Below are 72,089 nucleotides of genomic sequence, written 5' to 3' on the forward strand. Positions count from 1 at the left end.
GATATCGGGTTTATCTCACACTTTAATTTTGACGCTTATTTTTAATATTTATTTATTATACTTTTATAATTAAGTATAAAGCACATAAATTCACATAATTCACATAATACTCAAATAATTCATCTTTATTATTTTCAAAATGAGTTACATTGGTTGACCTAGACTATTACATCATCTACTAATGCTTAGCCCAAAAACACGGACGTTGCAATTCTCTCCCCTTTAGGATGATTCCGTCCCAGAATCATGCATAAGCAAACAAATGTGGGTAGCGACTCATCATGTCACTTTTTGTTTCCCAGGTGAGATTCGGCTCATTCGAATGTTTCCAACGAACTAGCACTAAATCGACCATCTTGCGTCGTAACTTCTTAGCCTTATGGTCAAAGATTGCCTCGTGCTCTTCGATTAGCCTGTTATTCTCATCCATTCTTAATTCTGAGATTGGAATTATGTCGGGAACTTCTCCCGCGAACTTCCTCAAATAACACACATGGAAGGTGATATGAATACCATCTAGTTCTTCAGGTAATTCAAGCTTGTAAGCTTAGTTCCTAATCTTCTGAAGAACTTTGAACGCTCCAATAAACCTCAGACTCAACTTTCATCGTTTCCCAAATCTTATAAGTCCCTTCCATGGTAAGACTTTAAGCATAATAGAATTTCTAACTTCGAATGTCATCAGTTGTCTTTTCTTATCAGCATAGCTCTTCTGACGATCCCGAGCTGCTAACATCCTTTCCCTGATCACCTTCAATTTCTCAGCAGTCTCATGGACTATCTCCGGGCCCATAAACTACTTTTCTCAAGCCTCAAGCCAACAAGATGGCGTACGACACTTCTGTCCATACAAAGCTTGATAAGGCGCCATCTTGATGCTCGAGTGGAAACTATTGTTGTAGGAAAATTCTACCAGCGGTAAGTGCTCATCCTAATTACCTTGGAAATTCAGGGTACATGCTCTCAACATATCTTCCATTGTTTGAATCGTTCTTTTGCTCTGGTCATCAGTCTGCAGATGGTAAGTTGTATTCAAATACAACTTCGTACCAAATTCCTCTTGTAAACTTCTCCAGAACCTTGACATGAAACGACTATCATGATCTGATACAATCGTAAGAGGAACACCGTTAAGTCTTATTACCTCCTTCACGTAAGCATTTGCAAGCTTATCCATAGACCACCTCTTGTTGGCTGCTGTTACAACTGGCATTTTGCTAGGAAATTCTATTCTCATGTAAACATTATCCATTGTAAAAACTTGTACTCTAAGTGAATACAATACTCTATGCTCGTTCAAATACATCTCATATGTGCAACTAAGGGTTGGAAACCCTAGAAATCCTGGCTTAAGTTCATTATGGATTAGGATTTTCTTATTGGGCCTAAGGGACCAATAAATCATCAATTCATCAATCTATAACATTTTGGGCCATTTGGGCCTAGAATGATTCATTCTACCTCTAATGGACCATGATGAGTCTTAAATGATTTAATTAACCTTAATGGTCCATAAACCCATTTCCTTTACCATTTTGGGCCGTGAACCTTCTTAAGGGCCCAATGGGCCGAAAATCTAATATTAGGCCTATAAAAATTCGACCAGGACAAGAGTTTGGGCCCAACACCATTTTCTTCATCCCACTAGCCTATTCTCGGCCCAATGAGTAAAAGAAAAGAAAAATAAAAGGAAATTAGGAGGATTAATGAGAGTTAGCCATCTCCTTATTGCATGGTGGATCTCCATGCACATCACCTCACTCCCTCTCTATTCTCTCTTCTTCTTCTCGGCCAAAACACCTCACACCACCCTCATTCTCTCAAAAATCTTTCAAGAAAACTCTCTCAAACACTCAAGAACATCCTCCTTCCTTCCATCCAAATTTTTGAGATCTCTAGGCGCTTCAAGAAGATCTTCACTAAAGATCATCAATCTTGGGTAAGTCATCACACATTCAAGCTAAACAACTTCATTTTTGTGTTAGAACACTCCTTTTAAACACTTGTTTGTGATCATACTCTTAGAAACCTTCTAAACTCGAAAACCACACAAGGAAAGCTTGCTAAGGCCGAAAACAACATCATCTTCTCATATCCCTTCATCAAAACTGATCCATCATCCCAAGGTGAGTTCATACCCCCTGTTTTTGATTTTTACTTGGTTTTGGAGGAGAATACAAGTTACTTTGTGTAGATCTATGTGTATATGCATGAATATGTGTGTTTCTCATGACTTATTTGTTGATTATGCGTTATTTACCTCCTAAATCTAAAAATATGTTAAGATATTTATTTTATCACTTGGATCTACATGAAAACCTTGAGAAAAGTATGTGTTATCACATATAATACATGTAAACTTGTAGATCTGGGATTTATACACTTAAAGTAGCAAAAATGAGTGTTGTGTTCAAAGATCTATAAACTAAACTCATAAATCAGCCCTTGACATATAAGTTTTGGTCTAATCTCGGACTGTTTTGATCAACTTAATGATAATATTATTCAAAACTGTTTTACATGAAAAAATTTCAGGTTTATACCTTTAAAATTACTACTCTCACATTTTCATACGATTTTTCTACAATTTTTGGCGAATTTTACAAAACTGCCTATCATATTTGAAATAATTTCAGACCAACCTGTGAAGGTGAGAAATTTCACACTTGTTAGAGGCCATTAAAAATTATGAGAAAAATTGTGAACAAAGTAGACAAAATTTCCAAACTTCCAGAATTTACGGATCCAAATTTCGACTTACGATGATTTTTCTACAAATTTTCCAACAACCACGTTAGAAAAGCCAAAAACCAGAAAAATGTGTATTTTCACAAAAATCAAGCAAAAAATGATATTTTTGACAAAAATGGGTTTAAAATGTTATTTTTACCAAAAACTAGTCATAAATACAAGTTTTGAGCAAAATGGGGGTTAAAGTGTTACTTTTACTAAAATTTGGCCTTAATTGTAAATTTTTGGCTTATTGGGCCAAGAACATCATTTTTACAAAAAGTGGGCATTTTATGCTATTTTAGTGAATAATTGAACCAAAACCAACAATAAACTAATAAACAGATTAATTTTGATCATTTTTAGGTTATCAGGCCTTTGTGGTCCATTTATATGTTTGATAGGTCGTGAATACTATGTAATTGTTTATTGGGCTTCTCTGACCCATTAATATGCGCGACGGACCTTGTATACTATTTGCATGCTATTTGGGCCTATAAATACCTTACATGTGAAATGGGCCTTAGTTGTCCTTTTACATATATTTCGGGCCCATGTTATATAATCTCATTCATATTAGGTTTTGAAATGACTCACATGTTTAGCGATGCCCTAGTGGTTCACTTACATGGTTCGTTGGGTCTGGAATGAGTTTTATACGTTTATCTTCGCGTAAATTCGATTAAGGATCTAGTGAGTTTTGTCGGTTGACACCTATTGAGTGTACGATCGTAGCCCGTAGTTATAATCATAGTCTCTTTGATGGAGAGCAGGGTTTTGTGTATAGATCTATACGGGGATGACACCCTACAACTGTTCGCTACAGTTAGACTACATCGGTCTAGGGTGACTATAACCTTATTCTATTTTTCAGTCGGCGTGCACAAACACCAAGACAGGTGAAATTGTCATTATTTAGTATGGTTATGACGGCTCACTTAGAGGAATTAACGTTATGAAGTTTGCGGAATACTATTTTCTTTTATGTTTGATTACTCGGAAACTTACTCACACTAGTACTCAACCTCGGTGTTGGTACGACAACATTATCTATTCTTCTTTTACGGACCACATCGGGTTGTCTGGGGGAATTCTATTTACATTCTCTTGAATCACTTTTGACATTCTATTAAACAATAACACACATGCATTAATACAAGACCGGACATAAACAAACCAAACTATTTTAAGAAAATACATGATTTTCTTGTGATTACAAAGTTATACAAATCATTTTCTCAAATATACTTATGAACTCACCAACATTTTTATGTTGACCTTTTTAAATTAACCTGTATTCTCAGGAAACCGTTGAAGCAGGTTGAGCGAAACAAACTAATGGATACTTAGTTATATTTTGTGTTACCATACCCTGACTAATTTGGCATGTAATATTCGAATACAATAATCGATGTAAACAATGAATGTTGTTATATTATGCATGGTGATGATGATGTTATCTTTCATTTATATTCACTGTAATGATATTACAAGATGAAGTCACGCACAAGCCCCCAGACGTTTCCGCTGTCTGGTTCGGGGGTGTGACAACTGCTATGAAGTGTGCACTCTTAGTGAAACGATCCATGACCACCCGAATCATGTCGTGACCGTTCTTCGTCCGGGGCACTTTAGTCACAAAATCCATGGTGATGTCTTCCCATTTACCCATGGGTACATGTAAAAGTTTTAAACTCATATACGGTTTCTGATGTTGTGCCTTAACTCTCGCACATGTCACACACTCGGCCATATACTTCGCAACATCGAGCTTCATCGCCGGCCACCAGTAGTAGGGTTTTAGAAAAATCATAATTTACTCATACAAAATCAGATTTGGGCGTTCTTTTTATGCATGCGCTCGGTTTAACGTATACTACAACTTTTGTTTAGATTGCTAATGCTAAAAAGTCTTCTATCGTAAATTCACTATTTACATTTCCCGGTGCCGTGTCGGTTTTGCCGTAAAACTTCGACATGTCATAACTTCTTCGTTATAACTCGGATTTCGGTGTTCTTTATATACCCGAAATCTTTTTTTTCGACTACTACAACTTTATGTATAGATATCGAGTTTATCTCACACTTTAGTTTTGACGCTTATTTTTATCATTTATTTATTATACTTTTATAATTAAGTATAAAACACATAAATTCATATAATTCACATAATACTCAAATAATTCATATTTATTATTTCAAAATGAGTTACATTGGTTGACCTAGACTATTACATCATCTACTAATGCTTAGCCCAGAAACACGGACTTTACAAAATGACACCCTAATCCTTGAGATTAGGTGTTTAAATCTGAAGAAAACCCTAAAAATCATAGGCTTGTGCCGCCATAACTGTCATGTCATGGTGACCAACCAAGAGCACGATCATGCATAAAATACGCGATGTCGTGGTGCTCCAATCACCACATTGTGGCACCAAGTTTATCCCATAAATCTGATCTCTGATCCCCCCAAGCCCTCACCTGATCCATTCTGGGAAACAGGTGGTACACTTTTAGTTATATATATATATATATATATATATATATATATATATATATATATATATATATATATATATATAACATTAAAGTCTTATACATATATATGGTGTATTTTAAAACCTTTTAAAGCACAATGTTTAAATATTAATTATACGAATTAAACATTTATTAATTAATCTTTCGACTAATTATGGATTTAATATTTGTCCTTTAATTAATCATTTAATTAATTTTATTATTAAAATCCATAAAGGATAATTCAATTTAATATCTTATAATTAAAAAATTATATTTCAATATTTATCTACTTAAAATACAAATTAGGATTTTAATCATATCTAGCACATTAAAACTCGAATTTTAACAATTCAAAAACCAGATAATCACTAAAAATTAGCCTATTCAAATTAGGTAGATAAAAGACAGGAAAACGAAAAATGCAAAAGGCATGATGCGACTTTTTCGATTGTTTTGTTTTGTTTTGCTCATCTCATGTGTAATCAATTCTTAGACCAAAACTTTGCTACCACTAATGGATTTCATGTCACAAAATAATGTGCTTGCGGAAAAACTCTTAACAATTAAGGGCACATGCAACCTATTGGATTTATGTCTTAACATATTGAAAGCAAAATAAAATGAAACTTCTAGAATGCTAGGTTATAATCAAAATTCATAAGATTATGGTTACATACCTTTGTATTGTTATAACAAACAATGTTATTGATTCCCTTATTGATCTTTGGAAAGCTTTAGCACCAAAACGATGATGTCTCTAATGACTCACATCCAAACCCAAGAAACTAGAAGACAAGAGAGGAAAGATGAACATCATAAGAATTTTCAGAATTCTCTGTGTATGTGTGTAGGCCGAAAATGCTAAGGGTACAACCCTTCATATAACTGCTTGGAAACCCTAGAAACCCTAAATTTGAATATATAATAATAATAATATTTCAAATTCAGTAATTATGTAGTTTCCTAATTATCAAATGGAGGCTTCGAGAAACCCTAATAAGACACTACAATAATGTCTATCATAGGAAGGTTTTGGAACCTCTCCTTTGTTCAATTATTGAACAATTGTTGCTCAACCCTTTCACTCTTAATTAATTCTAATTAACCCAAAATTAATTTCCAAATTAGTTCTGATTAATTATTAATTGATTATTACCATTTCTAATTAATTTATTAATCATATAATAAACTAATAAATTATTTTCTCTCTCTATAAATGTTATTCTAATCAATTTCTAGCTATTGGGGGCAACCCAATAAAAAGAATTTACTTTTAATAATATACCAATTTAGTTATGATTTTAAACACCTTAATCCAACAATTCCTTTAATCCAAGAACCAATGGACATTTTCTGTTACAACGAAGGTGTGGTTGCTTTGACCAAAGAATCAAATGATCATGGTAGATCAAGGCACATCGACATAAAATATCATTACATTCGACATCGAGTAAAAGAAGGCAAAATCGTGGTGAATCGAGTATCATCATAGGATAATCATGTTGATCCTCTCACAAAAGGGATTAAGCAAGATCATACACTTCAAGCATGCTAGGAGCATTGGGCTAAGAGATTATGTTAGATTCTAAATTTTAGTAGTTAGTTGATATTTTGAAACAATGTAACATTAATAAATTGTACTTGAATGATGATTAATTAATGGAGATTTATTTATGTTCAAAGTGTGTGATACCATTTGTCAGTTAATTTATTATTGTGTTTTTACATGTTTTACTTCATGAATATTAAGTTATTCAAAATGCCATAGTCGGTCATACTTCTGGGAAGTTAGTATTGATTTAATATTGTCATGAATTTTTTGTAGATTATCCATAGGTATTGGACATTGAATGAGGATTGTTGCAATTTTCATGAGTACTTAGAAAATGAGGATTGTGAGTATTGGTTAAATCCGTGTTTAGATATTGCTTCATGGATTTTAATCACGAGTAATTCTAAATACAATAATATTTTTTATTCTTAAAACATATATATATATATATATATATATATATATATATATATATAAGTCATAGTTTGCAAATCTATTGTGCATTGGTTTACTCTAACGCATCCATAACTGGATGTCATAAAGTGTAATTTGATGCATGATATGCCGAGTAAAATCTATGATTATATAGTTAAAGTTTATTCGTTCATTTTTCCTATTAAAGGAAAAATGATATCTTTGGGCCCCTTGGTGATTTGATGTTGACATTATAAGTGTCATCACAAATCTAGAAACCGAGAAACAAAATCTTGGACCGTGAGATTTATTCTAATCCATGTCTCGTGTCCATATGATATCAGGAAAACGGAGAAATAGATGATCACTTATCTCAAAGCTAATGTATGATTTAATCAAAGTTTGGCAGTGGCTTGGAATGCACTCTTTACTAGTTGCTTAGAAAATTATACTTGCAATTGTAGTCGACGACTTATCCAAGTCGGAGACTATTGGATTAGGATGTTTAAGGTCTTAACTAAATTGGTATAATTAGTTGAATAATAGTAAAGTCCTTTTTGAGTTGCCCTCATAACCAAGAAATGCATGGATTGATAATAAGAGATAGATAAATAATGTGTTAATATATTATTTGATTAATATATTAATTAGAAATAGACGTAATTAATAAAGAATTAACCAGAGTTAATTTAATTAATTGTTCTGGATTAATTAGAATTAATTAACTAAGGGTTAGAGTGCAGCTGTTCAAAAGTTAAACAATGAAACATTCTAGAACCTCCCTAGGAGGGGATGGTTCTAGGAGTCATTTTAGGGCTTTTAGAAGCCTCCTTGGTTGAAAAGGAAAGTGAATTTGAATTGTAATATAATATTATTATCTTGAATTCAAAGTAGGGTTTCCTACAACTATAAATAGGGAGCTCCATAAGACTCAAGAACCCTGCACAATCATAAGGATTTTCGAAATTCTCCTCTCTCCCATTTCGATCCTAGGGTTTTCCTAGTGTTTGGGTATGATTCATTAGAGGCTTTCACACTATCAAGGCTAGCATTCCAAGAAGGGTTTTTTCAAAGTATATTGTTATTTGCGATAGTAGCAATAAGGTATGTGGTTTAAACCTTTGTGATTTTCGATTTTGTTAAGGTAATTTAGAAGTTTCAAAGTATGTTGCTATTATGAGAAAAACCATATAATTTTATAGGATTGTATGCGACCATAAGTTAGTTATGTGAAATTTTGCAAGTAGATTGAAGTAATATTGAAAACCCATCACCTTTATGCTTTACTAATTTAGCTTACCAGATCTATCATTATAAATCTTTACTTTTTCATAAAAATGCCCTAGACAAGACATTACACTTTTGAATTGTAATTTAATATTATTATCTTAAATTCAAATTAATTAGGCTTTCCTACAACTATAAATAGGGACCTCCATATGACTCAAGAACCCTGCACAATTATAAGGATTTTCGAAATTCTCTTATCCCCTCTCTTATTTCGATCCTAGGTTTTTCCTAGTGTTTGGGTGTGATTCATTAGAGACTTTCACACTATCAGGGCTAGCATTCCAAGAAGGGGTTTTCAAAGTATATTGTTATTTGCGATATAATAGCAATAAGGTATGTGGTTTAAACCTTTGTGAATTTCGTTTTTGCTAGGGTTATTTAGAAGTTTCAAAGTATGTTGCTATTATGAGAAAAACCATAGAATTTTCTAGGATTGCATGTGCCTATAAGCCAGTTATGTGAAATTCCACAAGTATATTGAAGTAATCCAGAAAACCCATCACCTTTATGCTTTACTAATTTAGCCTACCAGATCTATCATTATAAATCTTTATTTTTTTTTCATAAAAATGCCCTAGACAAGATATCACACTTTTTAAACAGGACCACCGTTACTCATGAACAACTTGTCATCAACATATAATATGATGAAGACAACAACACTTCCACTAGAACTGGCATATACTTAATCTTCACCTTCACTCTTGAATCTCGATAAAATCAAACCTCTTTGATTTTCAAAAATCACTGGGTGGCCAACTTTAGAAGGAAAACGAGTAAGTTAATAACCAATTTTAAAATTCACAACGAAGAGGAAAGTGGAAAGAAATATAAGTTGCATTACCGTAATGACATCCAATATCTATCTCAGCCATGTCCTCATGCACCCTCCAACCCACCATTGTTTGTGTTGAACAATAAATTAGGTTTTCTTAATGAATCGAAGTGTAATGAACGATGATAGGGTATGTAATGCTTTGTTATGCCCTAATGATGCCATATACAATTGTTCACAATATTCCTGCGTGCAAGACACGTGAGACATTTAAACGGGAAAAAACAACTAACCCAGAAAAAGATAAAATATGTAAGTTTCAAACTAACTAAGACGCTACAAATGAAAATACAAAAGTTAAGAATGAAACACATATACAATTCATGCAATTTACTCTTTAATTTATTTACATTTTTAATTTTAAATGATTTAATGTTCAACCCATTTATTTAAAAGGGTAGATAGAAAATACATAAATTAATCGACTGTTAAATAAATTGTATTGGTTTAGAATGAATACATAAATGGGTCAAAGTGAACCCAACCCGAATAGAACCATCGCCAAGTTGGATATATCCACCCGGATTTTGCACAGCGGCACCAAAAACAAAAATTCCATCCTTTCACATCTATTCTTCCATGTTCCCAACGCCACCTCATAGAAATTATCTGTCCGCTACTGTGGTACAAAGGACCCATGTCGTTCCAAACATTACAAATGCAAGGAAGCTATTGGATGCAACAGTCACAATCAGCATCAGTAGAGAAACTACGCTATATCCCATTATCTAGCGCCAAATCATGCAGCAGATCACACGTCAAACACGGCACCAAGAGTGCCTATTATCTGCCTTATCACATCTCTATAGTTTGTCACTGTTGCAGCCACTGCTATATGTAATTACACTGAATCATTGAGCCGATGATATTGATATGAACATCATGAACCAAAACGAAGAACAGAAGCTGGAACACTTGAAAGGCCAAAGCAGGCTTCCAAAATTCGCAACCCCTCATCGTTACCATCTAGCTCTGAAACCCAACCTCGAATTATGCAACTTCTCCGGCTCTGTACTTGTTGACTTATCAATCTTGGAATCCACCCGGTTCCTCGTCTTAAATTCAATCGATCTAGTGATTACTGAATCCTCTTTCACAGACTCCAACAAGCATGTAATTAGTTAGTTCAGTCACTCTGTTTTCGGAGGTCTTTGTATTTCGGAATGCTCACCAGGTGTTTGTGAAATTGCAGCAAGTGGTTCCAAGTGAAGTGGTAGTGGACAACGATGCCGAAATGCTTGTGTTGGTATTTGAGGCACCTCTCGGTGTAGGAGAAGGTGTTTTGGAGATTAATTTTACTGGAATTCTTAACGAACACATGAAGGGTTTCTACAAAGGGTATTTCACTTTCTTCTTTACTTACAATCGGGTTGATGAAATCAATAAACATCCATATCAATTATCAGGTGTTCATATTTTTCAGGACTTATGTTGATGAAGGAGTGAGAAAAAATATGGCAGTGACTCAATTTGAGCCTGCTGATGCACGAAGGTGTTTTCCATGCTGGGATGAACCTGCTCTTAAGGCATGTGATTGGATGCATTTCTCATTTTCTACCCTTTGACTTTATTTGAAATCCACAAAATAGCAATGTATTTAACACGAATAAGAATTATATATTTCCTAGGTACTTAAAAACCTATTAACAACCTGCTAAATGTATGCAATACAGGCTACCTTCAAGATAACAGTTGACAACATACCATCACAGTTGACAGCATTATCAAATATGCCTGTTTCTAAGGAGACAATCAATGGAGATTTTAAGACTATTTGTTTTGAAGAAACTCCAATTATGTCAACTTATTTGGTGGCTGTTGTGATTGGTTTGTTTGATTACATTGAAGAAACAACACCTGATGGTGTTAGGGTTCGTGCATATTGTCCTGTTGGTAAGAGTGAGAAGGGCAAGTTAGCTTTAAGTATTTCAATCAAGGCACTTGAACTATATACAAAGTAAGCAACTTTAAATTTATAAATCATATCATATGCATTGCTATTGAGAGTGGTTTATCTTATCCAAAAGATACAATAGATAATTTATTTATTTTTTCCTCTTTTCTACTTATGCTGCAATTTTCCCATTGCACACTGTTTTTAGTTGTTATTTTTTTTGGCACATAGGGAATGGTGTGTGTGTGTGTGTGTGTGTTTTCATTTCTTTATAGTTTTATTTTAAGATTTCCTGGTATTTAATTTCTTAATTTTGTAAACAAATTCTTTTAAGTGATAAAGAAACTTCTTTTGACTATTTGAAATACATATAGTATATATTTCTAACAACATAAAATACATGTATATATAATTTATTTAAAGTTTATTTATACAAAATAACATTTTTTATCTTCATTTATCAATTTAACTAGGTGTGAGACCCGTGTGTATAGAGACATAATTTTAGGAAGTAAATTATGGAAGAAACGTTTTTTTGTAGAAAATCTTAATAAAATTTATATTAGTAGTCATTTTTAAAAATTTAAAATCTTATAAAATATTTTTAAAAAAGGTATACTGGCTGTGTTTATTGGCATAAATTTAGTGATTACATTATGGAAGGAAAGTTAATTGTAAAAAGACTTAATAAATTTATATTCGTAGTATTAGATAGCATTTTTAAAAACTGAAAAACACCACATAATGACACGTGGAAAATAAGCAACTTAAAATTACAAGAAAATGACATGTGTCAAAATAAAGGAGAAGATGACATATGTCAAAAAGATGTTTATTCATCAGGTTAGATTTAATTTACTTTTCTACTCGTGCATAATAAACAACATGTTTGAATGACACATTCCATTCCTTCAAGCCAACCAAACAAGACAACGGAATGTAATGAATTATTCCATTCCTTTATATGATTCCATTACATCATACCAAACACACCCTAACTATTCCCATACAAATGAATTTAGTAATATTTTTTATTGGAATTGCATAGGTATTTCTCAATGCCTTACACACTTCCCAAGCTAGATATGGTAGCTGTTCCTGATTTCTCTGGTGGGGCCATGGAAAATTATGGACTGATCACTTTTCGTGAAACTGAACTTCTCCATGATAATTTGCATTCAGCAGCAGCTAACATTCAAAGAGTAGGAAAAATATATATATAATACTACATCTAAACACTTATTCAACTTGTTATCACTTTCATAAAGTCTATAGATTTCTAATAATTTTTTTTTTCTTTTCATGTTAGCTTTCAATTGTTGTAACACATGAAGTTGGGCATCAATGGTTTGGGAACTTGGTAACAATGGAATGGTGGACTCATTTATGGCTCAATGAAGGTTTTGCTACATGGGTAAGGTCTTTTAAGTTAACTACAATAACCCAAATGATTATTTTCTTATTAATTATTTGTTAAATTTGATAATGTAGGTAAGTTACTTAGCAACTGATGTATTATTTCCTGAGTGGAGAATTTGGACACAGTTCCTTGAAGTGACAGCTGGAGGTCTTCGTATAGATTCATTGGAACAATCACACCCAGTTGAGGTAAACAAATTATTATAATCAGTGATTTATTTTACTATTAGTTTAAATGTTACATTAAATTAATATGTCCTTTATAAGATGCATGCAATTTCAGGTGGAGGTAGAGAATGCCAACTCAGTGCTTGAAGTTTTTGATGCCATAAGTTACAAGAAAGGCTCATCTCTTGTTCGTATGCTAAAGGAGTATCTTGGTGATGAAATTTTCCAGGTTATTTCCAAAAATACCCTTTTAATTAACATAACTTATGTGCTATATCCAAGTGTATGTGTTTGTGATCAAGCTTGTTTCCTGAATCTAGAAATCATTGAGTTCTTACATGAAGAAATATGCATTCAAAAATGCAAAGACAGAGGATTTATGGAGTGTTCTTACAGAAGAATCTGGTTTTGAAGTGAACAAACTTATGGACATATGGACAAAACAAACTGGGTATCCAGTTATATATGTTAGATTTGAAAATAACACTTTGGAATTTGTACAGGTATAGTAACATCAAAATTATAAATTCATCTACTGATATTCAATTTATTATTTAATATTTTTACCTTAACATATTATTTAATTTGCAGACTCGATTTATGTCACTGGGATTGCAAAGTGAAGGCCAATGGATTGTCCCCATAACTTTATCACTTGGCTCCTACAGTAACCACAAAAAATTTCTTTTAGAAACAAAAGTTGGAAAATTGGATTTATCAGAGCTTTATCATTCATATTACACAAGTTTAAATCAAAATGGAAATAAAAATCAAGAAGTTGATGAAAAATTGTGGGTCAAAGTCAACATTGGGCACACTGGCTTTTATAGGGTGAAGTATGATATTACACTCACAGCTCGATTGAGAAAAGCCATACAAGATAAATGCTTGTCTCCAGAAGATAAATTTGGTATTCCTTAAAAAAAACCTTAAACCCTAAACCTTTGAAACCTAATCTTGATTTTAATAAATTTTATGCTGAAAATGGTTCTGTTTTCAGGGATATTGGATGATACTTATGCTCTGTGTGAGGCTGGTGAAGAGTCGATCTTATCTCTTCTTTCATTAATGGATCTATATAGAGATGATCTTGATTATCTTGTGTTATCAAGACTTATCAGTGTAAAAATCTTGATTTTTTGGTAACCTTTTAAATGATGAATAAAAAGGTGACTCTGACTATTTTATTTTACTGTTTATGTTACAGGTTTGTTATAATGTTGCAAAGATATTAAAGGATGCTATTTATGATCCATGGAATCATCTGAACCAGTTCTTTATTGATCTCATCATATCATCTGCAGAGTAAGCATGTCCACTAATAGTTCAAATCCATGAAGTCAATGTAGAATTTTTCTATTTTCCATTTCTTAAAAGTGTTTCAAGTTTGGAGTTACAATGTCTTTTTTTCAGGAAATTAGGGGTAGAACCTGTATCTGGTGAAAGCCATTTGAACACAATGTTAAGAGAAGAAGTTTTCATGGCCTTAGCTACTTTTGGCCACAAAGAAACTCATGAAGAATTAAAGAAGCGATTTCAGACATACATGAATGATAAAAACACATCAGTGTTTCCTGTTGATATTAGAAAGGTAAGCATAATAAACTAACAGATAACTCTTGTTATTCTGTTTATAAGTAGTATTAATTTGTTGAAGCTTTTAATTTCTTCAGGCTGCTTACATTTCTATTATGAGAACTTCAAGTGCTCTTGAAAGAAGTGACTTTGATTCTCTATTAAAGCTATATAGAGAAACCGATGCAGTTCAAGAGAAAACCAGGATTCTGAGTAAGCATTTATACTAAAAAAATCAGATTTTCTATTTTCATTTTTCTCTTTGAAATAATTTTTAGCCTATAAAATATAATCCAATCTCTTTGACATTTTACAGGTTGTATAGCTTCTTCTCCAGAATCAGATATAGTGACAGAGGTTCTAAACCTCATGTTTTCCAATCAGGTATTCCACATTATTTTTTTTTTTTTAAAAACCATTAATATTATTATCAACTCATCTGAATCATTCATGACTCTTTTAAATCTTTACCCTCATAGATCCGAGAACAAGATACAATTTATGTAACAGCACGCATAAGCTTGGAAGCCCGTGAAACATCATGGATATGGTTAAAGGTATCTCGAGTCGACTATATAAAAATAAAATCATACCCTAATTTCACATTAATTATAATTATTACATTCTTTAACTTAATTAATATCCTTCTCCCTTATGCTTGTTTTCTGTTTTCAGGACAACTGGGATGTAATTGTAAAGCGATGGGGTCAAGGGATGGTCTTCCATCATTTCATTAGAGATATTGTGACACCTGTAAGTAATCTCATGCCTTGTAATTTTTATTTGACTATTGATTATGTGAACACATGTTTAGTGTCTGATTGAAACATGTGTTGATTTCAGTTTAGCAGCAATGAGAAGGCGGAGGAAGTTGAAGAGTTTTTTGGAAGCAGAGTGAGTCCTTCATTTAGTAGGAACTTGAAGCAAAGTATTGAACAGATTCGAATAAAAGCAAAGTGGATTGAAAAAGTTAGGAAAGAGGAATCCCTTATTCCTAAGTTAGCTAGAGGCTTGACCAGAAGTCCAATGCTCACATAATCACAACACCCGAAGCATTTGCTAATGATTCTTGCTCTCATGTATTTTATGTTGTTTGATCGATGAACATTAGTGTATCAATAAAAAACTCTTCACATATCACGGAATAAAATAACACCAATTATAACACGAGTTATAATTCCAAGGATGTGGAATATTTCATCATTTCTTATTGAATGTTTTAGGTCTAAAAAATGTGGCTATAGAATATTGGATCGAATGATGTCAGCAAATCTGCTCATCAATGGTGAGGTCAACATGCTGAACTGCTAATGGCTTTCCTGACGAATGATCAGGTGTCAAATCAATCATGAAATTTGGATATGGGGTGAATGAACCATGAGAGATAATTTTATCAAATAATAAAAAACTTTTATTTTTGTTCCACCTAGATGTCTTACATTTTTTTTTTATAACTTTAGCCGTTGAAATCTAATGTTTGCTCCATTATGATATCTTCTTCCATTATGGAATTTTGTATAATTATAAAAATTAATATTTCGAATTTTAATATATAACATGAGCAAGATGGGACATAATCAAATAATTTTGTTAACCGTTTTAAGATATATATAACATGAGCAAATCAATATTTTGAATTTTAATATATACATTAGCAAGACGTATACAACCAAATAATTTTGACAAAATTTCAAAAATGGTCCCTGTGGTTTCCAAAAATATCAAGTTTAGTCCCTAAGTTCAAAAAACCTCATAGATGGTCCCTGTGGTTTCAAAACTTTTAACAAATGATCCTTTTCGCTAACTCTGTTAGCTTTTGGCCGTTAAGTGAAGGGCATTTCTGTCATTTCACTACCATAGGGACCATTTATGAAGTTTTTGCCTTATTTAAAAAAAAAAGAAAAAAAATATAATTATTTAATATTAAAGGGTCCCACCCCCCCTCCCTCTCTCTCTCTCTCTCTCTCTCTCTCTCTCTTGATCGGTCTTCCTTCCTTGAAATCGCAACCCTCATTCCCGATTCTCAACCCTAAGAGAACACAAATCAATAATCAACAAACCAAAACCCAAATCTATCACCAATAAATCGCTTATCCCCCTGAAATATACTCAGAAATCTGCAAACATACGAAGGAAGACATTTCGATTGTTCATGGTGGTTATTTCTATTTGTTAAGAAATCAATTCCACCGCCGGGAGATCCACTATCGTTGTTGTGGTTGCCGGAATCTTTCTTGACGCCGAACGTCATCTTGTTGTTATGCATCCAGACTTTGAAAACTCCTTTATCGACCCCAATTTCGTTGCAGAATTCGATTATTAAGTCTTCGTCTCTCTTCCGCATCTTCCATCCGACTCGTTTAGCTAATTCGTGCATCCTTTCTTTCTGATCTTGAGTGAATTTTGTTTGGAATCGTTATTTCCCATTCGTGCATCTTTTCTTTCTGATATGTCGGAGAAGACATATCAGATGGGGGCAGGGGAGGGTAGCTGTTGGTTGGAGATAACATATAAATGGTGGTGGTGATTATTCGTGGAAGAAGAGAAAGGGAAAAGGGTGAATCGGAAAAGCTAGAGCTCGAATTGGAATAATGGGAGTCTTCTTTGTCCGATAAAGATGCAGATTAGGCTCAACTGGAGCAGGGAAAAGAAATAGAGAGATTTCGATTCAATTAAAACACGAAACAGAGCTTTGAATCCTTATCTGATTTGGAATTTAAGGTTTGATTGATAACGAAATTCAAAACCCAGATGAAATCAAGCTTGTGGAAATTTGATTTGGAATTTGAATCTTGATTTGTTTAGGAAGAAGACGTAAGAGAGAGAGAGAGAGAGAGAGAGAGAGAGAGGGTGGGACCCTTTAATATTAAATAATTATATTTTTTAACTTTTTTTTTAAATAAGGCAAAAACTTCATAAATGGTCCCTGTGGTAGTGAAATGACAGAAATGCCCTTCACTTAATGGCCAAAAGCTAACGAAGTTAGCGAAAATGACCATTTGTTAAAAGTTTTGAAACCACAGGGACCATCTGTGAGGTTTTTTGAACTTAAGGACTAAACTTGACATTTTTGGAAACCACAGGGACCATTTTTGAAGTTTTGTCAAATAATTTTGTTAACCATTTTAAGATGTAGTATATAACATGAGCAAGACGAGTACCATCAATCTATCCACACAACCAAATAATTTTGTTAACTGTATTAAGAGTTTTACGGTAACATTATCATTTGATATGTATCAAAATATTGTCCGTTTTGGTCTACCGACATGAAAACTTTCCAAGGAGCCACAATTCTGTAATTGTTTTCATCTGGACACACTTAATTACAAAGTTCTTATGAGATCTGTTGCCCTCATGGTTAAAATTTTAAAATACCTTTCCATAGGGAGGTTATCATCCCTTTATAAAGAATGTTTAGTTCTTCCCAATCGATGCGGGACCTGGTTAAGGTGGGTGGCTACCGATCTCACATTGTTTGGGAAGGAAAACTAATCATTCCTTATAAAAGATGTGGATACCTTCCATGTCACGTGTTTTAAAATTGAGAGCAGTAGGTTCCATAAGAACTTTGCAGCTAAGCATGTCCAGACAAAAGTAATTCTATGATGAATAACCATTTGGAAAGTTTTCCTGCTGGAAGCCCAAAACTGACAATATTGTGATACATACAGGATGAAGATGTTATACATAGTGTTTTAAAAACCGGTTGGCCCAGGAACCGGAGAAGAGAACGGTTCAACTATCACCGGTTTGACATCAATTTCTGAACCAGATTGAACCGACCGGTTTTTAGAGAAAACAGTTGAACCGGTTAAACTAAATAAAAATATATAGAAAAAAACCATTTTCAACAATAAACTTTGGTGGACTTTTTCACATCTATTTAGATTTTTCTAAATAAAAACATATGGTAAATGTTATGATGTTTTTTGATGCACTTGTATCATTTAAAACTATATTTTGTTTTGGTATTATACTTTTTTTTACGTATGTGAATTGATGTAAAAACTTATAGTTATGTGTTGTTTTAATGTATTTATATTGATCTATAACTTATTTTTATCTGTATTTTTAATGTTTGAACTTGCAGACGTCAAATTAATGAATTATATATGTATGTATGTATGTGCAAAAAAATAAGAAAAAAAAATGAAAATTATAGAAACCGGTTAACCCGGCGGTTGAACTGGTTAAACCGGTTGAACCGGAAGCTGGTCATCATACCGGTTCAACTAAAAAACCGGTTTTTAAAACATTGGTTATACCTCGTTAATATGAGAAATGAAAAACTATTAGTTACAAAAACGTACGTTCATACCAAAGGATTTTTGTCTAGTTATATTAAAATAATTACAACGTTTTATAAAAATCTAATGTAAAAACTATTATTTCAAATTTAATGACAACTACATAATTATTTAATATTACCAATCATTTGATTGTATTATTAATTTTCCGCAATTATTATTATTATTGTTAAATTATTATAATTCCTCATTCTTTCATTCATAGATACCAGCCAAAGTCAAACCCTCACATGCTGACATGCTTTGTAATTTTATGATGCATGGCTTGACGACTCTCATCTTACATACCCACGTCACAACCATCAAAATAATTACGAAAATTTAAATACGGTAACATATAAAACAAAACCCCAAATGTATTTATAAATAATAAGACTTGTATATATATATATGACATTATCACCAAAAGAATTTAAATAAAATAACCACGTGGATACCGGTGCCCATTAACTCTCACCTGGGCCTGAATCCGGGCCTGGCCCAAGTTTGGACATTCTCTCAAGTTGTAATCTGGCTCTGAAACTTTCAATGAAGTTATCAGCTTTAGTGTCCACGTCGGGGCTCGGACAGAAAAGGGGCGGCGCCACCGTTGCATCTACGACGGATGATGGCGACTGAGCTTCATCTCCGATAGGAGACACACTTCTGGAGCTCACTCCGCTCTGCAAATTAACAAAATCACCTTGCACTGCGAACTCCCAATCCGGCACCTTGAAGGGCGGTAGCGGCGGTGGTGGTGGAGGAACTTGCTTCATCGGCGAGTCTCCTCCGCTTGAGCTGTCTTCTATACTGTTGAACTTTCCAAGCATCGATGGCACAGCAGGATTATCGGAAAGGAATGGAGCTGATTGTGATCTGGTGGGTCGTCGTGTAAGAGATGCAGTACTCGTCGGAGGTGGCGGTGGAGGCGGAGACGTATGTGGTACAGGAGGAGGTAGTGTGGCTGATGTAATCATCTTTTGCTTTTCTTTTTTAGTTGGAAACAGTTTATGGAGAACCGATGGAGGATGTGGTGGTGGAGGAGGCGTCGGAGACGTTGGTGGTAGCTGAAATCTTGTCGCGGGTGGTCGAGAATGGTGTAAAAGACTCTGTAAATCGTCGAAACTCCGTTCCTTCTGACGCTTCTTTTTCTTCTTATGGTAAAACGACGTAAAGAATTCTTTTGTTGCATTGCCACCATTCGTTTTCCGTTCAGTCAATTGCTTAACCGGTGGTGGCGATGAAGGCTCCGGCAACGGATCGATAACCGGCGACAATACTTTTCGGGGTTCAGAGCTTCTGGCTCTTCGCTTCGTCTTCATCTTCTTTTTCACAGTATCAATTGGCGGCTGCGGCGGAAGAGATGGCGGAGGCATCGGTTGTGGTGGTGGTATGTATAATCTTTCTTCCGCTACCGCTGGTTTCTGTGCCGGAGTATATAAACTTTCTTGAGAAACACCACCAAACGCATTCACGTCAACCACGCCTCCAGAATCCTGTTCTCGCCGGCTCCGTTGCCGGAGGTAGTTCCGGTTTGACTCCAAAACCTTGTAATAATTCAAATGTGTATCATCTGAAAACCGCCATGGATCGACGGCGCCATGATCCCACGGCGGCGATAGTTCCCGTAAATCTGGGTAAGAGATGCTAGTCTTTTGCCTCCGTAACCCAGTAGTAGAACTCATGGATTGATCTGGGAAATCATACCATTGATGTGGGGTTGAGCTTGAGGGAGACGTGATCATCGGAGCTCCGGTTGATAATTCCGACGAACTCCGATCATAACTTACTTTCTCATCATTATTAACATTTCTACTAAGAAACCCAAATGCCAAAGCGACTAAAACCAAGATTAAATTAATCGAATCCCAACTTCTCCTGACTAAATTTGGCTTAAAAACGTTTGATGAGAAATCAATAACATTTGGGATGACGAACACCATGGATAGAATTGCAAGTAAGAGCAAGACGATGATCAAGACGACGGAGTTAAAGAGGAGGGATGAGAGACGGCGGCGGTAGCGTTGAATACGGCCGACGTTGTTGGTAGTTTGTAACCAGAATGGAGATCGTGGCGTCCCCTCCTCCCCATCTTCCTCCATAAATTCCGGTGAAGAGAGAGAAGGTTTTGCTTTAAGCATTTGAGTTGGTAAAGAAAATGGAGTATATGTAAGCGTTTGGTAATCCTAATCTTTTTGCTTGTCGTTGATTTTAAATATTGTAATAGTTATTGATGGATAAAATTTTAAATTGAAGTCTCCACAAAATAAGTATAATATTATTTAAATATACCCAAAATGATAAGTATAATGTTTTTTTTAATAATTTAAATCACATAAAAAGGAATAATGTATTAATGTTTAACATTGAAAAAGAGCACAACATCGCATGTTTTGTAAAAGACAGCTTCATTCCGTCGCATTTTGCTATTTCCGCACGTCTTCATGCATGGAACACAACCAACCCTTTTTAGGCATTCATATACTTTAAGGACATATGTGTTCGTTAGTACTTGGGATGTAATTATAAATTTTAGACAAATTTCGTCAAATAACCATAAATTGGGGGTTTTAAGAAAATAACCATAAAAATTAAGGTTTTTTAAAATGACCACAAGATCCGCAAAAGGGTGCTCTTTGGATCCTTTAACACTTCTGAGGATCAATGAACGCCTCCGCGGAAATGAGGTGGTGGCAGTAAACGACAATTTTTTTACGGGGTTTCACTAGATCCGCAGAGACGTCTCATCTGCTCTATGGATCTCTTAATGCTTTGGGGAATAGGTTGTTGACTGATCCGTAGAGATGATTTTGCGGATCTGTGAACAGCTCTACGAATTTCATTAATTCTCTGCGGAAATTGTTGTTTTAGTCGTGTTTAAGCAATAATTGACGATTATATATGATTTTTTTAAAAGTTATTCTCGTTTGATATGCCTTTTAGTGACCAGAAACGAATTTTTTCAATTTTATGAATGCTATAATCAGTAGAAGTCGTTTTTTCGTTATCTTTGTGGAGAAAGTTTTGTAAAAATGAGTTTTATTATTCTGTGTATGGGAGGGGTGTGGTAGTTAGTTAATACAAATGAGATTTACGTTAGAAATAATGTGAAAAACTATGGTTTAAATCTTCCTCTTTAACTTTGACCATCAAATGTTATTACAAATGGTTAGACATAAGGCCGGTGTGTTCAATAGCCATATGTCTTTGTCTTTTAAACACCATGAGTGTGGATATGCCATGGAGCTTGCAGGTGAATATGATGTAGATCACCTGAAACATGTAATGTCTGAAACAAAGCTGAAAGTGCATTTGTATTTATCGGTGGTAGGTGAAGAAGTTGAAGAACAGTCAGTGGTGAAAAGCCAGTTTATTGGAGCAAGAAGTAGTAGAGGTCGTGGAGATAGACAATTTGGTGGAAAGCGGTCCAGGAGACGAGGAAATGACATAGGAGTGGGTTATGAAAAGAAAACTTCAGTTGCTGATAAATTTGTATCAGATAACGATAACGTTATATTAGATGATAATAATGAACCAAATTTGCGCATGACAGAATAGAACATCAAAATTTATTTGAGTTTGGAGAAGTACCTAATTTTAATGATCAATTATCTGATGAAAAATCAAATGAAGGTTGGTCGAAAGATGAGTACATGCAACGGAAAGTTGCTTTTAATCACTGACATTGTATTCCTCCTATTCCTGATTGTGCATAACCTATTCTTGAACCTGGACCATTTCACAGTTTAGGTCCAAATGACAAAATATTTGTGAATCAAACCTATACCACCAAAAAAGACCTAACAACTTCTGTTAAATTCAAAGCAGTTAAAGAAAAGTTTCAGATTAAGGTTCAAAAATCAAGCAAATCTCGATATGAGGTTGTTTGTTTGCAAGAAAAATGTCATTGGCGTTTATATGCAGTTGTCATTAAAGGAACTAAAATGTTTGAAATTAAGACTTTTAATTAGGAGCACACATGTTCTTCATAACTTATACACACAAATCATAGGCAAGCAACTAGTGAAGTTGTGGGAACCATAATACATGACATTATGGGTCAAGGTAGTTTGAGAGTTTGGAGACCTAAATATATTATTAGAGATATGAATGTGTTGCTGGAAATTAATTTGAATTATTCACAAGCGTGACATGCTAGAGAATTTACTATAGGATTGATGACAGGGACCCCCGAAGAAAGTTTTTCCAAACTTCCAGTTTATTTTTACAACTTAAAGAAACATAATCCTGGGACTTTGGCGTACATACAAACTAATTTGGAGGACCGCTTCGAGTATTGTTTTTTCGCTATTGGCTACGCGGTAAATACATAAATTGAATTTTAAACTTTGTAAATATATAGTGTTTACAAATTGTTAATATATTCATGCTTTTTACATAATTGTTGCAGACACGTGCTTTCAGACGGTTTTGTAAAAAAGTTACTATTATGGATGGTGTCCATCTGAAGGGAAAATACAAAGGCACCATATTGCATGTAGTTGCCATGGATGGTAACAATCAGATATTGCCTATTGGGTATGGAATTTGCCCAAAAGAGACAACGGATTCTTGGACATGGTTCCTTGAAAAACTACATGAATGCATTGGTGATTTGGAAGGTTTGACATTGGTAACGGATAAGGCTACATCAATTGCTATACGTATTCAAAATGTTTTCCCAAATGCTCAACATGGCCTGTGTGGTTTTCATCTAATAGGAAACATAGTGCACACCTTTGGAAAAAATAAAAAAACAAAAATTTTGTTTTGGAAGCTTGTAAGAGCTTACAAGACCACTGAGTTTGAACAGTATTAGGGGAGACTTTGTACTCTTAGACCAGATGTAGCGGCATACCTTAGTCAAATTCCACGTGATAAATGGACTAGATCCCATTGCCCTACCACGAGGTACGATTATTTGACCTCAAACAGCGCAGAGTCCATGAATGTTGTATCAAAATATCACACACCCAGGTAAACACAACCAACATAAATATAATTGAAAAAGTTACGCCATAATATGAGTTTACATGTTTCCAAATCAATTACATTATGTTGACAAAAATGAAATGTTTGACGCCTTAACGTCCAATCATCAAAAGCACTTGGTTACCTATTTATTGATTTCCTGAGAATACAAGTAGTTTTGAAAGAGTGTCAACAATTAAGTTGGTGAGTTCATAAGATTTTGAATGCAGTAGTAAAAGTCTTTTTCCTTGTAAATGTGGTGTTTGTTCCAGAAAAATCCAATATTTATCTTAAAGTGTGAAATGTAGTCTTAAAATCCAAAGACCGAAATGTACAAGTAATTTCCCATACTTATAGTAAAAACAATGCAAGTTTAAATTGACATAAACTCGTTTGATTTAGTGAAGTTCCTGTAAATCCTATGTTTTGTTAATACTTGTTGTGAGTTATTATAACCATGCTATGACCTAGTTGGCCTGAAACGACGTTCTTCGGGCGTCGGAAATGTTATGACATTTGTCACCCGTAGACCTCAAGGTCCTACTGTAGCTAACAGCAAGGTGTGTGGTGTCAATCCCAATATAGATCTATATACAACTATCACGCTCTCCCTACAAGAGATTTTGGTTACAATACAAGACTTAAGTGTATTACTTGAAAAGTAACATGAAAAGAATGTCTCACATTTAGTCATTAACGGATTTACATGTAGTGTAATGAAAAACCTTTTTTTTCTATAAGTGAGACCTTTTAGTAATGAGTTTGCTATGTAAATGAATCATAAACTATACCTATTATAGTTTATCAAAATAATGGTAGTGGTAGTGAACATAAAATATACTTTCAATAGTTTATCAAATTTGTTTGTAATGCAAAGGGGTATAAACTTTGTTTATATTAATTTATTACCACACTTGTGAAGGTAAAAATCCCTTTTTTTTTTTTTTTTCTGATGTATGCTTAATTTACCAAGAAAAAATGACATATAATATAACAACAAGTGTTCATATAATGATACACTCCTTGCTCAACAAATTACAAGGTGTAAATGAAATTGATAACATTTTTCTAATTATAACATTTCTATTCTTGTTATTAGAAAATTTATAGAAAAATCATCAAAGGTTCAAATCAGAATCCGTAAATTTTGAGAGTTTGGAAAATGAGTCTGGTTTGTTCATAAATTTTATTATGATTTTTAGTGACCTCCAACTTGTGTGAAAAAGTCCATATTCACAGACTGGTCCGGATTTGTTCTTGAAATGATAGACTGTTTTGTAAAAATCACCATAAATTGTAGAAAAATCGTATGGAGATGTGCAAGTAGCCAATTTAAAGGTATGAGCCTGAACTATTTGCACCTAATACAGTTTTTAAAACTAAAATGTCTAAGTTGTCCAAAACAGTCCATGAATGGAGTGGAACTTTCCTGATGAAAGCTGTTGGAAGAGTCTAGTTGTGTTCTTAGTGTTTTAACTTGTATTCCCCCTCCCCCCATAAAACTTTAGAAAAATATGAAAAGATAAGGGTATGAAATCACCTTTTGTGATTTCAGTGGATGGATGTTGAAGAAAGGAAGTGTTCAACTCAAGAACACTTAGAAGATTGCTTGAAGATTCGAAGTTCTAACACAAATATGATGAAGTTTGTGTAAGAAACCTATGATTTGAATAGAAAGAGGTGGAATAATCATATGAAGGATAATATTACTTACCAAAATTAGATGAAGAACTTGAAAATCAGCCTTGGAATCTCGAAATGTAGAGAGAGAAGTGAGAGAGAATGGAGTTTGTTCTTTGGTGGAGAATGAGAGAAATGAGAGGATAGATAAGAGTTTTTCCAGCCTTTGACCAAGAGTGTGGCTGGAAAATGGTGGGAAAAGGACAATGAAATGACCAGGCATGGTGGAAGGACAAGGGCTGGTCATGGAGTGGGCATGGGGTGATTGCTTGTGTCATACACTAAGGTAAAGTCAACACTCCACCACAAGTATCTCACTCACTAATCTTGGATAAGGATTGCACTCAAAACATGATTAATTCATGATATATGGGGTTTTATATCTTGAAATATGATTTTGGGTGAAAATACCGCATTAAAATAATAAAAAACGGGCTTAAACGCAGAACTAGTTGAAAACCGGGCGAAAATGGCCTTTCTGCGAAGCTTCTCGCATTGGGCCGAAGGTTCGGTCCCTTGTGGCCATGGACCAAAGGCGAACTGGGTCGAGATGGACCGAAATGGACCGAAGTGGAGCGAAGGCGAAGGGGGGAGGTTTGGTCCGAAGGGGTTCGGGTTCGGTTCAATGGTGTTTCGGGTTCGGCTCACAAGGAGCTTTGGGTTCGGCTCACAAGCAACTTCGGCTTTGGTCCTGGTCACTTCGGTTCAACAGGGTTCAGTACCTTAAGGGACCTTCGGCTCTAAAAGGGTTCGCCCCTTAAAGAGGGGTTTCGGCTCCTTAAGGCTGTTTTGCCCATTTTTACCCCGTTTTAAGTGATTTTTGACCCGGTTAAGGGTCGGGATGACCCGAATGATTTCAAAAAGTTATAGGAACTTTTGAGAGAGATTTGGGAGAGATTTTTAATAGAGAGAGATAGAGTGAAAGAGATTGGGAGAGGCTTCATTTGTGACCTTTTTGAGTGTCTGGCTTCGCAACGCACGATCCGTAAACCCCGTTAATCCATGTTTAAGGATCTTACACACCCCCGATGGGTATGCAATAGTGTTTTATCGTTTTGTTACTTCACTTACCCCGATTAGGGTTATAGAAATCTAAAAATACGAACTTTCCAAGTGATGATTTCTTATTAAAATAGTGAGTTGTACAGTAATTACATAACATAAACCCTAGTGTACGCGGGTTAATTGAGTTGACCGGTTTGACTTTTTGACTTTATTTGACTTTGACTTGACTAGAATTTGACGGTTGTCACACAAAAGATGCTAGGAAGTTGCCTATATTACCACTTCTTGAGTTCTTCTGTGCGCTTATGCAGAAAAGGTTATACCAATGTCGGCTGGCTGCAGGTATGACTAAAATTTTGTCAAATTGAACGATAAATGTCATATATATATCATTGTTTTAACAGAAAAAGTACAACAATACTTACGAAGTGGGCCGAAGCTATGGTTAAAAAAAATAAAGACGGGATAACAGGATGGTCGGTATCTGGTGTTGAAAATGCAACATATCAAGTCCATGACTTCAAAAGTGGTGGCATAGTTGACTTGAGGCAAATGACTTGTTCTTGCAGTTATTGACAACTAACTGGTTTGCCTTGTGGTCATGTGATAATGGTTTTAACGCACTTGAAAAATGAAAACTGTGGGCATATGACTATAGATGCTTATAAAATTGAAATGTATTGAAGAACACACGAGGAGGCCGTCTACCCCTTACTGGACCATGGTGATTGGGAGGTTCCTAATGACCTTATGGTTGTTAACCCTCCAGTAATGGAAATACGTCAAACAGGTAGACCAAAAAACATCAACTGTATCCCCTTACAAGTTGAGGAACCGAAAATAAGAAGATGTAGTAGATGCCATAGTACAACACATAATGGAAGGATGTGTAAGGAAATTGTCCCAAAGAAGCTAAATAAAGTAGAAAACGTAGTGGGATAAAAGCGAGAGAAGACGAAGGGACACAAGTGACAGAATACCAATGGAAGCAGGAGGCAGAAATCCAAGGGACGCATGAGATAGAAAACTTAGGGATGCAAGCAACAGAAAACCAAGGTATGCAAGACTCACAAAACCAATGGACGAAATATGAAGATGGAACATACTTTCTGTGGTTCGATTTGAATGAATGATGTTCATTTTAAATTGTGTTTATTATGAAGTTTGTATAAGAAAAAAAACTAGTATTCCAAGAAACTTTTGCATTACTATTTCATCAACTCTGCAACAAAGTACTGTTAATTCCGCAGTACTGTTTCCTCTGCTATGTATCAAAAAGTGTTCGTTCCGCAGTAGTAATATTTTATTATATAAAAATTACGGTTTCATCAGTAAGGATTTTACTATAAAATCACTTTAGAATGCGTATGATTTCATCTAATTTTCACCCTTTCTGTAACGTCCGCTTCCCTGGTACGCGTTTAATTAAATATTTATATATTTTGAAAGAAGGACTCGACGAGTTGGTAGCCCTGACTCGTCGAGTAGAAGAAGGTTTTGACGCGGGGTTTAAATGAGCTACTCGACGAGTCGCAACCCTGACTCGACGAGTAGGAAAAGCTGGATGAAACCATAATCTTTTGGGTTTGCACCCTATTTAAGCATCATATCTGGCCTCCATTCCATCCTCCATCACCTCCAAACCCTATTATCGAATCCCTAATCTGCCATAAGTGATCTTGAGCTATTTCTTGCCATTTTGAGTGTTATTTGTGCCTTATGAAGCTTGTGGAAGAAGTAGAAGATAGAAGACTCAAGAGGGAAGGAGTAGATCCAGGAATTACACTCCTTTTGCTACATTTTCTAGAAATCAAGTTTCCAACTTGATCATTCTTCTCTTATATCTATTTCTTTCTATTTGATGGGTTTTGGTCATAAGACATCCTATGTGCTCATACAAACCCTAATGCTTGGATCTAGGTTTCTCTATTGTACATGCAAGTATCCAAGGCTATAAACCCTAATTCTAGCATATGGGAATCGATATTAACATATAATTAGGTTTAAGATGTTACCTTGATTGTTATGTAGTAATAACAATCCCAATTCCTCCTTGAATTGACTTTGGAAGGCTTAGAGTCACAAGTGTCACTCCTCTAATGGCTTACAAACACCAAGAGCAAATGGAGAAGGTATAAAGAGAAAGGAGAGGTATAATAATTCGTCCCTAAGATGCCTTGGGAAGGTCTAGACGAAATCATGAGCCAAAGGGGGTTTATATAGGTTTAGAGATAGGGTTTCAGTCCTTATCCTTATCTAGTTGCTTGCCCACCAAGCAACCCATAGATCACAAAATTAATTCTTGATTAATTATTGACCAATATTAATTAAACAAATATGATCTCTCCTTTAATATATTATTCTTATAACATATTAATAAATCATAATAACCTCTCTCTCTCTATTTATTTCTCCAATCAAGTTGCTTTGGTGAAGACAACCCAAAAGGACCATGCACCATCGGGTCAAGTACATACCACCATAGTTATGGACTTAGACACTAATCCAACAGTCTCCCACTTGGATAAGTCTAATAACTATTTTGCGTATTACTTTAGATCCTGATCTGCAATCGTAGCTTTCCAAAGCCGCTGTCAACTCTGATCATATTAGATACGCGTGTCCTTAAGATAAGGGATCATATATTCCTCCATTATAGATATCATATGAGATATGATTTCAAATCATTCTCTTTGTACTATATCTCGATTCCTGATTTATGACGACTGACTAATTGAACAAATCAAATTAGCCCTAGCCCGGCCGAGCATTTATGTTCATCATCACAAAATCATCGAGGGGCCCAAAGATATCGCTTTTATCCTACTTTGGATAAAAGGAACGGATAAACTTTGATTCAATGCTTTCTTGCACTTACTCACCGAATCACACACAACAATATGTTTTATAACACCAAGTTACTAGTGCGTTTACATATTATCAATGTGCAACCGATTTGCAAGATACAACTCACACATCTCGGTTTCAAGAATATAAGATGTTATCGTCTCACCAATCACTCGTGATACAATTCATGGACTGATCCAAGAGAGCGTGGATTTAATCCAATGCTCAAATTCATATTCATAAGCACTCATGAACGTTGCAGCAAACATTTGCTTATGTCTAATACTCTTTTAGACAATCCACACACCAATTCACGACAGCCTTCATTCATATCTACTTCTAACATATGAATGACTGTGGCCCGTTCGAATAATTCGATTATTCTTAATAAACTCAATTATTCTGGAAGTCAAAACATGCAAATGTGAAACACAAGAATAATACTAATCCCATATGGCCTCAAGCCTTTGAGTATAAATAAAACTCCTTTTATTTATCACCATATCGATTACTCATTATTTGTCGTTTCGGGCAATCAATTTCTTACTTGAATTATTACACTTGTCTCATGCTCCTATCATGCACACAATGTTTACCTATGGTTCTTACTTTGTGAAACATTGAACACATCTCCAATCATTCTCATTTCACAACTCCAAATCCTTTTCATAAGTGAAAGAATATCAAATTCTTGCTACTTATAGAATATGCTAGATTCTAACACTTTATGCAATGATCCTTTTGTAATGTCACTGCACCAACGTCACAAAGACTATTGCCAATGATATTACAAAGTTCTCTATCGGAGATTGTTACAAGACAATTCCATAGACGTGATGTCTCTCACTCAAAGTACATTCTTTGAACATCCTTTTGCATAAAAGTTTCTAATCTAGTCATAGATTTTCAATATTCAATTCCCAATATGGATACGCTTCCATATTTTCCATATGACAACTCATTCTTAATAGAATCTTATCTATTCGTAATGATGTCGATATGGTCCATCCAATATGGAAACATTTCCATAATTTCCATATGACAACTCATTCTTAATAGAATCTTTTCTATTCATAATAATGTCGATATGGTCCATCCAATACCATGCTTCCAACTACTCACAAGCGACTAATCCTCATCGAACTTTGGATTGTCCTTTGAAAGTTGTTTAATTATTTTAGTCAAAATCGATTCTAGTCCCTTTTCCCTCTAAATGCGCTCGACATTTGGAAAATTTTAGAATGGTCAAACATTAAAGCATTTGCAATCGATCCTATACCCGAAGCGTATGGGACACGACGCATAATGTTTTATTTGCTATGTTCTCAAAATTTGAATTATGAAGAGGAATGCCGTAATCATAATCGAAAATTTAAGAACACACTATGTACCCTTGACTAAATTTATTAACATTTCTCAACCTAATCCTTTTAGATTTGAAATGAAGCATAATATTCTCTCCCTTAATTATAGCAAAACAACTTTACAACCCTTACGACTTTGCAAGGTATAACTCTTGTTTTCTATAATTAATATTGCCAACTTGCAATACGTGCCTTAATAATCATACAATCATAACATTTATGCTCCCACTATCATGATGATTATTATAAAACATAACACTTATGCTCCCACTAGCTTTGACATGTATTCATAAACATCTTAACTTTCAAAAAAACAATACTTATTGAATTTCTTAAGTTCATGTTTCTAATACTTAGTGCTTTGATAATCCTTTATCAAGGCTTCTTGAACTTATACACCTTTGCCTTAGATAGTTCATATGTGTGTGTAAACAATTGCCAAACCTCCCAATTCAAATTATGGAAAGGGATACCGTAGCCATGATTGAATTCGAGAATGCAATTTTACAATCACTATCATCTTAAAATCTTTCTTAGTGAAAGCATTTCCTCACAATCATTTTCACGAAGGAGGAAATCTTATGACACTTAGATTTAAATGGTGTATGTGTTCCTATCCATGTGAATTTGTTAAAACCAAAGTTTATGACAAATTCAAACTCATATGGACCGAACTTTCTTAATCTTGATTTCTTGCCTGATGGTAGCACAGCTGCCCACCATGTCTTCCAAGTAGTTAAGCAGCTCACCCTTTCCTATCAATGTACTTTCATTGATTAAGGTGCTTTGCCTTTTATGCGTTCAAAATGAGAACTCATAGAACTCACATGCATAATTAACTCGATTGGATTGGCACGGAAGCAAAATAATGTCATCACGATAGGTTGTAAACCTCAACTCGTGTGCTAGTGATGATCGATAAGGTTTATTTGATTTGTTCTTGAAACCTTTCAAGACCATTAAGACTCCCACTGGCTCCTTGACATATAAGATTCTCTTGTCAATAACCATTTCTTGACAAACAAAAATTCAAGTTAGCGTAGTTTTTATCAAAACATTTCATAAATTGGTCCTAGTTGGTCTTTGTCTTATCCAAGACATCACAACTTTCACCATTTGATGGATGTTATAAACCTTTTTAATACTTATCACTTAATGTTACAATCTTAACTTTAAGACTCGTTTTGGAACGAAGTATGATTGACTTCTTGATTTAACCATTTCTTCAATCCTTGATTCCTCTTCTTAAACAAACAATTGTACTAAGACTCACTTAGAGGATCAATTGAGATATGGTTCTTAATCATTAAGACCTATCATAAAGCATAAAAGGTACTCTCCCTTCTTCTTAGAATGGAGAAACTTTTATCTTTCTGCGTACTTGATTCTTCTTATTCGTTCTGCTTATTGATTTAAACTTTTTCAATCAATTCATAATTACACTTAATCTTCTAAGTATAATCCTATTTACTAAACCTTTAGTAAACCATGACGAATATCATTGTTACTCTTATGGTGGACTTGATCAACACGCAACTTTGTGTGCTCGATCTCCTAGTCCTTCACTTGACACTTTGTCAACGAATTAGTCTAATTTCCAAAATATGAAATTTCTCATTCATCGTGCAACCAAGTTGCATGATTCCAAGTTTCTGTCCAATTGAAACTTGGGCGATGAGAAACTCTCCCTATTTGGTAAATTCTCGACTTTTCCATAAACACCATAAATAAGAATCATATCCATTTGTTGTAAAAATATGCAAACACCAACTTTCATAACGATTTCATTGCAAGAAAATAAACAAATAAATAAATAAGTCAAATGAAAAATTCATTTTATTTATAAAAGCAGTGGAAAACATTTGTCCTTACAATGCAAAATCCATTGAAAACTATGTATTTCAAAAGGAAAATTTCTAACAACTCTATCATAACTATCTAAGCTCAAAATCTAATCTTCAAGTCCATGCGACCAAGATCCATTCCTCGTGATTAGATTCATCTTGCTCTTTCACCAAGCTTCCTTTCTTTTCACTGATCCTGCAAAACATTCAAATGCAATCTTATCACATCATGTATTAAGAATCAATGAATAGGAATTTAACAGAGTTAGATAGTGGATTTTACCTGAAGCGTAGCCATACTCATTGACTCTCCCATCTTCTGGACTCTTCAGGCTCTTTGGGCAGACTTGTATCCAACGCCCTTTCTTTTGGCAGCAAATGCAGGTCGGTTCTCCTAGAACGTCCTCGGAAGCATGGTCGGTTGACTTTTCCAACAAATACGCTCCATTGCTTCGCCAAATCATTTCTGATTCAACAACAATGAGCATGTAAGTTAGGTCAATGAGGTTGTCGTCATGATCCATCATATAATACTTTCTTTTGAACTCATTATATGATTCAGGAAGTGACTGCAAAACCCAATTCACAACCAACTCATCTGGGAATGACACACCCAACATTATCAACCTATCAATGTGTGATTTTATTCCTAGAACGTGGGCACACACGGGTTTACCATCTTCATGTTTCATTTCCAATAGGGCTTTAGTGATATTGAACCTTTCAATTCTTCGATCTTGTGGGTTAGGGAGAACAATATGAGGAGGAGGAGGAAGTGAAGCATGATTTCTCGTTCCTCGATTGAATCGTGGAATACCATCTTCATGTGGAATGCTTGTTCCACGGGATTTGGGAAGACCATAGTTGTCGAACTTTGACATCTACAAAACGGGAGAAAACGAATTCAAGTTAGTCGATTGAATGAGTCCTTAGCAAATCACCCAAATGAGATACTAAGTCTAGGACCCAACACAATATGCTACAACTCGGGAGAGGGATGCCGTAACCCAAATTGCAGAACATTTCAAGGTAAGTGAATGACGATTCACTAATTTCCACCATGAAAAACGAAAAAAGAAATTTAAGTTTTAAATCTATGAAAACTCCTAGATCCTTTGAGATTCATTGAACGTTTCAATGGCATGTTTAAATCTCGATATGCCCCTCTTGTTTGTGACTGGGATGCCGAGGATCACAAAGCGGGTGTGAATAACCATGCAAACTACATGGTGCCCCCACATGTTACAGTCACCTATTCGATGTGCCGGTAAACCACACACGCTCCACCGAACTATGACAAACATTGAGTCACCCTTTGCTACCTTTGCTTAGAACCATTTAGTGTGCCGGTAAACCACACACGCTCCACTAACGTCTTCGCAAGGGTACAAAGTGTAATTTCATGGAATTGCGTCAATTCACTTTGCCTAAGTAACTAAGATTGGGAATTTGAAAAACATTTAGCTACTTTAGTAATTCATTATACTTATAATGGAAGGTTTCGTCCTATCCTACCCGTTCGGCTAACGACCCTCCACTAGTCAAGAGTGTGGTGGGTAAGAGTGGATACCCATTCAATCGCCATTTTATAGGCAATTTCCTTAAACACCCCTTATAGACCAGTTTCGTGAATGAGGCCTACTAACGGTAAGACTGACTTTTACTCATACATATATATAATGTTAGAGTTTTAATGTTATATATAGTATAGGGTGTATTTTACACTTTTAAAATATTAGGTGGTTTAATTTAACAATTATACTTTTAATTCAATTAAATTGTTAACCTAAACTTTTATGGATTTATTAAACCTCTTTTAATTATACACCTTAATTAATTAATAAAACCATAAGGGAGTGATTTGAACTTTTTCAAAACATTACTAGGGTTTTAGAATTTAACATTCCTAATTAAACTTTTAATCAAATTTTAAATTCCAAAACTTGAGGGCAAGTTTTGAAACCTTTTTCAAAACATTAGGGTTTCAACTATTTAAATTTCAAAACAACAAAACTTTTGGGTTCAAAATTAAACTATAAAACCTAAGGGGAAAATATGAAACTTTTCATAACAACTAGGATCAAATAACAAATAATCTAAATTAACAATTAAACACATAATTATCCATATTTGATTTATATAATGATTTCTTGCAAAACAATTTATCAATTTAGTCAAAATAATTAATCAATTATCACATAAGGAAACAATTATCTTATTAATTGATAAATATCTTCAATTAGATCAAGAATATAGTCAAATATGTGACAACTCGATATTTCAACTCTTTGTAATGGCCTAAAAGGGTCAAGTATTGTAACCATTTTTGAGTTAATAAAATTAACTTTGATAATAAAATGTCCAAAAAGTTCTATTTAAATTCCTTCTATGTTTAAATGTCTTTAAACCATGATCGTACGTAAAAAGAATGCCCAAATCCGACTTCGTATATTGAAGTTATGATTTTTCCAAGTTCGGCTTAGCAACAAACAACTAAAAACTCGAATCGGAGATCGAGCGACTTTTGGCCGGAATGACCTAAACGAGAATTGAAGGTCTCGACAATGGTATTTCAGCGGTAAAAAGTCTGGCAAAAACCGACGTTAGATAAAGAAGTTATGAATTTTTAAAGAAATTCCTTAATCACGTCATTTTAATAAATAAATAATAAAAATAATTTCGGAATTTGCCAACGGAATCTAAACGAAGTTGTAGAGCGTAGTCTCACCTACGCGTGGATATAAAGACCATCGAAAACGGAGTTCGTATGAAGAAGATATGATTTTTTGAAGTTTATTAAATAAATTATATATTTATTTAATTCAAAAATCCGGTAATATCTGAAGAGGAGTCAGCGTCCTCATCCGAGGTACGCGCCGCGTAACCTTGTACGCCCTGCGTACCCGAGGGCCTTGGTCTCGGTCCGTCCATGTCGCCCCTATGCGAAGCTACCGACCCGCCCATCCGACCCGCCGTCCCATCCGAAGCCGAGGCAGTCGAGGACTCGGTCATGCATGACGTACAAGTACGCATTGCGTACTAGCGTACGCCCCGCGTACCGAGGCTTCTCAGACCCCCTATAAATAGCATGCGAAGGCTTCCGAAAAACTTGCTCATTTCTCTCCTTTCTCTCACGATCTTGCCTTGTTTTCCGTGCCCGCACTACCCCGAAGCTCTGGTCTTTTTGCTCAAGTCCCGAGGGTCGATTTTACTCCCGAGATTCCCGAGAAAAATCCGTTTCCCGAGACGAAACTCTGCCCGGTTTTCCATCTCGCTATCTTCAAACTTTCAAGTGAGTTCATACCCCTTAATTTAGCTTTTAAATGTTCTATAAATTCTTTTATATGCTTTCAAGGGGGGGGATTACAAGTAAAACACACGAGTATTATCGTGTGTTACATAAAGAACTATTTTATATGCTTTTATATATCCAAATCACATGCGATTTACAAACTTTATAGGGAACTTTCATATATAAAATATGTTACAATAGCGTTCTATCTTTTGAAATATAAATTGTTGTAATGCATGTATAAACTAAACTTTTCTTAGATTATATGTATACCTGTCTATCTTAGACTCTACACCAAAAATCTATGCTTTCATAACAAATGATTCCTTTTCTAGGTATTTCTAAACAAACGAGACACACTTTTAGAAAACTATAATAGGTATAGTTTTACGAACAAATTTCTAACTCTTATGTACTAGAAACATGAATTTCAAGAAGTCACTTTCGTATACAAGAACAAACGTAACATTTTAACAAGTAGATCTGTTTTTATACCACGGTTTTTGTGAGACACTAACTTCACGTACGTTCGAGTACACATTTCAAGTCCTGTATTATATACCAGAATCCCTTGGAGGGGGAGCATGGTGTTTGTGTATAGATCTATACGATCTTGACAACCCGCGCCTTGACTGTTAGCTGCAGTCCACCGTTTGGGGTGACAAACGTCATAACATTCCAACGCCTGAAGAACGTTGTGTATAGGCATTCCGAGTCAATAGTATGGTTATAAAACTCACATGGGGTATTAAAAATGCATTGATTTACAAGGTTTTCAAACACATTGGTTATTTTACACTTACATACATTTTTAGAAACAAACATTGGTCTTGAGTGAAGGCTACTTTTATACTAGTAGAAAATATAGGATTTTCTAAACACAAACAAACAAAGACAAAACATTTCATTTCATACAAACATTGTCACTTAAATACTTATGAAACTCACCAGCTTAAATGCTGATCTACTCTTTCAAAATTACTTGTATGTCCCAGGGAATCAGTAATTTCAGGTATCATTATGCTTTTGATGAAGGGATGCTGCGGCGCCAGTTTAATCTCGTATTTTGACATCATATTGTAATTGGTTTTGAACATGTAACTTTTGACAAATGTAAACTTTCAATTATATATATGATGGTTGTATTGCTTTCTTTACTATGTATTCATTTGTTACGCTACCACATGAAGTCATCCGCCCCCGAACGTTTCCGCCGTTCAGGTTTGGGGGTGTGACAAAATATATCATAAAATCGGATTTATATTTATCTAATATGATAAGGTAACTATCCCAAAGCAAAAACAACAAGAAATCTCGAGATATACTCCATCTGACGAGTTGACTCGTCGAGTCAGGCTTGGACTCGTCGAGTCTGCGTGGACTCGGCGAGTTCAGCTATGGACTCGGCGAGTCCAGCCTCCAGAACATCAAAAATCGAATTTTTTGAACATGTAATGCATCAATACAATTGAAACCAGTCTAGTCTCTGATACCGCTGATGGGTTTTTGTCACACCCCGAAAACCAAAGGCGGAAACATTTTCGGGGTTGACTCCACGTTGAGTATCAAATCCAATGCACATAGTAAAGCAGTAATCACAAAACATTACATTACATAATATTGTTTACATCTGTTGGAAAGTAAAGTTGTACAAGTGTTTTACATATTTAATATGAACAAAAGTAAAGACGAGTCTTCGGAACGCTCCGTCTCCTCCAAAAGGTGGCGGTGTACCTGTCTAACGCTGACCTGAGAATACATGAGGTTTAAAAATCAGCATAAAGCTGGTGAGTTCATAAGCGGTTTAGTTTTGAAAAGATCGAGTTTCCTTTGTTACAATTTCAAAAACGGTTGGTTATGTCATTCCAGGAAAATCCCATATTTTCCTTATAGTTTTAGTTATTCGTTTGTTACTTTATCCGTTTATGAGTTGATGTGCTACCCAGGAAAATCTCATATTTTCCTATGTGTTGAGTTGCCTATTTGTATCTAAGTTCGTTACTGGTTGTTATGTTATCCCAAGAAAATCCCATATTTTCCTATGTGTTGAGTTGCCTATTTGTATCTAAGTTCGTTACTGGTTGGTTCTTAGGATTGATTTCGAAGTACTAGAAATTACCATGTGTATAGTATTAGTTAAGTATTCTAAACCCTTAGATATTCTACATTCGAATGACTATTGTCTACTAACTTAGTTGTATTTTCGAATATTTGGAATCACACAGAAGCGTACATTATAGTATTTTTGAAGTTCTGTTGAGTTCCAAAAGAGTACATTAGTTGTATAATCGAAGCTCTGTTGACATTTTGAGGCGGATATATTCGAAACTCAGAAGAGGTCCAAAGGCGTATTTTCGTATTTAATTCGAAACTCTAGTGACACTCAAGGGGTACACTAGCTGTATATTCGAAGTCTTGGTGTCATCGAAAGGCGTTAATTCGCATTCGTATTCCTATTTCTATTCGTATTCGTACTATGCTATTTGTTGGATTCGTATTCGTATTCGTTCTATCCTATTAGTTATATTCGTATTCGTTCTATCATATTAGTTATATTCGTATTCGCATTCGTATCCGTACTAACCTAATAGTTATATTCGTATTCGTTCTATCCTATTAGTTATATTCGTATTCGCATTCGTATTCATACTAACCTAATAGTTATATTCGTATTCGTTCTATCCTATTAGTTATATTCGTATTCGCATTCGTATTCGTACTAACCTAATAGTTATATTCGTATTCGTTCTATCCTATTAGTTATATTCGTATTCACATTCGTTTAATATTAATCTTAGTTATGATTAGTATGATTTCTTTTACAAAAAGTAATATTGATCAAAACACTTTTTAAAGAAATCTGACTTTAGTCTAACTGTTTAACCTGCAATTCGAACCATTGGTTATCACAATTTTCATTATTAAAATCATACATGAAATAAAAACATTTGAACTGAAAATACGTTTAAGTACAAGATTTCTTGTACTTTTGCTTGTATTCCCCCTGAAAACGTTAAAAAAACCATTTAAAAAGGGTAGGGGTATGAACTCACCGGACGCGGAAATGTGACGATTTTGGACACTAAACGTCGGTTTGGGGCCTGATTACTCGCGATGTCCCTATGTAAAATGAAATAATGTCCATATATATCTAATTAGATTTACAATCACTAATTATATGGAACATTATACTCCAATGAGATTAAACACCTCAAAACGAGTGTTTGGAGTGACCCGGGTGACATCTACGGACGTGTAATGGTACTAAGGACTTGGGATTTGAGTTTACTCCCCAAGAGTAAACATTTTAGGGAGTTTACTACCATAAAAAACCTACATACATGAGTTCACGGCCGTGAACTCATGTTGGTGTGATTTTGAGTGCTTAATGGCTTGTTTGGACTTGGGAAATGTTGGAATGGACTTCTAAAATGCCTTGGATTAATTTAAGGGGACTTATACCATGTTTAAGGGATTTCACGGCTGTAAACTTGGAGTTTACGGCCGTAAACTCTCCCATGGTCTTGAATAATTGATTTAAGGCACTTAGGACAATCACATGTGATTCTAGTTAATTTTCCAAGCCTTGTTATGAATTTAGGGCATCTTTTGACACATATTTGGGAGTTTACGGCCTAAGGGTATGAGCTATGGCCGTAAACTCTTATATGTTGCATTTTGATATGTTTAAGACCCCCAAACTATTTTTAGATGGTCCTAGGATTTACCACAAGGCTATTGGTTAAGTTTGAAGGCATTTGGACATGTTAAAAGGGGTTTACTCTCCATTTTTGAGGGGTTTACGGCCCAAGCATGTGCCTTGGCTGTAAACTCCTATTTACTCCTCAAAAAATATGTTTATGATGTTCTAAGGCCAATACCATTATTCTAAAATTCATATCTAAGCCTTGTTTGAGTTTAGGAAGGGTTTAAGGGCTTAAAAACCCTCTAAATTAGTGTTTACGGCCTAGGCACCTTCCAGGTCCGTAAACTCATAAACAAGGCTCTAAATCATGTTTCAAGGCATTCTAAGCTCATTCCATAAAGTCATCTAGCCATATCTAAGGTCTAATTATGGTTTGGAAGGGTTTTGGTTCTCCAAAAACCCCCTTTAAATGAGTTTACGGCCTAGTATAGTTCTAGGGCCGTAAACACATGATAATGGTCCTAATCCATAGTTTAAACTCGAATTTGAAGTTTAAAGAGGTTACATAACAAGCTAGGGAAGGTACCTTGGTGATTAGAAGCCTTAAACTTGAGATTTGGACCCTTAAACTTGGATTTAGGAGAGAGGTTAGAGAGAGAGTAGAGAGAGGAAGCAAAAGCTTCAAATGAATGTTTAAACACGTTTAAATAGGTCCTAAAACTTGGACATGATGGAATTCTACCCGATACCGGCATTAAACGGGGCTTTTGGTCGCACCCGATTAAGTTGCCGTTACCCGACGGGATAGAATTTAGAAATTTCAAGTTAATGATTTTGGGCCATTTTTATGAGTTTTAAATGGATTTGAACACTTACGAGATTAAAATAAACATATAGTTTATATATCTTAGCCAAAAAATGAAAATGAAACGAATCGATAAAGGCAGATTTTTACGTGCGGAACAGATTTCGGCGATGGACAACTTCGGGTTGTTACAGTTTTGGTCATAAGACATCCTATGTGCTCATACAAACCCTAATGCCTGGATCTAGGTTTCTCTATTGTACATGCAAGTATCCAAGGCTATAATTAACATATAATTAGGAATCGATATTAACATATAATTAGGTTTAAGATGTTACCTTGATTGTTATGTAGTAATAACAATCCCAATTCCTCCTTGAATTGACTTTGAAAGGCTTAGAGTCACAAGTGTGACTCCTCTAATGACTTACAAACACCAAGAGCAAATGGAGAAGGTATAAAGAGAAAGGAGAGGTATAATAATTCGTCCCTAAGATGCCTTGGGAAGGTCTGGACGAAATCATGAGCCAAAGGGGGTTTATATAGGTGTAGAGATAGGGTTTCAGTCCTTATCCTTATCTAGTTGCTTGCCCACCAAGCAACCCATAACATAAGCCTTGAATCCTTATCATGGTCGAATTCTAAGGTCCTTATCACCTCAAATTCGTCCAACCTATCCTTAAGATAATCCTTACCTTATTTTGTAACTATCACATAATTACAATTCAGCCCCTCTAGTTTAATTAATTACATTTGATCACAAAATTAATTCTTGATTAATTATTGACCAATATTAATTAAACAAATATGATTTCTCCTTTAATATATTATTCTTATAACATATTAATAAATCATAATAACCTCTCTCTCTATTTATTTCTCCAATCAAGTTGCTTTGGTGAAGGCAACCCAAAAGGACCATGCACCATCGGGTCAAGTACATACCAAAATAGTTATGGACTTAGACACCAATCCAACAATTTTTGGGATGTTTCACTTTCTTCGATTCATTTTTCTGAAAAATTACCCCTCATATTTTCACTCACAATGGGTCCCAGACCATGGAGTACCACGTGCATCTATTACTCTGTACGAGAGCATCGGTGTGAATGATCCATGTTTTTGGATCCGTTTAACTTATACCTACAATTCTGATCCTCAAACCTGCATCTATTCGCCTCAAATAATGTTTCGTCCCAACTTCCAAAGTGATGCCATGAGGATTAATAATTGTCCACCTAGCAGTCGAGGGGTTGATATCATTGAGCAACGACACCCATATTACCAAATGATGCGTGTTATAAAATAAGAAGTTAAATTTTGTGCTATTATTATCCCAAATGTTTTGTGAAATGAAATAAGGGATATATCTCAAAACCTTTATAACGCTTATGTTCCAAAAAACGTCGTCTAGTTCTTTCCCCATAATTTCCAAAATTCCTCATCAGTAGGCATGTAACGGTCTAATAGCAATTTTACGTTCTCTATAGTAGCGTCCATTTTCGGTTTTCTTCCTTATTTGTCCTTCACTGGTTTTGTGGACAGAACGTACAAAATCAAAATGGTAAGTAATTTTTAATGACGATATAATTTATAAATACAAAGTAATTTATTTAATACATGTACGTAAGGCTCCCTGCAATACTTCGATTTCATCTTCCCCCTCTTTTTCAGTGTAACCTTTATCGGTGTAACTGTGTTATCGTTAATTTCAACACCAATCGGTGGTGACTCCACATAGGTAGCGGGTGACTCTTTCTCCAAACCACCAAAAAAATGTTTCATCATGGCCATCCACATTATCGAAATCATCCACACCCAATTGTCTTTCGTTTTCCCATTTGTCAATTTTCTTCGACACCTACTCGATTGTGGTTGCCAAATGATTAACAACACCCATTAACTTGTCTATTTTACTGTCTTGTGAGGTGCTGTGCTCTGCGCCCCGACCATGAGTGGGTGAGATGATGTAATTTGCTTCCTGGAACTGACAAGCTTGAGGTGATGGAGAGTGCTGTTTAGGGGGGTTTGTTGCATCAGTGGAGACTCCACTCCGTCCAAAGTCTAACTCAAATAACGCGGATAGAATGGCAATTGGATCTCAATTTCCGCTGCTTCCACATCACGTGGAATGCTGATTTCCTGCAAAATAAAAACATTAATTTTAACTACATATCGATTTTTTACTATATATAACTTTATAAGGAATGTATAACTATACCACCGACACGTATAATATACATAAACATTGCTTGACAGTTAATTGTGTTTTTATTCTCCGTGCCATCATTCTTGGAAATTCATTTGCGGTGTGATGGGCATACCTCAAAGCTTATGGAAATGTCTCTAAAATCCATACCTACTATAACTTTAACATGTTATGATTTGTCGATGATTATAAAAACTTTAAAATGTGTAATATTAATTGCATGTAAAACTAACCTTAAACGGGAGGTGAAAACCGGTCACCGTATACTTCAACGTCTTCACGGGACCCTTATTGGCTTGATCTTGTAATAATCTATAGATTTTCCCAAACCAGAGTCGTAACTGTGTTTCACTATACCTCCATAAAAAACGTACCCCACATAAACCTGTCGTACTCATTATAATTAATATGAATCATCTTGTAGTTATAAATAAACAGTAAGTTTACTACCTGTTCCATCTATAAAGATTATCGGCAAGGTCAAACACTACCGACGAAATGCATGTATTTGTATCACGTCCTATGAGACCTCTCAACAAAAACAACATATTCATGAGCATTACCACATCATCATCGCTACAAGTCTCAAATACTGGCCCTTTTATGTAGTCTTCTATATCTTTCAGACGTAAAGCTTCATCTCTCAAATTTGGGAACAACCGACTCCGTAATGCAGATTTCGTTTTGTGTGTTGTATTGATTACATCAACATAAGGTCCAAATCTCAAACAGCTAATCAAACGAAAGTCACAAAGTCAGTCACTACTATTTTTTTGACGAATATGGTCCTTGTGGTTTCCAAAACTTGCATGAATGACCTTGTTACTATTCATCCGTTAGTGGAAGGATATTTTGGTATTTTTCAAGTAGCAAGGACTGAATTTGTGATTATACGTAAACCATAGGGACCATTTATGTAATTTTTTTTTATATTTTATGTTTATGAGTTTGTGGCTTTTCCACCCATTTAATTTTTAAAATATCATTTTGAACTTTGAAAAATATTACTTTCAATCATCTATTTTCTAAATTTTCGTGTTTAACCCCGTATTATATATAATTTGATTTTTATTAATAACTTTACGTGTTTATTTTTATATATTAGTCAGTATAATTAAAGGTGGTCAACGTTTCGACTTTAATTTAGAACTTTCTTTTGTTATTTTTTTAAATTACATGGCTTTTTATAAATTTTTCGGTTTAAATTCTAGTTTGTCTACGTTTCGACGTAATTTTTTTATTTAATTTTATGTGCGTTTTTTACGTATGAGACGGGTCACATATAATAACTTTTGTTTGTTAATTTTAAAAAACATATTATATTCGAGTTTGTCTTTTGTACATTTTTGTGCTAAACTTTATATACATTTCTATATATCATTCAAGTCACATATAATAACTTTCGTTCATTAGCTTAAAAAAATATATTATATTTGAGTTTGTCTATATTTCGACGTAACTTTTTTTTCACATTTTTTTACGTATCAATATAGATTCGAGTTCGTCTACATTTCGATGCAATTTTTTTTATGTTTCATGCTTATTTTTATGTACATGTTTTTTACGTTCGTGTTTTTTTTTTACGTTGAACAAACCCATACATAGGAACATATATAAAATAAGCACCAAAACATACAAAAAAAATAAATACAGAAATCAAAACATAAAAAATAAAGAAAAAGACAAACACAAATTTATATTAACATGTGCATAAAAATAAGTAAGTAAGATTTTTTTTAAGTTAATGAACGAAAGTTTTAATAATAAAAAATGTATAATATGTGACCCGAGTCATACGTATGAAATGTACATAGAATTAAGCACGAAAACGTAAAAAAATTACATCGTAACATAGAAATACTCGAATTTAAACTGACAATTTAAAAAAAAAACAATGTGCTTTTAAAAAAAATAACGAGAAAAAGTTTTAAATTAAAGTCAAAACGTTGATCACCTTAAATTATACTGACAAATATATAAAAATAAGCACATAAAAAAGTTTTTTAAATGAACGAACGAAAGTTATTAATAAAAATCAAATTATATATAATACGAGGTTAACCACGAAAATTTAGAAAATAGAGAGGTCATAGTAACATTTTTCAAAGTTCAAAGTGAATGGTTCAAAGTGATATTTTAAAAAGTAAACGGGTGGAAAAACCACAAACTCATAAATATAAATATAGAAAAAATTACATAAATGGTCCCTATGGTTTACCCATAGTCACAAACTCAGTCTCCGCTACTTGAAAATACCAAAATACCCTTACACTAACAGATGAACAGTAACGACATCGGCAAAAAGGGTCACCCGTGCAAGTTTTGGAAACCACAGGGACCATGTTCGTCGAAAAAAATTAGCAGAGATTGACTTTTTGACTTTTGACAAACCACAAAAACCATTTTTGTAATGTTGTCTAAATTTTTGAAAAATATAGAAGGGTTCACTAACAAGAGCTTCATTATTCTCATGTGCCCTTTGAATTGCTCTTATTGACTTATTTCTTTGACCATTAATCCCCTCATCTGATGATGAATCAGATACTAAAAAGTCAAAAAGTCAGTGTTAATCACCTCTAAAGCTTCATCATGTGTGCCTTCACCAACCACAGTGTTAGACGAACCTCCAACCCATTCCACATCTTTGTCGATATTCATTTCAAAGTCTTGCATATACACATTAATATCATCCAACATATTGGCAATGTCCACAAAAAAAATCACTATCATCACTTTCATCATTGTCACTTTCTAACTCACCAAACTTACCAAAGTCATTAGCATCATTAACCAAGTCATTCTCCATATGATTAGTGAGAGTAGCATCCTTACCCAAATCCTTCTCCATATGATCAGTGGGTGTAGGATCATTACCCGATTCCCTCTCCATGTGATCCATGTCATTCTCCAAGTCAACAACAGGTGTGTCATGCCACTTAGGAACAATCTCTTTGAACAAGATGGAGGTTCAGTAATCTTAGGGGTGACAATTGATGACACGACGCGACAAAAATACACGACATGAAACGAAATTGAGACGAAATTGAAATTTGAATTCGTGTTCGTGTCAGGTGTAAAAACCACGACGTCGTGTCGTGTCGTGTTCGTGTTCAAAATTTGACACAAAATTGACACGATTTAACATTTTTTGTCGTGTTTTTCGTGTTATATATGAATAAATATTAATTAAATACATTAATTGTTATTTCATGTTATCTTTGTCGTGTCGTGTCGTGTTTGTCGTTTTTTAATCGGTTCGTTTTCGTGTTAGTTCAAAAAAACCCGAGATCGTGTCGTGTTACATAAAACCTTGTTGTGTCAGACAAAAACACGATACGATGGCCCGATTTGCCACCCTAAGTAATCTCCGTAATACGAACTTTACTGTGGGTTGGGGACATTAAATATGTGTGCAAAGTAGTTTTGTCATGCTCTATATATACGCCAATTAACTTATGCTTAGCCACAAAAGTCCCCAAATAACAAACATCTCCGTCACTAGCTAAAGCGAATAACCCAAAATCTAAATCGCCAAAAGGCCTTTGAAAGTGATAGTAAAATGGTTTACCTACTGAAGCATACCCTAGGTCTTCCATCATCTCATCAATGTCATGAATGGAAAACGTATCAATGCCCAGTAAATCAACAAATGTTTGCTTCCCACGAATATACTTCCTTCCAGGAAAGCTTGTAAATTCACCTCCATGGTGCATTCTTATTGAAAACACTGTCGGATGTCGGATGTCCAGCTGTAAAGGAGAGAAAATCGTTTTTAGCTAACAAAAATAAACCTTTAACGGTCAATATCATTCAAACGAAAGTCAATCAAACATACCATAAGTTTGAACAACGTTGATTTCAGCCATTTCACCACGAATGCGCCAAGATACCATTGCAGTTCTTCATTCTTGCAGCCGTCGCTCTTAGGGTTTTCATGTAAGGATTTTGCACATAACTGTGTTTTTTTTTTTTTTTTGGTATACGAGTGTGTTGTACAATGTAGAGTATGATCGTGTAATTGAATGCATCGATTTCTTAAACTGGCGGTAGTCCGAATAAGTAAAATGATGGAAATACCCCCAACGTGCAAGACATGTGGGGGTTTCAACTCCAAAATCAAACGACAGGTTAGATGAGGGACCAGGCGTGTAAAAAATAAAACTATTAAGGATTGACAGGGTTAAAAAATGGAGTTAGGGACTAGGCGCGTACCAAACACCAAACCATATGGACCATTCGTGTAATTTGTCCTATATTTTAAATAGAAACAATTTACAATAAAAAAAAGAAAAAATTCACATTAATATCACAAAAAGTGCATCTTTAAATGGACTAAAAACAAAACGTTTTGAAATCTTTTAGCATGTTTGAAAAATAGTTTGAAATCATAATAGAGTTAAACATTTACTGAAAAAGGATTTTCGAAATAATTTATGTCTGATATTAGATTATTGAAAATCTTAATGAGTACGAAAATTTATAAGCGACTGAAAAAAAAAACCTGATTTTCATAATTTTATGTTAGAATTTATATTTTAAAAATAAGAATTAACGAAAACTGTAATCAAAACATTGATTCTTTTGTTATTATGTGATAGGAGTTTAGATAATATGGTTAATTGGATAAATGTCGAAGGGTATGCCAACCTAAGTTTACAATATAAAAGATTAGAATTGAAATTATTCTTAAAAATGTTTAATTTTTAACTAAACACCCAATAAGAAAAATATATACAACTTATTCAATAACATTTTTATTTAAAGAAAAATTAAAATTAAATTCTTAATAAATGTTTGAACGGCATCAAATGTCATTTAGAAAATATTAGGAAAAAGACAAAATTATAAAAATAGTCCATGTGTTGTGAAAATATATGGTTTTGGTTCAAAAACTTTTGATGACGCATCAGTGGTCTAATTTTAGAAATATGATGTGGTTGTGGCTAGGGACGAGCAAATGAACCGATCCGGCTGGAACCGGCCCGGGAACCGAACTTGGTGGAAAATAGGAACTGAACCGAACCGTCGGTTCTACTGGTTATTGCCGTGTCTTCAATGTTGGAACCGGTCCTCGAGAAATAGCAACATACGGTTCCGGTTTTTGCCGGTTCTACTGGTTCTCGTTCCGAAAATCCACAAGAATATCGTCCCGGTCCCGACCCGACCCAACCGGTTCCATCGGGTTCCGATACCGGTTCTGGCCGGTTCCCCGGTCCATATGCTCATCCCTAGTTGTGGCCCTATCAATTTGAAAAGACTTAGATCTACCAATTCGTGTATTCGTGTCATGAAAACATGTCAACCACAAATTTGACACGATACAAATACATAAAGAAAATAAGCTTTATGTCAATTTTATAGATGAATTCGTGTCGTGTCGTGTCACTCATAGATTTGCGTATTAGTGTCTCGAATTGCCACCATTGAAAAGACTATTCTACCCCATATATTTTTTTCTAATTTTTTTATATTTATAGTTAATTAAAAAGAAAAGAGGTTACACCTCCATCTCCCTCACACACACACACAGACACACACAGACACACACACACACACACACACTCTCTCTCTCTCTCTCTAATAACACAATCCACCACCATTATCTTTTTAAAAACCCTGCTTCACCGCTCCTCCTTTCTCACCCATCAATCCCCCACACCATACTCTTCTAGTCGAGCACCACGTTCACATATTAGATGGAAAAAAAGGAAAACCAACAAGCAACACAACAACAACGGTCATTATCGGAAAAATCAACCTAAACATCTTAGTCGAGCTCCACCATCCACAAAGACCGGAAACGATGAAAAAGAACAAATCATCAGCGTCTAATGGTTTTCAATGTTGCTACGTGGCGACCCGGATGCTTGTGGTGGTCCCTCTTAGAGTTGCTTCCAATGAGTAGTCCAAGTAGCACGCTACATGGTATGAGACAAATATAGGTTAGAAAGCCATACCGAGGGCGGAACCCTAGTATTGCTCTCCGATGCCTAAGTTAGGAGTTATATTTGGTGCTTTAAATGTATGTAAGTTGCTAGATGATTGCCTCCCTTACCTTTCAGTGAAGACTCGTTTTTATAGTAGCGGTTTGGACCAGTTCTTAGCTTCTTCTTTTGGGTTTTGCATTAATCTTTAGGTGGCGATGGTGAGCCTTCTTTTCTATTAAAACTGTAACATCCCCCTCTGGCACGTATCACAATATTGTCCGCTTTGGGCTCTCGGCACAAAAACATTCCAGGGGATCACCCATCCCTGAATTACTCTTGCCCGAGCATGCTTAACTGCAAATTTCTTATGGGATCTGCTACCCTCATGACTTTAAAAAGTGTTGTCGTAAAGAAGGTATCCACACCCTTTCAAGGAATTCTTGGTTCTCCTTCCCAGCCGATGTGGGATTAGGTGCAGCTAACCTGCCGCACCTTCACCACCCATTATAGGTTTCAACTTCCTCGTCGAACACATCAGCCCATAACCTAGCTCTGATACTATTTGTAACATCCCCATATGGCACGTATCATAATATCGTCTGCTTTGGGCTTCCGACACGAAAACTTCCTAGGGGGTCACCCATCCCTGGATTGCTCTCGCTCGAGCATGCTTAATTGTAGAGTTCTTATGGGATCTACTGCCCTCAGGACTTTAAACGCTTTGTGACAAGGAAGGTATCCACACCCCTTAGCTTCACCTGATCCCACATCGGTTGGGAAGGAGAACTAAGCATTCCTTAAAAGGGGTGTGGATACCATCTTTATGACAATACCTTTTAAAGCCGTGAGGGCATCAAATCCCATAAGAACTCTGCAGTTAAGTGTGCCCGGGCGAGAGCAATTCAGGGATGGGTGACCCCCTGGGAAGTTTTCGTGTCGGGAGCCCAAAACGGACAATATTGTGATACGTGCCAACGGGGGATGTTACAAAAGTAGTCTTGCTTTTTCCATGTTTTCTGGAGATGCTTTCTAGGTTGTGTACGATAATAGGGTGATTCTTGCTCTAGTGCTTGACATTTAGGTACACACTTGTGTCTTGGGCTGGCAGGCCGGGTTGTTCGACCGGCCTGGTTTTGTGTGGACTGACACCCCTACCCCATTAAGCCCCCAACCTAATTGTTATAAAGTGTTGATGATGTATAATAATTGGGCTTAAGTTGGTTATTTTTTCTTTGCTTATTACTCGGCCCAATTAACGGCTCTTTGTTTGCCCACGCGTCCATGACTGGTCGTAGGCTTATATGTACTTGAACCCCTGTTAGTAGTCGTTGGCTTCTCGCTTTCTGTTTCATAAATTCTTTTCAGTTACGTCCTTTTATTATTCTCTCTTGATCTTCCATATTCCCTTCACCATTTCTTCTTCCTGAATCCTCGTACATATTGCAAAAGAATGTCTTATTCGATGATGCATGTTTTTCATTCGATCGTCAGCCATGAGCAACTCAACCAAGTTACTGTCAAGTATCATCCTGTCGAAGAGGATGATGGTGATTTCAAAAATTATCTGCTTTGAACTCCTCTGTCATGCCTCCTTGGTTGTTCCTACTACTTTGTTGTTCCAGTACTTCTTCCGCAATTGCAATAATGGGGCTTGGTACTATTTCCAGTTAAGGGGTAACAGTTTTATCGAGTGTCTTCTGGATTCTATAAAAAAATTGGAAGAACAAATTAATCTGGTTGAAGCTTCATGCTTCCGTTATTGAAATGATTTTCACCTTCCTAGGACGATTGATGACAAAAAACCCACTAGAGCTTGTGATTTAAGCTTGATATGGACAAGATATCTTGTTTGAATGTGATGATGAAGAAATTCTCTGAGTTTATGTTGGGTCAAGTTGGTATGAGTCCATATTGGTTGTGTATTGGCGTTGTTCCGATGTTATTCAATCGTGGTGTAGGTTTGTCTCCATAAGATGTTTTTGTATTCTTGCTTTTTTATATGTATTGAACCAAATGCTTAATGCACGATGTATTGATAGTAAATCTCATAATGATGAGGAGGAAAGTTCCAAGTCTTCGATCAGTGTTCATGATTCTTATGATGGCACAAACGATGATCATACTTCTCCTGTTGCTACTAGGCCTGTGATTAATGTTGATGGTGATGGTAAGGATGAAAGTGGAAAACAACCCTTAATCTGATGTAAGAGAGTCAGGGGTTCTGCTGCCTTTGCTGCTCTGGTTGTTGTTCTATCAGGTGGAGAGGGTAGTCGTGGTAGAGTCTGATGGGTTTTGAGCATAACATTATTCCTTTGGTGTTCATGCAACCCTAATTGCTTTGATCTAGGTTTTTCTAATTAAACATACAACATTGAATACCAAAGCAATAAACCCTAGATATAGCATGTGATAGTCGATATTAACATAAGAATATGATTTAGATCTTACCTTGATTGTTATGTAGCAATAACAATCTCAATTCCTCTTGATCTTGACTTCTGAAAGCTTAGTGCCTTAAATGTTGTACCTCTAATGGAGTCACAAACACCATGAGCAACAAGATGAACAAGGAGAGAGGGAGGAGGCACCAAAACGTCCAAGAAACTCCAAGGAATGCTCAACCACGTTTTGGGTGCCCTAGGGGTCCATTTATACTTGTGTGGGCTACTAGGGTTTTCAGGGAAAACCCTAATTCTCTGCTTAGGCCTTAAGCAACTCATGGAGTCCCTTTAGAAAGCCCTTGGACAAAATCCATATGGGCTTCCCATAGATTTTGTCCAATCCTCTTTCCAATAGGAATCTATAGCCCATAATGCAATTATCTTATAATTACAATATTAGTCCCCAAAGTTTAATTAATCTCTTTTAGCCACAAAATTAATTCTTAATTAATTCTTGACTAATATTAATCAAACAATATGATTTCTCTTTTAATATATTATTCACATAATATATTAATAAATCATAATTAAACCTCTTTATCCTTAATTCATCTTATCAGTTGCTATGGTGAAGGCAACCCAAAAGGACCATGCTCACAATCGGGTCAAGTACATACCAAAATAGTTATGGGCTTAGACACCTAATCCAACAATCTCCCACTTGGATAAGTCTAATAACTATTTTGCATATGACTATAGAACTTGATCAACAATTGTAGCTTTCAAAAGCCGCTGTCGAACTCTGATCATATCAGAAACGTGTCCTTTAGATAAGGGATCATATATTCCTCCATTCTAGATATCATATGAAATGAGACATGGATTTTAATCATACTCTATGTTCATGTGTTGTTTACCGATTTCCGATTTATGATGACTGACAACAGACTACAATTGAACACATCAACTTAGCCCCGGCTTGGCCAAGCGCTTAGGGTGTCATCACTAAATCATCGAGGGGTCCACATATATCGCTTTTATCCTATTTTGGGTAAAAGGAACGGATAAACTTTGACTCAATGATCACTTGTACCCACTCATCAAATCACACACAACAATATGTTTTATACCACCAAGTTACTAGTGCGTTTACATATTATCAATGTGCAACCAACTTGCAGAATACAACTCACACATCTCGGTTTCAAGAATATAAGATATTATCGTCTCACTAATCACCCGTGATAAAATCCATGAAGTGATTCAAGTGAGCTTGGGTTTCATCCAATGATCAAATCATATTCATAAGCACTCATGAACCACTACTAGAAAAAAGGCCTTTTACGACGCTCATTGCGCGTCGTAAAACGCTCAGACGACGCGCAAATGCGCGTCAAGGAAGGCCATGTCATAAAGAGAGATGACGCGCATTTACGACGCGCATTTATGATGCGCATTTACGACGCGCGGTTATGACACGCAATGCATATCAAGGAAGGCCCTGTCATAAAGGAAGACGACACGCATTTGCGTGTCGTAGCCTTACGACGCGCGTGTTTATGACACGCAATGCGTATCAAGGAAGCACCAGTCAAGAAAGGCCATGTCATAAATGAAGACGACACACATTTTTGCGTATCATAATTTTAATTTTTAAAAAAAAAATATATTTATATATTTATTAATTTATAAATTAAATTTGCATTTAATCTCTCATAATAGAAATAAAATACCATATACAAAAAATACAATCCATTGCATAATATAAAATAAAATACCATATACAAAAAATACAATCCATTGCATTTAATTTGTATGTATAACAAAGACACATGTGTTAAACTTGTTACCATTAACATCTAATCGTATGGACTCGAGTGTTAAACTTGTTACCATTAATATCTGATTCATAAGTCCTTTCAACAAGATTGTTACCTGCATAAATGAAAACAAATAGGAACATTAACAGCCCAGCTATGAACAATATTGTTACCTGCATAAGTTACTAAGAGACTTATATACTTAGCTGGTTTGTAATATGGCACTAAGAAGCCCAAGAATTGTTTGTGTTTTTCCTGCTCCTGGTGGATCCTACATAGACAAAAGGTAAGAATTAACATTTTCAAAGTAAATATAAGAAAAGGGAATTATAGTAATTACCTCCATGCAATACTCAATGTTCTTCTGGATAAGCTGATTTAGAATCTCTGGTACATATCATAAGGATCCCAAAATCATATAGTTGGTTATTATTTAATTGTTTAATTTATAACTTTTTTCCCAGGATAAATGATGTTTATAAAAATATTTGAGAAGCTATATATATATATATATATATATATATATATATATATATATATATTAAGTTCATTAAGTCAAAAAGAAACTAACAATTATAAACTTAAAAAGGATACTTGGGTCCACAACTTCAACCAAATTATCTGAGTTTAGCAACAAGATGTACTCTTTACCCTGAAAAGCATGATTGAGGTAATCTTGTTAAGTCTTATAAATTTAAAATTTTAATATAAAAAAATAAAAAAATGGACAGCTGGCTTTACTTGTAATAATAATTCATCAATTTTGCCACTCTTCTTCAAGGAGAGCAAAGCCTTCTACTGATCAAAAGCATACCTTTTTGCAAAAGGAAGAATTAAAAATAATTATACCATGTAGATATATAAATCAAGAATGAAGGGGAATATGAATATCCTTAAAACTTTAATTTTACTCATTAAAGTAAAGAAACAAATAGATCATACAGTGGTTTATCCTTAGAAATTCCTTTGACATCATTCTCTGGAACTTGATCCTATAACAAACACATAATGTCATTGAGAAGTGACAAGATATGATAATAGAAAAAATAAATAGATAAAAAGCTGATGCAGATGGGTCGTCCATTGTAAAAGCAACAATACCCTGGGCAACATCTTAGTTTAATTTAACACCATGGACTTAAAAATAAAAATAGGAATTAAATGTACCTTATGTGCTGCTCAATTGACTTGGGTGGCAACATCACTTATGGCATAAACTGTATTACTAAGAAGACTAGTAGTTCCTTGTGTCATGCATGTGATGAGTCGTGCTGGACTCTTCTATGTATGAGGGAAATCGGTAACAAAAAAAAGCATACCAGCAACATATGGAAATAGGGGGCCAATGGACTGAAGATAGTAGAGATCTTCTGATAATTTGAATAAAATCAGATTAATAGCTTGCACCAGTTGTTGTAGGGTGCCATTCACTGTTACAAGCCTATTATTTAATCCAATATAGTTGTGACCCTCAGGGGAGATCTTAATGTTAGGTCCATAGTCTTCAATGAAGGACCTGTAAATGTAACAACATATCAAAAATGGAAGTTTAAATTTATTCAAATATAAGCATGTTAGATCTGATTTTCTTTGGTGTGTTTGTACAGGGGGTGAAGTTATGGATCAAATGCAGATACCCTATCGACAACCCTTCCATTTCCCATGCTTTCCATTATTTTCTCAATATAATTTTCAAACATCAAATGAGATAATTAAAGGCTTACTGCTGCTTGCACAAGCCTCTGTATGTTGAATCGTTACACCCTGGAAACTCCCCAATTGCTCCTTCAAATGAGATAATTAAAGGCTTTCCTTTTCCTGAAGCAACAAGGGATCTAATTTATGATTTATGATGAATATATATAAATGTTAAATGATTGTGTATAAAATGACACACCTGACTGAGAATGTTTTTTCCCAATATGAGAAAAACAACTTGCATGGTTGTAGAAATATTAACTTATGGAAATAGAATGTTATTTCTTGCATTCAACCTTTTTCAATATATGCAGAATCATATCATGATATTTAAAGGGTTCAAAACTTACTAAAAGCTGCTGATGGAGTCACTGGATTATCGGAAAGCACACCATCCACAGAGAATCTACCATTATCCACAAAATTCAGATACGCTTCTACAGGGACATAACTGTAATTATATGCAACTTGCACATCATTCATGAAATCTTAACCAAATACTTGTAAACCCTCTTTGTCGGCATCCAAGATCAATGAGGTAGATGGTTGTAAATAGAAGTCATTGTCCACAGGCCATATGTATGATTTAGGAACTAAAACACCAGAAACAAATGTATTGATAAATGTCAGATTTTTTAAAAGTGAACCATATGTTTGATTGGTTGAGGGCTCAGTCTTGTTCACTTCTAGAAATCTGAAAATTAGTTTTTCGAGTAACACACATGTTGACAGCCTGGACAATGATCATTTTTAAAACAGTTTGAAAGTTTTGATGTTTTTACTGTGTATCCTTTTAGTAAAGGATATCTTCAAAATCATATATTAATAGACGACATAATGGAGAAAAATAGAAAAATAAACATCATTCAAATCACAACACCATTTACAAAGGTGACATAAAGGTGAGAACCAGAAAAGAAGGGTACTGGTGTTAATGTATCTCAAGAAAATAAGGTTAAAAGTGGAAGAGTTTTGGAAATATTTGGGTTCTTGTGTGCAAAAGGGTCTATTTTGTGTGTTTGAAAGAATGGTGGAAGAAGCGAAGATGAATGAAAAAACATTTGTTGTGAGGCTACTTGTAGTTTCTACTCAAGTAGGTTGCATTTTGGGAAAATCTAGTGGTGTAATCAAGCAAATGGCTTCTGAAAGCAGGGAACAAATAAGGATTCTTCCAAGGGATAAACTTCCTGCATGTGCATCTTCTTCTGACGAATTAGTTCAGGTAAGCTTATTTTTGAATCAGGATTTATCTAAAAACCCATGCTTCCTGCCATCAAACTCACAATTTTTTCTTTTGTCTTGAATAACAAACATATTTCTGGGGAAGTGAGTGTAGTTAGGAAAGCGCTTGAATTTCAATTGAAAAACTTTAAGTTTATTATATCAAGTATCAACTTACATTGAAGAAATGGATTGTAGGTCCCAGATGAGCAGATATGTGCTCCCCAAGATGCAGTTCTTCGTGTACAGACAAGGATATTTTGGGCTACACCTGAGACCAAGCCAGTGAAAGCAAAAGTCATTGTGACAACAAAAGTAATTGAGATGCAGCACTTGGAGCATTGACATCATTTTAGTACCTGCACATTGAAACCAAACAAGAATACATTAAACAAGGAGAAAGAAAGAGAAAAGGGATCCCTTCAGAAATTTATCACTAAAACCTATTTGAAAAATTCTAGAGAAAGAGATAACCCACCTTAAGACACCATCAACAGGTTCAACAGGATAACACTAAACCATTTATAAATATCTAGGGGGAGCCTGAGGCAGCCACAAAGATATACTTTCAACGCCTTTATGTTTCTTTATTTACCCGAGAAGTTGAAAACAAACAGGAGCTTTAAAAGGCTCATCATCTTCAAGAAGAGTATTATCCACACATTAAAATGCCAATCCAGGAGAACTTCTGCAAATTAAAGAAAAAGTCAATAGAATACTCGAGATCTAGGTATGGTAGCATTTATTGAATTGGGAATTTCACATACATGTCACCAGAGTTACTTGTGATGCAGTCCCTTAGCGCACATGTAGATACCAAAGAAGCATGTATACAGAAGGCGGAGGAGAGTGAAGGTTGTGTCATTCGTGATTGTAGCTGAACAGTCTCTAATCTTCTTCAAATAGATTTTGGTGCGAGACTGGATCAGCTGCTGATGCAATCGTATACGAATTGACAAAATCAAGCAATTGAATCAAAAAATGAAGTTGTTTATTCGTAATTAGTTTTCATCCCCCAAACAGAGGAGGAAATTGAGATAATCAATGGGTTCGAGCCACCGTTAGAGGTGGTGGAGTTTTTGTTTAGCGGCTGTCGCTATAGAGATGTAGCAAGGTACGAGGTGAGATCTAGGGTTCGAGCATGAGAAAGAACTGTTATAGGATCGCTGGTGATTGGATTTCATTGGAGGGTGGAGATGCAGAAGAGAGAACACGCAGTAGAGAAAGGCGGGGCAAGTTCTTCACAAAAAGCCCTAGCTCCGATTGGATTCCGGCATCGACGAGGCCTTTGATGCCGGTTTTTGTTTGGTCGAAAGCTTTGAGCTCCGATTGTCGATCGTAGCTTGAGCCCGCTCAAGCAATGGTGGCAACCATTTTTGTGAAGATGATCGTGTTATATATGCGAAGGTATTCTCTAGAAAGGTGAGTGAGCATCCTTGCAATTGTGGCCCTATGAACGTAAAGTGTTTGATTTCTTGTGAGAAATGAAGCGATAGAGATCGATCTATGGAGGATGTGGGTCGTTCTTTGAGGGATGAAAAAACCCTAGTTTCTTAGACTTTTTGAGTACAAGGTTTTCTAAATTTTAGATTCCCGCGAGGTATTAAGGATGGGACACGATGTTTGATGAGATTGATAAGGAGGTCAGGAGTGGCGGGGAAGCAGATCAGAGAGGAGAGAGAAGGAGGGAGCGAGAGGGGAGAAGTTGAAAGATAGAAAGAAGGTAGAAGACGACTTTTCAAAATTTTGGGGATTTCGTTTCCCACCTCTACTAAACGCGAGTTTTCATTAAAATTATAAAGCGAAAAATATAGAGGACGCGCCTTTAAAATAAAGCGCCCTCCGTTTTTTTAATTTCTTTTCGTGAGACACTAATTTAAGGGCACTCAGTAATGCGCGACCTAAATTCTTAAATTTTTTGAAGAGTGACTCTTTTTTAATGTCGCTCTCTAATGCGTAACATAAATCAAAGAGCGTCGTGTTTTGCGCGTCGTAAAAGGCTGTTTTTCTAGTAGTGAACGTTGCAGCAAACCTTTGCTATGTCTAATACACTTTAGACAATCTACAAACCAATTCATGACAATCTTCTTTCATACCTGCTCCCAAAGTATGAGCGACTGTGAAACATTTGAATAATCTTATTATTTGGAAAGTCAAAACATGCAAAGTGAAACATAAGAATAATACTAATACTATATGGCCTCAGACCTTTGAGTATAAATAAAACACTTTTATTTAATCATCATATTGAGTACTCATTATTTGTTGTTTCGGGTAATCAACTTCCTACTTGAATTATAACAACAATTGTCCCATGCAACAATCATGCACACTATGTTTACCTATGGTTCTTTTTTTGTGAAATAGATCAATTGAACACATTTCCAATGATGCTCATTTCACAATTCCTAATCATTAGTGTAAGAATACAAAATTCTCGCCACTACTAGAATATGTTAGATTCTAACATTTTATGCAACGATCCTTTCATAATGTCACGACACAAAAGTCACCAAGACTTGGCCAATGAAATTACAAAATGCTCTATTGGAGATTGTTACAAGACATTTCCATAGATGTGAAGTCTCATATTCAAAGTACATTCCTTTGAACATCCTTCTTGCATAAAAATTTCTAATCTAGACATAAGTTTCTAACGTCCAACTCCCAATATGGAAACATTTCCATATTTTCCATATGACAACTCATTCTAAATAGAGTCTTATTTATTCATAATAACGTTAATATGGTCCATCCATTAGTATACTTCCAACTATCCACAAGCGACCAATCTTTGGCGAACCTTAGATTGTCCTTGACAGTTGTTTAATTATTTTAGTCAAATCCGGTTCTAGCCCTTTTTTCCTTTTAATGCCCTAAGCATTTGGAAAATTTTAGAACGGTCAAATATTACAACATATGCAATCGATCCTATACCAGAAGCGTATGGGACACGATTCATAATGTCTTACATAAAAGCATGATACTTTATCAGCCATATGCCATAACATTTCTATTTGCCACATTCTTAAAATTCGAACTATGAAGAGGGATGTCGTAATCATAATTGAAATTTGAGGACGCAATTAATATATCCTTGACTAAATTTGATTAAAATTTCTTGATCTAAGCTTTTAGATTTCGAAACAAAGTATAACATTCTCTCTCTTAATTATAGCAAAACAACTTTTCAACCCCTACAACTTTGCAAAGTGAAACCTTTTGTTTTCTATAATTAATATTGCTAACTTGCAACACTTAAAATAATAATCATGCTCCCACTAACATGATGATTATATCCATTCCAGCATAACATTTATGCTCCCACTAGCTTTGGCACGTATTTAGAAATTAGCTAAACCTCTTAGAAAACAATACTTATTGACTTCCAAAGTTCATTTTCCTAATACGATATGCTTTGATAAGCCTTTATCTGAGCATCTCAAACTTATACACCTTTCCTTAGATAACTCATATGTGTGTCTAAACTAATTCAGAACCTATATTACTAAGTCCCAAAATGCTCAGACTAATCGCCAAATCTCATAATTCGAACTATGAAGAGGGATGCAATAATCATAATTGAATTTGAGAATGCAATCTACATAATTGCTATCTTCTTAAAATCTCTCTTAGTGAAAGTGTTTCCTCATAATCATTTTCATGAAGGAGAGAAACCTTATGACACTTAGATTTTATAGTGTATGTGTTCCTATCCATGTAAATTTGCCATAAGCATAATCGTAAGATAATGTTTATGACAAATCCAAACTCCTATGGACAAAACTTGTTCATTCTTGATTTCTTGCCATCAAGGGTCCCACCATTGCTACAAAGTTATTTAGCAGCTCACCTATACCAATCAATGTACTTTCATTAAACAAGGTGCTTGCCTTATGCAATTTATTGAGAACTTGTAGAACTCATATGCATAATTAACTCAACTGGATTGGCACAAAAACAAGAATACGTCAACACGATAGGTTACAAACCTCAAGTTGTGTGCTAGTGTTTAATAATAGATTTACTCTTGATTTGTTCTTGAAACTTTTCAAGATCATTTAGACTCCCACTGACCTCTTGACATATAAGATTCTCTCGTCGAGAAAACATTTCTTGACAAACAAATATTCAAGCGTTAGTGCGGATTCTTATCAAGACAAACACTACACACAATTGGTATTAGTTGGTCTTTGTCTTATCCAAGACATCACAATTTACCAATTTCAAATGTGCAAGAGTAAGTAAAAAACAATTTTCTACTTCACATTTGATGAGTGTGTTAGAACTTCTTAAGATGTGTCACTCAATTCACAATCTTAGAGTAAGACTCTAAGACCTGATTTTGGAATGAAGTATGACTCATCCTTTTGATTTAACCATTTCAACAATTTCCGATTCCTCTTCTTAGCCATACTAGTGCACTAAGATGTCATTAGAGGATTAATTGTGATATGGTTTCATAATCAACAAGATGATCATAAAGCATGATACCTTGAATACATAGGGTAGGTAGGACTGGGTGAGAAAGGGTTCCCTGTTGCCAATAAACTTTCCCTGGCCTTCGATTCCCCTTACTCATAAAGGGCAAAAGTACTCTCCCTTCTTCTTAGATTAGAGAAACTTTTATCTTTCTGCCTAAGTGATTCTTCTTATTCGTTTTGCCATTCCTTGAAACTTTTCAATGATTCAGAATTATACTTAATCTTGTAAGCATAAACACATTTACTAGACTTTTAGTAAATTATGACGAATAGTCTTATTGTTATTTGTGGTGGAATTGACTAGTACACAACATTGTGTTCTAGTCCTTTAGTCCTTCACTTGACTCACGTACTTGTGTGATCAAGGAATTAGTCTTAATTTCCTAAGTACCAAGATTTCCATACATCACATGATTCAAATCATATGATTCCAAGCTTCTGTCCAACTGAAACTTGGGCGATGGGAATCTTTCCTTACTTAGAAAAATTATGACACTACCATAAATAACATAACTAAGAATCACATCCACTTAATATTGCTTTCAGTAGAAACACACAAGCATCAATTTTCATAAATAACATTGTAAGGAGATATAAATAAGAAAAAAACCAAATTTATTTTATTTATAAAAAGATGCGGAAAAACTTGTCCTTACAATGCAAATTCAAATGAAAACTATGCTATTTTCATATTCCTAAGCAAAACATCAAAATGTCCTCACTTCTTCCTTTAAGCTTCCTCTCCTTTTTTCGATCCAACAAAACATCAAAATGTAATCTTATCACATCATGTATTAAGAATCAAAAAAATAGAAAACTTACTAGAGTTAGATAGTGGATTTTACCTGAAGCAGAGTCATACACCATGACTCTCCCATCTCTTAGATCTTTCAGGTAGTCAGGATAGCTTCGTAACCAATGCCCCCTCTTTTGGCAGTGGAAACATATGGATTCTTTTGGAATGGTACACGAGACTATCTCAGAATCATCCTTTCTCTTGCATAGAGAAAACGTTTCTGGACTTCCAATGTTGCCATTTCTCATAGAAGGATGGGACATTGATTTACCAGACAAATTTGCTTGACCACTACACCAAATCAATGTTGATTCAACAACAATAAGAAAATAATTCAAATTAATGAGGGTTACGTTGTGGTCCATCACATAGTACTCTCTAATGAACTCAATATATGATTCGGGAAGTGACTGAAGAGCTAGTTAACTTCCTTGAGATATCGACACCCAACATTCCCAATCTATCAATATGCAACTTCATATCCAAGACATAAGCACATACATACTTTCCATCTTCGTGTCTTTTTGCCAATATGGCTTGAGTGACCTTGAACTTTTCAAGTCTTTGAACATGTGGGTCAAGGAGAATTATTGGAGGAGATGGAGGAAGTGAAGCATGATTTCCATTTCCACAATCCAATCGTGGAATATCATCTTCATGTGGAAAATCTTTTCTAACGGATTCAGGAAGACCGTAGTTGTTAGACATTGACATCTACAAAATGGGAGAAATTCAAGTTAGTTGATTGGAATCCTTGATATAACACCCAAATTAAATATCAAGACTAGGATCCAACACAATATCCTACAATATGGAAGAGGTATGTCGTAATCCAAATTGCAGAACGTTTGAAGGTAGGTATATGACGATTTACCAATTTCCACTATGAAAAACGAAAATGAAAATTAAGTTTTAAATGAATTGAAACTCCTAGATCTTTTGAGATTCATTGAAATTTTCAATGACATGTTTAAATCTCGAGTGTGCCCTTCGTTTGTGACTGGGATGCCGAGGGTCACAAACAAGTTGTGGATAACCATGCAAATATACATGATGCCCCCAATACAATCACCTAATCAATGTGCCGGTTAACCACACACGCTCCATCGATCTATGACAAACGTCGAGTCACCATTTGCCACCTTTGCTTAGTGCCCAATTAGTGTGCCGGTTAACCACACATGCTCCACTAACGTCTTAGCAAGGGTATAAAGTGTAATTTCATGGAATAGCACCAACTCCACATTTTTCCTGAAGTAACTACTATTTTGGGAATTTATAAAATATTTAGTTACTTCGTATTTCATTTTACTTATAATGGAAGGTTGTGTCATATCCTACCCATTCGGCTAACGACCCTCCACTAGCCAACAGTGCGGTGGGTAAGAGTGGATACCCAATGGCGATCATTTTACAAGCCGCTTCCTTAAACACTCCTTATAGACCAACTTCGTGAATGAGGCCTACTAACGGTAAGACTGGCATTTACTCATACATATATAATATTAAACTTTTAATTCTATATAGTATAACGGTGTATTTTATACTTTTAAAATACTAGATGGTTTAATTTAATAAATTGAATGTTTTTAATTTGATTAACCTTAAACCTTTTAATCATAGATTTATTAATTATCCCCTTTAATTAAACTCTTAATTAAATCAATAAAACCATAAGGGTGTAATTTGAACTTTTCAAAATACTAGGGTTCTAAAATTTAATATTTCAAAATTAATACCTTTTAATTAAATTTTAAATTCCAAAACTTGAGGACAAATTTTGAAACCTTTCAAAATATTAGGGTTTAACTATTCAATTTCAAAAACAAAAACTTTTAAGTTCAAATTTAAACTATAAAACCTAAAGGCTGTAAATTGAAACTTTTCAATATTATAGGTCAAATATTTGACTAATAATAATCATATATTATCCATATTTAACCAAATCCATTAACTTTGATAAGGATAATCATTCCAAACATTGAAAATCGATTTTAGGCAATAAAAACGAGTTTTGGTAATTATCCTTAACAAAATCTGCTAAAAAAATCGAAAATCCCGTCAACAGCACCCTGGACTCGCCGAGTCGGCAGCACAAATAGCAAAAATTCGAATTTTTGATCCTTTGGCAGTTCACTTTTGCATCTATTCAACTAGAAAACGACCTAGGATCTGATACCACTAATGGGTTTTGAGCATAACATTATTCCTATGGTGTTCATGCAACCCTAATTGCTTTGATCTAGGTTTTTCTAATTAAACATACAACATTGAATACCAAAGCAATAAACCTAGGTCTAGCATGTGATAATCGATATTAACATAAGAATAGGATTTAGATCTTACCTTGATTGTTATGTGGCAATAACAATCTCAATTCCTCTTGATCTTGACTTCTGAAAGTTTAGTGCCTCAAATGTTGCTCCTCTAATGGAGTCACAAACACCATGAGCAACAAGATGAACAAGGAATGCTCAGCCACGTTTTTGGTGCCCTAGGGGTCCATTTATATTTGTGTGGGCTGCTAGGGTTTTCAGGGAAAACCCTAATTCTCTGCTTAGGCCTTAAGCAAATCACGGAGTCCCTTTAGAAAGCCCTTGGACGAAATCCATATGGGCTTCCTATTGATTTCGTTTAATCCTCTTTCCAATTAGAATCCATAGCCCATAATGCAATTATCTTATAATTACAATATTAGTCCCCCAAGTTTAATTAATCTCTTTTAGCCACAAAATTAATTCTTAATTAATTATTGACTAATATTAACTAAACAATATGATTTCTTTTTTAATATATTATTCACATAATATATTAATAAATCGTAATTAAACCTGTTTATCCTTAATTCATCCTATCAGTTGCTTTGGTGAAGGCAACCCAAAAGGACCATGCTCACAATCGGGTCAAGTACATACCAAAATAGTTATGGGCTTAGACACCTAATCCAACAGAGTTCTCAAAAGGTCCCGTTCGTTGGAACCCAATGGTTTTCAAGATTTCGCTAGCAGCCTTGGTGTTAACAATCCATTGTCATATGTGTCTCAATTGAATATGAAAAGTCCGCCTCATGAGATCGATGCTTCACATCCAGTCGACCCTATTTATGTTACTTCTTAGGAATATAGGCGGGATCAAAGTTTGATGGAGCCAAAGTTTGCCATGTCTTTCTTTGAGAAATTTGCTTCTCCCGGGACCTGTTCAAGTGTTAGCCAAGGTCGTAGAGAGCATGTTTGTGATATGTATAAGATTATGCTTGTGGAAAATATGGTTCTGGGCCAAGAGATCATTTAGTGGCTTGATGAAAATGAGGTGTTGCACTTAGAGAATCGTTGTCCATTTGATGAGTTCAAGAAGATATTTGATCTGATTAAACCGTTTGTGGTTTTGTCCGGAGGAGTTACTCATAACGTGCAATTGTTTCGTGATCAACATGTGAAGCTTGTGGAAAAAGTTGCTGAGTTGGAAAAGGTTTTGCCAAATGTAGGAACGATGTCTCAGAGTGAAGTGGATAAGGTGAGAGATAAACTAGCCGTTGTCTAAAATGAGAAAGTTGTCTTGGAAAGTAAACTAGCTGGTTATGATGATGTTGTCGAGGAAGTTTCAACGTTAAAGGCAACAGTGACATCTCTTGAGTTGGAGAAGACCAGGTTGTTAGACAAGATAGGTATGTTAGAGTACAATATTCGGAAGTTGAAGGGTGACTTGAATGAGTCTACCTTATGGAATATGGATTTCCAAGCAAGTATTGTGGGGCTAGCCGAGCAGAGTGAATGGGGATGTGACTTGGGTATTATTGCATGGAATTGCGAAATTGGTTGACAAAATTGTCATTGAGTCGTCATTTTTTGAGGCCAACTATGATCTGCAAACAATTTGTGTTGATTTTGGTAGGAGGGCTGGCTACGAGATGATGAACACCGAGTTTAATATGGGACTGCTTGAGATCAACCTTCTGTTATATGATCCCACCTATGTGTGGAAGATGGAGAAGGCATTTTCTGCATTGTTTTGCACATATTATTTGTTTGAGTTTGGCTTTCCTTTGACAAGTGTTGAGCAGTTGCATGCGTTGGTGGCAACGTTGGTTCTACAAGTGGTCATGGTGGGAACGGCGAGCCATGAAAGGTATGGTGTGTGGTATGAGGCTAGTGGTATAGGTGTGGGTATTTGTTGAATCGGAAATGTTGGTCTATGGGTTTTTCGAATTTGAACATGTTTTTTTTATTTTTCTTTATTTTTTTATTTAGTTGTTTAGTTGTTTTTGCTCTGTTATTTGTGCCTAACACTTGGGATGATCGAATTGATGTAACCGGGTTGTATAGCAATGTGCACTACAACACATATTTCTAATCTTTGACTGCGTGACTCCAATTTATTATGTATTAAACTTAAAAGTTTCCTTCGTACTGTCATTCTTCGTATGCGTGATCCTTGTGTGCCTCCTTTTTTTGTGGGTCGTCGTAAGCCTTTGGTTGGCACTTTCTTCGTTTTTCGTGCGTTGAATTGGGCTTATATCTTTATTCTAGAATTTTAAAATTGTAATGAAAATAGGTATCATCTTGTGAGGCGGTATTGTTAGAATAGGACTTCTTTTTCTGTTAAGCAAGTAATGTGGGTCGGGATATTGAACTTTGACCTTTGTGAGATTGTAGTTGGCTGATCGGGTCACAAAATTTGAAAAAAATAAAGATATTCTTAAGCTAGGCATGTAGTCGGGGTCAAAGTGTTGAACATAGACCTTTATGAGATTGTAGTTGGCTGACCGAGCTACAAAATTTAAATAGAATAAATATATTCTTAGGCTAAGCGGGCAGCCGGGGTCAAAGTGGTGAACTTTGACCTTTATGAGATTGTAGTCATCTGACTGAGCTACACAATTTAAATAGAATAAAGGTATTCTTAGGCTAAGCAGGTGTAACGCTCGTAAATCCGGACTAGTCAATTTAGAGACGTTAAGCGTCAAAAATGAATTTTTGATTGAAGATTATTTAGAATGAATAATCTTAACTAAGTTGTAGTATATTTTACAAGGATTCCGTACATATAAAGAACGTTGAAATCCGAGTTATAATGAAGAAGTTATGACCTGTCGAAGTTTCGCGACAGAACCTGCACAACGCAGCGCGACATAAATAATGAATTTACGATAGAGCGGGATTTGGCCTTAGTGATCTAAACAAAAGGCGTAGAATACGTTAACCCGAGAGCGTGCATAAAAAGAACGTCCAAATCTGACTTCGTATGAGGAAGTTATGATAAAAAGACAGACGGAAACGAACGTCGGATGAAGAAGTTATAAATTTATAACAGAGTTTTCTTGTCTCGGCTTACTAATATAATAAAAATGAAGTCAAAATTAGCCAAAGAAGTCTAAACGAAAGTTGTAGATCGTAGTCTCACCTACGCGGGGTATAAGGAACATCGAAAATGGAGCTCGTATGAGGAAGATATGAATTTTGAAGTTTATTAAATAATTAAAGTATTTAATTTAAATATAAATTTGATATTATCCGAAAGGTGGGGGAGTCACCGGCCTTATCCACATTACACCCAACGTAACTCTAATTACGCCCAACGTAATTCGAAGAATCAGCCCCTATATAAAGGGTGCGAGGCTGCCTTATTCCTTTGCTCATTTCCTCTCCTCTCTCTCCCGTTTTACCTCGTTTTTCATGCAAGAAATATCCCGAAGCCCCGGTATCAATCCCGAGCCCCGAAGCAAGTCCCAAAGCCCCGAAGATCCCGAGAAGTAAAATTCCCGAGCCGAAGCTCTGCCCGCGAGGAGCCCGGTTTTTGTGAAGATCTTCTAGATCTACCGAAGAATATTACTTCTATAAGCCGTAGCGCTGTCCGATCATCTTTTGATCAAGTGAGTGTGTGGTCACTTTCTCCTTACACATAAATATTAAGTGTTTGCTATGAAATACGTGCTATATGTGTATATATTGTTGTTTATTTAAGATGATTGCGGAATGGATGAATTATATAAGTTTTAATGAGTTAAACTATAAATGTATTTTGTATCTACAAATATGTTGGGTAGAACATGGGTAGACGAGGTTGTTGGTAGGTGATAAAAGATGGGTTGGACCATGAGATAAACTTGTTTTAGATCTGGATGTATGGATCAGATCATGAGGTTAGTTTTAGATCTGGATGGGATCAGATCAGGAGGTTAGTTTTAGATCCGAGAGTATGGATCAGATCAAGAGGTTAGTTTTAGATTCGAGAGTAGGGATCAGATCAAGAGGTTAGTTTTAGATCCGGGAATATGGATTAGGTAATGAGGCAAATTTAAGATCTGGGAGTACGGATTATGTATTCTTGAACTACGTGTTCATTCGATAAGGTATCATGTGTATAGACCCTTTTAGGAACGTGATTTTAATACGAGTATTGATTAAAGTATGAAATATACATATGTATGTGAAGTATTTGTTATTGTCCGAAATACTTGTTAGATATATTTGATGATATACAACGTGCGAATCAGATATGGTTCAATATGTGTTAAGATGTGTATATATGATATTATTACTTAAAATCTTATGTTAAGTATACACTAGTTGGCGTTGCCTAAACGAAGATAGTATCAAAAATTGATTATAAACATTGTAGGTTTGCCTAGTGATGGGTTAAGACTTAAATGGAATGTTTAGTTCAATTAAGTTTGGACATTAGGTAGTCTCTTATTAAGAGTACGTGCGTTGTGAGATTGATGAGCGGTGGAGTACGTCCTATGTATAGAAGTACATTTTATGTACGAAGACCTTTTCAAAGCTTTGTGTCTTGGGTGCTGCTTGTGCCAGGGTACTATTATGTTCTCGGGTATGAGTCTTTCACATACCAGAGTACTATAATGTGCCAGAAGTACTATCATGTACAAAGTCTTTTTGACAATTTTGTGTGTCGATTACGGGAGCGTACGGGAGTACTCTAGTAGTATTACCCCATACTTTTATGTTGAGAGAGCTTTGGAGTCAACGTTTCTTTTATGAACTGATCGACCGAGCTTCATATGTCAGCGTTTTCTTTGACGAAGTAATTAAGGGAACTTCATAGACTGCCTAATAAAGTGTGTCGATAATAGACCACTGCTAGGTATGTCTGGTGTTATATTGCTGGATAGGGTGCGTCTGGGGGTGAAATACCTCATGTATTCAAGCCACTGCTAGGCAAAGTTCGATGCTGGGATAGGTAGAGTCTGGAGGTATAATACCTCATAATAGTCGGACCACGCCTAGGCATTGTTATCTAGATAACTACCCTTGACTTAACTGTGTTGTGGTTCTTTCTTTTACGAACGAAGGTTCGTGGTGAAACTTATTCCATTCCCCTCATTTGATGTCTTTATTGATCCTCATTTGCTGCCAGGGAATTTCCGAAGCAACTTCGTCAATTGTTGTTCATATCGATTCCTTAGGCTAGATCTCGTAAGATCATTGTATAGGGCTAGTATGTGGGGATCGACGGGATAGGATAGATTGTTTTAGAAATATGATTTATATGTGTTAATAATATTAGTGGTTTTGCAGGATCGAGATATACATTATTATTACGTGGTTTGAACTAAGAGCTTTCGTACTCTGTGTTCCTTAGTTGATTGAGTTCACCAGGGATATTTGAACTAAGTGTTCACTAGATGTTTTGAACTATGTGTTCGCCAGGGATATTTGAACTAAGTGTTCATTAGGTGTTTTTGAACTAAGTGTTCATTAGGTGTTTTTGAACTAGGTGTTCATTAGGGATTATTGAACGGAGTGTGTTCAATGGGTGTTCTTGAACTAGGTGTTCATTAATTATTTTGAACTGCGTGTTCACCAAATGTAATCTAAGAACCATGGCAGCACTAGACTTTGTGCCAATTCCTTAGGACAATTCTTAGGAATGAATAGGAGAAGGGTAATCGGTTCTTAGGGTAAATCTCTATGAAATAAAGATAATGGGGGTGGGTAATTGGATTGATTGTTTGATAATTAAATATAATAATTATATTATTGTGGGTTGAAAACCTTATATGCTCACCAGGCTCCCAAGCCTGAACCACTCAGTTTTCTTTGCATTACAGGTAATGGCACAAGAGTATAAGTTGATGGACTTGATGAGAGATTTTGGATTATAGGCCAGTAGTTATGAATATCTGTTGTAAGGTCTATTTTGTTCTGTTTATGCTTTTGGTTTGTATTGAACATGACATCCCGATATTTTGTTATATAATGAAAATACATTTCTTTAAAGAAATGATTTGATAAAGTCTTATCATATTTTGTTTTGGGAGCAAATTCCGCAACTGTTTTCTTTAAAAGATTACTCTGATTTTAAAAACAAAGCATAAACAAATCGGTCTTTTCTAGCCGTGAAATTGGGGATGTCACAGTAGGTAGTCAGGGTCGAAGTGTTGAACGTCGACTTTTATGAGATTGTAGTCGGCTTACCGAGCTACAAAATTTAAATACAATAAAGATATTCTTATGCTAAGCAGGTATGTCACACCCCTAAAACAGAACGACATAAACGTTTGGAGGCGGATGGAGTGACTTCATGTATAGTATCATAGCAATTTAATACAAATGAATCATAGCATCGCAAACATTCATACACTGAGAATACAAGTTTATATTGTTTACAGACATCGTTTGTTCAAAAGTTAAGTACAAATAAGTGAAAAGTAGAAATCATGATGTAGTGACGTCTTTCCTCAAAATGTTTCCGTAATACCTGTTGTAACACTCGCAGATCCGGGCTAGTCAATTTAGAGATAATAGGGGTCGAAAACGACTTTTCGACAAAAGATTATTTAGAATAAATAATCTTAACCAAGTTGTAGGACAAAATAGTTGCTGTGTGACAAAATAGAATAATGAGAGGCCTCGTTATAGATGTTATTGATGATCCAGTCATCTAGCGGAGTATAGATGATGACCACAGACTATTCTAGACAGTCTAGTAGAACGCTAGTAGGCTCGCATCCTGTAGGTGTTTATTTGAACTGTGTGTTTACCAGCAGTACTCCATCCCCCACATGGTTGCCTTATTTGACATGAATTGCTGAGGAATCCCCGAAGCATGTGTTGTCACCCTGATGAAAGTCCATAGACTAGGTCCCTTGTGTTAGATGTTTTAGGGACGTAAAGTGAGGATAACGGGAACGGGTAATCGGGTTTGTTTGGTTTGATAAAGTTAATAAAACTTATTTATTGTGGGTTGAAAACCCTATGTGCTCACCAGGTTCCCAATCCTGACCCACTAAGTTTCTTGCATTACAGGTAGTGGCGCATGAGCATAGATGTTTGGATGAGAGATAATGGATTATAGGCCTGTAAATACGAAATAATGTAGTAAGGCCTATGTCGTAATGTTTGTGCTTATGATCTGCATCAAACATGGCATCCCAAATCTTTTAATAAAATACATTTCTATGGACATGCTTTTGATAAATCTTTATCATATTTTTGTTTTGGGACAAATTCCGCAACTATTTTATTTAATGTTACTCTGATTTTCAAACAAGCATAAACAAAATCAGTCTTTTATTGCCGTGAAAATGGGGATGTCACAGTTGGTATCAGATCATTAGTTTAAGCGAACTAGGAATTTGTAGGATTTCTAGACTTAAACTTGAATGCTAAGCGATGATTGTGAGGTGTGAGCACTAGCTTATTTTAGGATTTGTGCCTAAAATGCTTTTATGTGCTAAATGCTTTGTGCCTGATATGCTGTTATTTGTTCGGGTCTTTGGTCCATTGCCGACCGGATCTGGAAACCTTATGTGTTTAGGATTCTAAACGTATGACTACGATATTAGAACTAACATGTAAACGTTTTAGAGGGATAAGGATGATTTAAACGTCTATCTTGAATAAAGATCTAAATTCACCCTATTTGGTGTAAAGATCAAAATGGCAAGAACCTGCAGTGGAGCCGGGAATGCAAATGGAAACAGAAACCAACCTCCAATGATTGAACAAATACCGGTTGTGGTAGCCGCTCCCGAGCCAATCACGATGGCCGGAGTGCAAGCAATGATCCAGATGATGTTGGATCGTCAAATGGTGGAAATCAGGCGTTTGCTCTAACAAAATCGAGAGGAAGATACCATACCGATCAAACAACCCGAGTTGAACGAAGGGCAGTCTGAGGAGAGGAACTACAGTAGGACCGTTGGACAAGTCAACCCACCAATAGTTCGACAAAACAACCAGGATGACGGATTCAAGAGGAATGGATGCAAGTACAAGGATTTTCTGACTTTCACTGGAAAGGAAGATCCGATCGGAGTCATGGTTTGGATCTCGGAGATGGAGTTAGCTTTCATGACGTGTGGTTGCAGAGGCAAGTTATAGACCACCTTTGCAGTACGACAATTCCGAGGAGGTGATGTGCACTGGTGGAATACCCTAAGGAAGACTCTGATCCCCTGCAACTGACATGGGCAGAGTTTTTGGTGCAGTTCAAATGCAAGTACTGCTCAGCCCAAAACTTGCTCGAGCTAGAGAACCAATTCATGACCTTGAAGAAAGGAAGCATGTCGATTGATGAGTACACCAACAACTTCACAGAGAAGATGGATTTCGCCTTGCGTCTTGTTCTGGGTAAGCTGACGAAAATGGACAAGTACGTAAAGCGACTTCCATGGGAGTACGCAGTGCCAGTGCGACAAGCACCTACTCTGGAGGCAGCTATCTGGGCTGCCAAGTCTGGGGAGGATATGATTAAGGGAAGAGATGCCAACAAGGTTGAGGTTGGAGAGACGAGGAAATTCGAGGGGTCTGCAAAGCCCAACAATAAGAAGATCAATTCTAGTTCAAAGGAGTTTACTGAAGGAGGAAACTAAGCAAAATGGTGCGAGAAGTGCAAGAAGAAGCACTTCGGGAAGTGTAGCGAGGAAGTGACTTGCTACATGTGTGGGAAGACCGGACATTACGCCAACGAGTGAACCGCCAGTAAAAGGGTGTGTTATGAATGCCATGAAGAAGGGCACGTTGCTAAGGATTGCCCGAAGAAGAAAGAGGCGGCAAGACCAAACATTCCACCGAAAGAGAAGGCAAGAGCGGTCCATAGGATCCTTGACGAAGCCGATGGCAATGAAAGGGATCAGGAATGAGGATCTATGAAGTAGTCGTGTAGATAGTACCACGTGGTATAGCCTATTAGAGGCATAGTATAGGTTAAACTTGAACACCTATGTAATTGTTTCAAGGAATAATATAAAACCTTCGTTTTGTTATCTGATGTGTCAAGTTGTTATGTGATTTTCTTGTATGGTGACTTAGGTGAACTGTGAGACAATACTTGGGACGAGTATGAGTAGGCGTGAAAGGTAGTAGAGGCCTATACTACCGAAAGCACAAGACTCATGCTTAGATCAAGGATAGTCACAAGGTTACCAAGAAGCTAGTAGTTGATTCTGT

General features: G+C 35.4%; 3 protein-coding genes across 3 annotated transcripts; 2 read left to right on the forward strand and 1 right to left on the reverse strand.

The window, feature by feature from the left end:
* The first annotated feature begins 9,999 nt into the window (after window positions 1-9,999).
* Window positions 10,000-15,566, forward strand: LOC145102877 (aminopeptidase M1-like). Its single transcript, XM_079040378.1, has 18 exons — window positions 10,000-10,456; window positions 10,536-10,681; window positions 10,767-10,869; window positions 11,017-11,300; window positions 12,286-12,439; window positions 12,547-12,651; window positions 12,729-12,845; window positions 12,940-13,053; window positions 13,145-13,327; window positions 13,416-13,734; window positions 13,825-13,946; window positions 14,032-14,129; window positions 14,238-14,415; window positions 14,498-14,612; window positions 14,716-14,783; window positions 14,879-14,956; window positions 15,075-15,152; window positions 15,243-15,566. The coding sequence occupies exons 1-18, from the start codon at window positions 10,217-10,219 to the stop codon at window positions 15,435-15,437; spliced, it is 2,697 nt and encodes an 898-aa protein (XP_078896504.1). The 5' UTR covers window positions 10,000-10,216; the 3' UTR covers window positions 15,438-15,566.
* A 3,589-nt stretch (window positions 15,567-19,155) lies between these two features.
* Window positions 19,156-20,829, reverse strand: LOC145098973 (uncharacterized). Its single transcript, XM_079036562.1, has one exon. It carries the CDS (start codon window positions 20,827-20,829, stop codon window positions 19,156-19,158), a length of 1,674 nt encoding a protein of 557 aa, XP_078892688.1.
* A 2,037-nt stretch (window positions 20,830-22,866) lies between these two features.
* Window positions 22,867-23,507, forward strand: LOC145098974 (protein FAR-RED ELONGATED HYPOCOTYL 3-like). Its single transcript, XM_079036563.1, has 2 exons — window positions 22,867-23,010; window positions 23,100-23,507. The coding sequence occupies exons 1-2, from the start codon at window positions 22,867-22,869 to the stop codon at window positions 23,505-23,507; spliced, it is 552 nt and encodes a 183-aa protein (XP_078892689.1).
* Window positions 23,508-72,089: the final 48,582 nt, after the last annotated feature.

The sequence above is a fragment of the Lactuca serriola genome, chromosome 4, assembly GCF_051521515.1.
Source record: "Lactuca serriola cultivar US96UC23 chromosome 4, Lser_US96UC23_V15, whole genome shotgun sequence".
In the NCBI taxonomy this organism is placed as follows: domain Eukaryota; kingdom Viridiplantae; phylum Streptophyta; class Magnoliopsida; order Asterales; family Asteraceae; genus Lactuca; species Lactuca serriola.

What these genes read in the sequence shown, in the direction of transcription:
- LOC145102877 (XM_079040378.1), top strand. Translation starts at nt 10,217, where the DNA reads ATGAACATCATGAACCAAAACGAAGAACAGAAGCTGGAACACTTGAAA. An exon ending in GGGATGAACCTGCTCTTAAG is followed by an intron (nt 10,870 to 11,016) that starts GCATGTGATTGG and finishes TATGCAATACAG; the next exon opens with GCTACCTTCAAGATAACAGT. An exon ending in ACCTCATGTTTTCCAATCAG is followed by an intron (nt 14,784 to 14,878) that starts GTATTCCACATT and finishes TTACCCTCATAG; the next exon opens with ATCCGAGAACAAGATACAAT.
- LOC145098973 (XM_079036562.1), bottom strand. Translation starts at nt 20,829, where the DNA reads ATGCTTAAAGCAAAACCTTCTCTCTCTTCACCGGAATTTATGGAGGAA.
- LOC145098974 (XM_079036563.1), top strand. Translation starts at nt 22,867, where the DNA reads ATGACAGGGACCCCCGAAGAAAGTTTTTCCAAACTTCCAGTTTATTTT. An exon ending in TTTTCGCTATTGGCTACGCG is followed by an intron (nt 23,011 to 23,099) that starts GTAAATACATAA and finishes TAATTGTTGCAG; the next exon opens with ACACGTGCTTTCAGACGGTT.